Raw genomic sequence first — 59804 nt, forward strand, 5'->3', positions numbered from 1 at the left:
GGGACACTTTTCAGCACACACCCCTTGTTCCCAGGAGGAGTGCTATTGATGACACACCTCTTGTTTCAGGGGGGCAGTATTCAGTACACACCCTTGTTTCCAACAGGACTACAATTCATGACACACTCCTTGTCCCTGGATGGGGCAGTATTCAGGAGACACCTCTTACTTCCAGAGGACACAGTATTCAAGACACACTCCTTGTTTCCAGAGAACATTGTACTCATAATATATCTCTTCTTCCCAAAAGGAACGGTGTTCAGGACACACCTCTTGTTTCCGGGGGAGTACTATTGAGGACACAACTCTTGTTTCCAGGGGGGACAGTATTCAGGACACACCCCTTGTTCCCGCTAGGAGTACTAATGATGACACACCCCTTATTTCCTGGGGGGACGGGCAGTATTCATGTCACACCTGTTGTTTCCAGAGGGGACACTTTTCAGCACACACCCCTTGTTCCCAGGAGGAGTACTATTGATGACACACATCTTGTTTCCAGAGGAGACAGTATTCATCTCACACTTCTTGTTTCTGGAGGACACTGTACTCATAACACATCTTTTGTTGCCAGAAAGGACAGCATGCTGGACATAGCTCTCGTTCTCAGGAGGACTATTAATGACTCACCCCTTCTTTTTACAGGGGACACTATTCGAGACTCACCCCTTCTTTCTGGAGGGGACACTTCAGGATAAACCTCTTATTCCCAGAGGGGACTGTACTCAGAACACACCTCTCCTCTCTGGGGAACAGTCTTCGGAACATACTTCTTGGTCCCTGTGGGGACAGTATTCGTGACACACCCCTTGTTTTTATGAGAAGTATTATTGATAAAACACCCCTTCTTTCTGTGGGGGGACAGTATTTGTAACACACCTCTCCTTTCCGGAGAGGACAGTATTCAGGACCCACCTCTTGTTCCCAGAGGGAGCACTATTGATGACACACTTCTTGTTTCTGGGGGGCACAATATTCGGACACACCCCTTGTGCCCAGACGAGACAGTATTCAGAACACACCTGTCGGTCCCACTGGGGAACAGTAATTGTGACACACCTCTTGTTCCCCTGAGTACTATTGATGAGACAGCTCTTGTTTTCAGGGGGGACATTATTCAGGACTCACTTCTTGTTCCCAGGAGGAGTACTATTGATGACACCGCTCTTGTTTCAGGGAGGACAGTATTCAGGACACACTGGTTGTTTCTGGGGGACGACAATTCACGACGTCCCCTTTGGTTCCAGGGGGACTACAATTCATGTCACGCCCCTTGTTTCGGGGGGGGGGGAACAGTATTCACTGATCACACCTTGTTCCCAGAGCAGACAGGACTCATGACACACCCCTCGTGTCTAGAGGACAGGCAACCCTAAGCACATCTCTTATTCCTAGAAAGGACAGTACTCAGGATACACCTCTTGTTCTCAGGAGGTGTACTATTAATGACACCTATAGTTTCCATGAGTAATACTGTTAATGATAAAAAGAAAATGAGTACTTGTGGCACCTTAGAGACTAACAAACGTATTAGAGCACAAAAGCTTATGCTCTAATACATTTGTTAGCCTCTAAGGTGCCACAAGTACTCATTTTCTTTTTACAGATAGAGACTAAGACAGCTGTGTTGCCAGCACCCAGTGTCGAGAGGCTGAACAACAGCTTGAGTTGGTTCGTTACCCGGTGTGCTGCACCCAATAATCACAACGGGGTGGAGAAGCAGAAAAGTTTATTTGCAGCTCCAAAAAGGTACAGGGAGAATAAAATCTCAAATCCTGCACAACAGAGCAGGAAGTTACACAGGCTTTTATACATCCTTTTTCCCAGCACACTTATCCAATAGCAAGCTGCCCCAAGTATCCATATAGCCAGCCAATCCAGTTCCCAGCTAGTTCCCTGATTCTCTGTATCATTTGTTAAACTATACATAAAGCTGCTGTATTCAGCATTGTTCTTCCATATCTCCCCTGTTTGGCCTTGCTTAGTTTCAGGCAGTCTGACTCTGCTACATACTGTTGCAGATTCTTAGCATAACTGCTGTGTGTGCCTCCAGGCGGGGGGCCAAGGACACTTGGGCCTAGTACGCAGACCTGCTGCGAGTGCCTCCAGGCAGGAGGGGGGGCCAAGGACACCGGGGCCTAGTGCGAGGGGGCTTCATCGACACTCGTGGTCTTCCATCCCCTCGAGTTACCTAGTGGCCATGCCCCGGTGTTCCCAACAACTCCCCCCTTTGAGAACACTCAACAGCCTTGGCTCTGAGTTTTCTCACTTGGGCTACTTATTTCTTTACAATATGACTTTGCATAAGCACTTTGTGATAGCCCTGAAGAGAATGACTTATTAACTTTTGCAAAAGGGCCCTAACACATGATACTGCACAGCATAATACCAGTAATATAAGCAATACAGGAAAGAGAATTTTCAATAGCAGGCTAAATAAACCACCAAGCCAAGACGACAAACCCCAGCCTGAAAACAAGGTTTGCAACCAATCGTTTTCTGGGGCAGTGTAGGAAACCTGTGCTCCGGCTCGGGCATGGGCCTCAGCCTGTACCACCTTTTTATAGATTTCATAACTGCTATCATTTACATATACACAATATCGGGGCCTGACAAGGGCACAAACCCCTCCTTGGGATGCCAAGAGATAGTCCAAAGCCAGCCTGTTTTGGAGGGAAAACGTCCTGAGCTGCTGTACCTCTTTATTTAAAGTTTTTACTGCTGACCCTAAATTACTAACCGAGTTTTTTAACTTTAAGGCCACCTTCTTAAGTACCATCTGCAGCCTTACAGTATAGCGGCCTATGCATGCCATGGCTGGCCCAGTAAACCGTGGTGCTATTCCCAGTACAGAGCACCCTACCAGCTTCTCGGTTGTGAGGGGATTCTTCATATTGCCCTCCAATGCCTTAGTCAGTTGCCGCAGGGTCTTTTCTCATGACTCAACAGAGGTGTCTCGGGCATTTCTAATCTTTCCTTTGGGCAGTGTGGCAGTTATGGAAAGATGAGGAACTCCATGAGCTATATAACAGCTACCTGTCCAGTTGGCTGGCAGCACCTTGTAAGCCTTTCGGCCACATACAAAATAGTGACTTTGTAGGGCCCAGTAAGGACTGTTTCTTAAGGGGATTCCTGGGATATTTAAGGCTGCTTTGGCTGCTTTTTTAAACAATTTATATGCCTCTATGGGAGCATCTTATTTTTTTGATTGGGTACAAGTGGGGGCGTTTCTAATTGTGCTGTTCAAATTACACTCGCCATAGGGATCACTACAAACCCACCATTGGCTTGCTACATTGGAGATATTAACTGGACAGCAAGTTACATTTCCAAACCCCTTTTTTATGGTAAGATTATTTGTGTTTCCCTAAAAGGGGAGGAACCATTACACCCACACTGTTGGCCTCCCCTGTTGGTCTTTATTTAATACCCATCAGCCCACTGTGTAATAACACAGGAGCTCTTTTCCACAGGATGCCCATAGTGATCAGATTGGTTTCGGGTAAAACATAACACTCCCTCAGTGAGTACTGCAACTGAATACTCCTGGTCCTGATAGGTGGCTTGCTGTAAAGAGGTCTTGTTCCAGAGCGGTGAGTCCGTTCTTTCCTGCTCTTTGGTGGTGGCTAATTCTGCTAGGGTCAAGGGCAGCATGTCAAGGGGCATTCCCGTTTTGGGGGATAGTGGAGTTGGAGCACATACCCAGCAATCAGTCTGGTTTGTTAAATTAGCAACATGGTGCGCAAGCAAAACAAAGGAGTTATGCTCCCAATATGCACAGTTTGGAAATACCAATACAGAGAATAACGTTACCCAATTACTTATTACCAGAGTCTTCCCAACCCAGGGTTTCCAGTACCTGGGTGGGCCCATTTTAGCATTAAGGTGCCCGCTATTTGTGTCTTTTAAACAGTAGCTTTAGCCCGAGATCTCACTAGATGAGGAGTCAGCAGGTTGGACGGTCCACTGTCCTGCTGACAAGGGGGCGGTTACTGCCTTCAGACGAGAGTGATGGATCCAGTTCTTGTGTCCCTCGATCTTTGCCGCCGTATGGGAGATCAGCAGGACGGTATAGGGTCCTTTCCACTTTTCCTGGAGAGGCTCGTCTTTCCAGGTGCAAACAAGCACAGAGTCACCGGGCTGTAAGGAGTGAATGGGAGAATCCAAGGGGACAGGCTGGGAATCCTTGGTATACCTGTGAAGAGACAAGAGAACAGCAGACAGGGAACACATATACTGTGACAAAAAAACATTACCCAACTCCCATTCCCCTGACAGAACCGGGGTGCCATTCATAGGCCATGCCCTTCCAAACATAATTTCAAAGGGACTGAGCCCTAATCTACCCTTAGGGAGAACGCGGATACGGAGTAGGACGAGGGGCAAAGCATCAGGCCATCGCAGTGAGGCTTCTTGGCACACTTTTGAGAGATGCCGTTTAAGGGTCTGATTGGTACGCTCCACTACACCACTGGCTTGCGGTCTCCAGGGCGTATGGAGTTTCCAGGGGATCTGTAAGGCATGTGAGATGCTTTGAATGATTTTTGATGTGAAGTGTGTCCCATTGTCAGATTCCATCCACAGAGGGAGTCCAAAGCGAGGAATGATCTCCTTAACAAACTTGAGGGCCACTGTTCTGGCAGTGCAGTTACAGCATGGGAAGGCTTCTGGCCATCCGCTGAACCGATCCACTATGACAAGGAGATATTTGAACCCTTGGGTCCGGGGAAACTCAGTAAAGTCTATTTGCCACACTTGTCCGGGGCTTGGAGTGGGTTCTAGGGCAGCTGGTGGCACAGGATGTCCCGGTCGGGAGTTATTCTTTTGGCAGACTAAGCAGTCTGCTTGTACCTGGGCAGCCAGGGGTCGGAGTCCGGAAGTGATAAAGTATTTTCCCATTAGCTGGATAAGTGCTTCCCTGCCAGCATGAGTGGTTTGATGTAGTTTCTGAAGCACTGGCCAGATTGGGCCCTTTGGTAAGAGGACCTTCCCTTCTGGGGAATGGAGCCATCCCTCCTTTTCCCGGAGACTGAGTTTGTCAGTTAGCTGTCTCTCCTCCCCAGAGTACTGAGGGGTTGGAAGCTCCCCTACTGATGGGATAAGGGCATGCATATGGGCATTCTCAGTCTGAGGGGATGGCAGGGTGGCAGCATGCTTAGCCTCTCTATCTGCCCAAGCGTTACCTCTGGCCACATCTTGATCCTCCCTTTGATGGGCTTTACAATGTACCACCGCCACTTCCGAGGGGAGTTGTATGGCTTCTAGGAGCCGGAGGATTTGGGGCCCGTACTTGACTGGGGAGCCTTGGGCTGTCAGCATTCCCCTTTGCTTCCATAGGCCAGTGTGAGCATGCAGCACACCAAAAGCATACTTGGAATCAGTAAAAATGTTGACCCGCTTTCCTTTTGACAGTTCAAGTGCACGGGTCAGGGCTATTAGTTCAGCAAGCTGGGCAGAGGTCCCAGCAGGCAAACCTTCAGCTTCCACAGTGTCATGGAGGGTCACAACAGCATAACCCGCCCTCCTTTGTCCATCTATTACAGTACTGCTACCATCAGTGTACCACTCATAATCTGCATTTGGGAGGGGTACATCCTTTACATCCGGACGGCTGGAGTACTGGGCATCTATGATCTCTAAACAGTCATGTTTCTGTTCCTCTGTTTCTGGCAAGAGGGTGGCTGGGTTAAGGGAGGGGCAAGGCTGTAGGGTGACTTCAGAGTTCTCTAACAGCTTAGCCTGGTACCGAGCAATCCGAGCCTGGGTGAGCCAAAGCCCTCCCTTTGCATCCAATAAGGCTCGGACCATATGGGGAGTATAGATTTGCATAACCCCTCCCAATGTTAGCTTCTCCGCTTCCTCAAGCAATAGGGCAGTAGCTGCGACCGCCCGTAAACATGCCGGCCAACCCTTTGCAACCTGATCTAATTGCTTAGAAAAATAAGCCACGGGATGTCTCCATGCTCCTAACAGCTGCGTAAGCACTCCTAGGGCCACCCCCCTTCGTTCATGTACATACAACTGAAACGGCTTAGAGAGATCCGGCAGGTCCAGAGCTGGGGCTTCCATTAATTTTCTTTTCAGGATTTTAAATGCCCTATCAGCCTCTGGGGTCCAATAGAAGGGGTCATGATCTGCTCCTTTTACACAGTCGTACAGGGGTTTAGCCCACAGTCCAAACTCTGGGATCCATATCCTGCAAAAGCCTGCCATACCCAGAAATGCCCTGAGCCGCTTACAATTATTTGGAGAGGAACTTGACAGATAGATTCCTTTCTTTTTTTTCGCTTGAACGCTGATGCTCCCCTTGCCTTAGCTGTAACCTGATCCCTCTCCACCTCAGACAACAGGGTTCTCAGGAGGATATTACAGTCGTCTCAATCGGCTTGTGACTACTGAGGCACCCCTCAAAGACTGAAAAAAACCTGCTTGCGTTCGTTGAGAATTCCCCAGCCTGTGTTTTAAAAGCTGCTAAGTCTATTGGATTGAATGGCACATGGGTGTAAACTTGCATAGTAGTAGCCTGACGTCCGTCTGCCCCTGGGCAAGCCACAACAGTCTCGGTAAGCAAAGGATAGAGTCCCACCGAGGGGGCAATCTCTGTAACCCGAGGCATCCTACCCTTATACGGTGGGAGTGTGGGGGCCGAAGGGGACACCGGCTCTGCCATTACAGTGGGGGTTGGGGGTCTGGGGACTAACATTAGCTGCTACCGAACCAGTCGGAGTCAGATTACAGCGCTGTAAAATATCTGGTTGAGTACATAAAGTCAGAAACAAATGCGCACACATATGTTCATTTCATTTCCTTGTTCTCTGACAGAACAGGAGTAACTGAAGGATCGTGTTGTAATTAATTGACCCTCCTGGTGGCCACCACTCCTGGTCCTCTAGTTGATATTGAGGCCAGTCAACTGTACAGAATCGTTTTAATTGGCTCTTAGTCATCGGATCCGCACCAAATACCTTCCAGTTTGCTAGAATGCACTCTAGGGGCGGACACCGTGCCCTAACCTCTGAGCTCTGTCCCTGTCCCATACCTACAGGGTAACTCTGGGCGTCCCCAGGTTCCAACAGAGCATATAATCCGGATTTTAAAAGGTTCCTACCTTATCCAAGGGACCGGTTCTTCACCGTGGCCTGCAGCTGCTCCTCCCCCATGTCTAAGGGACCGGTTCTTCACCGCCGTCCACAACAGCTTCTCCACTATATGAGTGCGTTGCACCGTTGTGCCCTCTGGGGTCGATCAAATTGCGTCTCCTCCGAGGCCCCCGATGAACTCACCGGTGCGCGCTGGGCGTCGGTTCTCGCCACAATCCTCGACCTCCAGGAGGGGTCCGGGCAAGGCTAAATTGCAGCCTCGAGCCCACCCAGGGACGCCAAAAGCTGTTGCCGGCACCCAGTGCCGAGAGGCTGAACAACAGCTTGAGTTGGTTCGTTACCCAGTGTGCTGCACCCAATAATCACAACGGGGTGGAGAAGCAGAAAAGTTTATTTGCAGCTGCAAAAAGGTACAGGGAGAATAAAATCTCAAATCCTGCACAACAGAGCAGGAAGTTACACAGGCTTTTATACATCCTTTTTCCCAGCATACTTATCCGATAGCAAGCTGCCCCAAGTATCCATATAGCCAGCCAATCCAGTTCCCAGCTAGTTTCCTGATTCTCTGTATCATTTGTTAAACTATACATAAAGCTGCTGTATTCAGCATTGTTCTTCCATATCTCCCCTGTTTGGCCTTGCTTAGTTTCAGGCAGTCTGACTCTGCAACATACTGTTGCAGATTCTTAGCATAACTGCTGTGTGTGCCTCCAGGCGGGGGGCCAAGGACACTTGGGCCTAGTACGCAGAGCTGCTGCGAGTGCCTCCAGGCAGGAGTGGGGGCCAAGGACACCGGGGCCTAGTGCGAGGGGGCTTCATCGACACTCGTGGTCTTCCATCCCCTCGAGTTACCTAGTGGCCATGCCCCAGTGTTCCCAACAGCTGCTTCTCTGAAACCTGTCATTAGTAATGATACACCCCTTCTTTTGGGAGGGGACTCTATTCTAGACATACCTCTTGTTTCCAGAGGCGACTGTATTCAGAACACACCTCAAGGTCCTAGTGGGGACACTGTGTGTGTCACACTTCTGGTTTCTGCAGGGTCAATATACACGACGCACCCCTTGTTTTTGGAGGGGACAGTATTCCTGACTCACCCCCTTCTTTCCAGGTGGAATGCTATTGACAACATATCCCTGGGGTTCCCAAGCACCGAGTCAACCCTGCATGGGACATTTTTTTGCTGCAGGAATGTGACCAAGAAGACATTGAACACATCTTGTCACAGGAACAATTATATTGGGGAAAACTGAAATCACACCATCTGCAAAGCAGACTGCTACAGCGGGGAATTAAACTACTTCCTGTTTCTGAATAAGACTAACAAAACACACCATATTTTGTATTATACATAAAATGTTACTGACTAACCGTAGATCATTATTGGTTTCTGAGAGGACAGCAGGATACTATTTGAGTGTTGCTATTAATATTTACTCCAGAAACAAGATGGCTGGGGCTGCACCCCAATGCACAAAGTTTCTAATAGCTGCAGCTCTCCCACACATTTGAATCCTGCATGGAGAAACGCACTCTCTAACTAATTGCCTCCCATATGTGCCCCTCCTGGACTGGGGCAACCTCTCAGATCTAGGTTTCAGAGTAGCAGCCATGTTAGTCTGTATTCACAAAAAGAAAAGGAGTACTTGTGGCACCCTAGAGACTAACCAATTTATTTGAGCATAAGCTTCCGTGAGCTACAGCTCACTTCATCGGATGCATTCAGTGGAAAATACAGCAAGGAGATTTATATACACACAGAACACGAAAAAATGGGTATTATCATACACACTGTAAGGAGAGTGATCACTTAAGATAAGCTAATACCAGCGGGGAGTGGGGTGGGGGAGAAAACCTTTTGTAGTGATAATCAAGGTGGGCCATTTCCAGCAGTTAACAGGAACGTCTCAGGAACAGTTGGCAGGGTGGGGTGGGGGGGAATAAACATGGGGAAATAGTTTTACTTTGTGTAATGACCCATCCACTCCCAGTCTCTATTCAAGCCTAAGTTAATTGTATCCAGTTTGCAAATTAATTCCAATTCAGCAGTCATTCGTTGGAGTCTGTTTTTGAAGTCTTTTTGTTGTAATATTGCGACTTTTAGGTCTGTAATCGAGTGACCAGAGAGAATGAAGTGTTCTCCGACTGGTTTATGAATAATTCTTGACGTCTGATTTGTGTCCATTTATTCTTTTACGTAGAGACTGTCCGGTTTGCCCAATGTACATGGCAGAGGGGCATTGCTGGCACATGATGGCATATATCACAGTGGTAGATATGCAGGTGAACGAGCCTCTGATAGTGTGGCTGATGTGATTAGGCCCTGTGATGGTGTCCCCTGTATAGATATGTGGACACAGTTGGCAACGGGCTTTGTTGCAAGGGTTGGTTCCTGGGTTAGTGGTTCTGTTGTGTGGTTGCTGGTGAGTATTTGCTTCAGGTTGGGGGTCTGTCTGTAGGCAAGGACTGGCCTGTCTCCCAAGATTTGTGAAAGTGATGGGTCGTCCTTCAGGATAGGTTGTAGATCCTTGATGATGCGTTGGAGAGGTTTTAGTTGGGGGCTGAAGGTGATGGCTAGTGGCGTTCTGTTTTCTTTGTTGGGCCTGTCCTGTAGTAGGTGACTTCTGGGTACTCTTCTGGCTCTGTCAATCTGTTTCTTCACTTCAGCAGGTGGGTATTGTAGTTGTAAGAATGCTTGATAGAGATCTTGTAGGTGTTTGTCTCTGTCGGAGGGGTTGGCGCAAATGCGGTTGTATCGTAGAGCTTGGCTGTAGACAATGGATCGTGTGGTATTGTCTGGGTGAAAGCTGGAGGCATGTAGGTAGGAATAGCGGTCAGTAGGTTTCTGGTATAGGGTGGTGTTTATGTGACCATCGCTTATTAGCACCAGAGCATCCAGGAAGTGGATCTCTTGTGTGGAATGGTCCAGGCTGAGGTTGATGGTGGGATGGTGTTAAGGAAAAGTTTAGTATATGTGACTCCATTTTGGTTTGGGGCCCACCATTGTCTAAAAGCAAGCACATCATGCACCAGGAGAAGTGTTTCTTAGATACTGCATCGCTATGAAAATCCCCCCCCCCAACCTTGTTTCCAGCCTGTTTTAACTCCCTGTTTCTGTTCTTTGTTCCTAACTCCCGGCCTTGATGTGGGCCTCCCATCATGATAAGAAAAGTTACTGATGCATTGCTTTAGGACCATGTAATGTAGTTGAAGTAATGGTTTAGCTTGAGGAATGTACCTAGCAGGGATAGGTGGTAGATAAGGGAAGGGTTTGTCTATTGGCTAAGGTTTCCGATGCACGAGGGCAATATGCTTTGCTAAAAAGTATATAATCTTTGTGTAACCTGCATGCGGGGTCCCATCCTGATTAGCAGGGGGGCACCACGCTCGAGCGTAATAAACTTAGTATCTTTGGGAATTCTGCAGTTGTGGACTTTGTTCATGTGCCTCAGCCTTATACCTATCGGGTATAATTCGCAGCAGTTCCTGTGCATGACCTATCAGGTATAATTCACAGCATTTTGTGTGCGTGACCTGTCGGGTATAATTCGTAACAGATGGAAATAGTTGAAATCATGGTGGAATTCCTCAAGGGCTTCTTTTCCATGGGTCCAGATGATGAAGATGTCATCAATGTAGCGCAAGTAGAGTAGGGGCATTAGGGGATGAGAGCTGAGGAAGCGTTGTTCTAAGTCAGCCATAAAAATGTTGGCATACTGTGGGGCCATGCGGGTACCCACAGCAGTGCTGCTGATTTGAAGGTATACGTTGTCCCCAAATGTGAAACAGTTATGGGTGAGGACAAAGTCATAAAGTTCAGCTTCCAAGTTTGCCGTGACATTATCGGGGATACTGTTCCTGACAGCCTGTAGTCCATCTTTGTGTGGAATGTTGGTGTAGAGGGCTTCTACATCCATAGTGACCAGGATGGTGTTTTCAGGAAGATCACCGATGGATTGTAGTTTCCTCAGGAAGTCAGTGGTATCTTGAAGATAGCTGGGAGTGCTGGTAGCGTAGGGCCTGAGGAAGGAGTCTATATAGCCAGATAATCCTGCTGTCAGGGTGCCAATGCCCGAGATGATGGGGCGTCCAGGATTTCCAGGTTTATGGATCTTGGGTAGCAGACAGAATACCCCAGGTCGGGGTTCCAGGGCTGTGTCTGTGCGGATTTGTTCTTGTGCTTTTTCAGGGAGTTTCTTGAGCAAATGGTGTAGTTTCTTTTGGTAACCCTCAGTGGGATCAGAGGGAAATGGCTTGTAGAAAGTGGTGTTGGAGAGCTGCCTAGCAGCCTCTTGTTCATATTCCGACCTATTCATGATGACGACAGCAACTCCTTTGTCAGCCTTTTTGATTATGATGTTAAGAGTTGTTTCTGAGGCTGTGGATGGCATTGTGTTCTGCACGGCTGAGGTTATGGGGCAAGTGATGCTGCTTTTCCACAATTTCAGCCCGTGCACGTCGGCGGAAGCACTCTATGTAGAAGTGCAGTCTGTTGTTTCGACCTTCAGGAGTCCACCTAGAATCCTCCATTTTGTAGTGTTGGTAGGAAGGTCTCTGTGGATTAGTATGTTGTTCAGAGGTGTGTTGGAAATATTCCTTGAGTTGGAGACGTCGAAAATAGGATTCTAGGTCACCACAGAACTGTATCGTGTTCGTGGGGGTGGAGGGGCAGAAGGAGAGGCCCCGAGATAGGACAGATTCTTCTGCTGGGCTAAGAGTATAGTTGGATAGATTGCCAACATTTCTGGGTGGGTTAAGGGAACCATTGCTGTGGCCTCTTGTGGCATGTAATAGTTTAGATAGTTTAGTGTCCTTTTTCTTTTGTAGAGAAGCAAAGTGTCTGTTGTTAATGGCTTGTCTAGTTTTTGTAAAGTCCAGCCAGGGGCCAGCTGTGAGCTGTCCTCTTTCCCCAACTTCCAAAGCCTTTGAACAAGCAGTTACGGGAAAAAAAACCCTCCTCCCCATCATGAGCTTGTGTGAAAAACTCATGTCCCCAAAAACCGTCTCCTTGGACTAGAAAATGTTCCTCATTCCATCACTAGTGTTCCCTACCCACCCAATTAAAATTGTTTCTCTTCCATATAAACAGGAAGTAGCCCTCCTCCCATAACCACATTTATCCCCAGCCTTTAAGTGCCATACATTCCAGCAATAGTAACCTGTCTGAACATAAAATGCCCCAAGTCCCGTCAAGGGTGTATTCCGTGAAAAACAAGCAACACCCCAAATCCACTGTATACTGTCCCCCACAGAAACAAGCAATAACCCACATACTAATCAAAGTGACCCCCAGTGACATTCCCCAGGCTAGAACCTGAACCGCTCAACTCCTGTGTCCCTTTAACTCTGCTTTGCTAGTGAAAAGCAGCCTCTCCACACTGTGCTCAAACGCATACATGAACATGTACAGTCGCTCCCAGCCGCTCAGGAACAACATACAGGGTGACATACACACATTTTCAGTCCTGGCCTTGGACCCCAGAAATGTGCATCTTTAACTGTCCAGCACACTACTGCACAGAAGCAGCTCATTATTAGTCCATCACGTCATCAAAGGAAATGATGATGCCCAAGCCTTCATTAACCTAAGTAGAGATTCCCCAAATACATCGACCACAACACGCTGCTTCGACGCAACACAATGCAACGAGTTGATTAACTAGGAAAATAGCACTTACGAGGATAAAATCACAAACCAATTCTGAATTTTATGGCCTTACACATTTTATTTCTTTTGTAACCAATTCCTAAACATCACCAAGCTAAATACCATTTCAAAGCCAAAAGATTTCTCACCCAACAGCTTTCATACTAACTAGAAAGACTTCCAGCCACGACCGCCCTCCCCACAGTTCAGTGATGCTCCTATTGTCCTTCAAGCTATCTTGTTGCCGTGACTACAGACTGAGGAGGACAGCTAATGATGAGGTCGCTGTCTCTTATTTTTGGGTCCTCCTCCTCTCTTTGAGAAATATCCCTGACTGGGGTGCAGACAATCCATCATTGGCATAACTGAAATGGGAAGGATCTGTCACGTGAACTGTACACTTCTTATTTGCACCTCCTGTGCTCATGAAGTTTGAGACATCTTTGGGGATCACATGCAAATCCTTTGTTTACAGTCATCCCTGATCGCAAATAGTTGCTTCGGTACTTTATAGTTTTCTAACACCTGTGGTCAGTCCTTTGTTGACATGGAGCAGCTCCTCTGTGGACATTCCCCAGAACCACAACGTATTTCAGTGACAAACATTTAGTAAAATATCACATCTTTACCCAGTGTTGTTCCACACATTGTCCCAAGGACAACGATCGACATTTTTCAAATGATACCTCGCAAACCACACTTTGTATATAACATATCCATATAACAGTGGTGAATATGGGGGTACAGGGTGTTACATAGGATACAATATTCCCCCAAAAAACAACTAGATTTCTACAAGTGATTTGACCAGGGGCTTGGACTAGATGACCTCCTGAGGTCTCTTCCAACCCTAATCTTCTATGATTCTAAGTCAATAGCGGCCTTCAAAACAGAAAATGGCCCACATACCCTCAATAATGTTCTCCCTAAAACATGAAACACTCTGCCTTCTGTCACTGCCTTGGTTTCAGGGGTGGGTGGCCATGGTAAATCCCTCATCCCATTATCAGTGTCGCTCTCACAAAACCAGCAATATCTATTCAATAGCACCCCCGCTTTCAAATCACGATGGCCACCATATTGTGTTACGACCATTTCCCCCAAACAAACAAAGGTCCTCGTGCCTTGCCAATTCAGTTCACCTAAAATAGGCAGTGTCCCATAGCCTCATTCTCATTTTTGAAAGACACACTGAGCCTGTGCTGCCACAGAATCAAGCCCCCATCCTCTACTCAATATGAGTCACATCTTTGGATCTAGGACAGAGGTGGGCAAACTACGGCCTGTGGGACCGTCCTGCCCGGCCCCTGAGCTCCTGGCCCGGGACACTCGCTCCCACCCCTCCCTCGTAGCCTCAGCTCACTGCTCCGCTGGCGCAATGCTCTGGGCGGGGGGGCCTCTCCTGGTGCAGCCGCGCAGCCAGCCACCGGTGCTCCAGGCAGCGCGGTCAGGAGGCACAGAGCCAGGGGGTTGGATAGAAGGCAGAGGAGTTGAGGGTGGCGGTCAGGGGGCAGGGGTGTGGATGGGGTCGGGGCGGTGTCCCAGGGGACAGTCAGGAAGGAGGGGGGGTTGGATGGGGTGGCAGGGGGCAGTCAGGGGCAGGGGTTCTGGGGGCAGTCAAGGAGAAGGGGTAGTCGGATGTGGCAAGGGTCCCGGGGGGGGCCAGATGGAGTGGCGGGGTCAGTCAGGGGCAGGGGGTCTGGGGGCAGTCAAGGAGAAGGGGTGGTTGGATGGGGCAGTCAGGAAGGAGAGGGGAGTTGGATGGGGTGGCGGAAGGCAGTTAGGAGCGGGGAGTCCGGGGTTTGTCAGGGGACCGAGAGCGGGGGGTGAATGGGGCAGGGGTCCCTGGGGGGCATCAGGGAACAGGGGGGTTGGATGGGGCAGGAGTCCCAGGGGGACTGTCAGGGGGTGAGAAGCAAGGGGGGTCGGATAGGGGTCGGACCATACCTGGCTGTTAGGGGAAGCTGTGCCTCCCCAAACTGGCCCTCCAGACAATTTCAGAAACCCGATGGGGCCCTCAGGCCAAAAAGGTTGCCCATCCCTGATCAAGGAGCTAAAACCAAGGCAGGGTAACTGAGACTAGAGGAGTTATGTGAATTTTGATGATATAAAGTAGCCCACACACTTGAAAACTCTACAATTCAATCCAAATTTTGTGAAATAATTACTTGAAAAATACAAAAGAAACAAAATGCATCCAAACCAAAAAGCACAGAAATTGAAACAGACAGTTGTTAAGTTTGTGTTGTGTAGCCACTCAAAGTCCCCTTTTCAAAAAGACAACATCGATTGCAGTTTTTTATGCTCTCAACCACGTTTTTCTTGGTGTGGAAAAAAATTAGTTCTTTCATTTACTTGTGAATCGTGGCATGCTAAGACTACAATTGGAAAGCAAATTGTGAGAGTCCTTTTGCTTAAACAAATTGAAGGGTTAACCATTTTAAATTATTTTTTCATATGTTAAATGCTTGCTTGTTTTTCTTTTGTTTATTTTACGGTGTGTAATTTTTATAACTGATAAAATTTAGTAACCCTAAAATGTTTTAAAATGTGATTAAGGTTTACTGCAAAAGCATTAAAAACCCAAATTTTACTTGCTTAACCACATGGCTTTCAACTTAGCTTAAATCAGAACTGATATTACACTACTGTTTTGTTAGCTACCTATAATTTGTCACATGACCTACAAGGATAGTTACAGAACCACACTTCTGTGTGTTGGTTTCATAATGATATTTTTCTTTCATGCACTGTTATTTTAGCATTGGGTTATAATTATTATTTTTTCCACTTTTTTCCTGTTAATGGCTTTTGGGTGTAGGAAATGGCTAGTAACTTCAAAAAGTGGTCCCAAAAACATCAGCTGACTGCTGACGGTTTAAAAAAAAAAAAAAAAACCTCAAAAATTCCACAAGGATAAATTACGATGCCAAATAAGCAAGTTTAACCACCGGTGCATAACATGTTAATAGTCTGTATGAATATGCAGCTTTAAATATGCAAGCGGCGAAACAAATGATGATCTTTACCCATTTTCAGTTTACAGCCAAAAATATCTAATAAAAGCTGATGCACTGCTAAACATCTTACAACTTAATATCAGTTTTTAGTTTCTTTATAGCTACACATAAATTATGTCACCTCAAATCTACAATGTTTCTTGGAATTTTCTACTATTTAGTCAAATCAAATTTGGAAAGTCAAAGTTTAAAGAAAGGAGCTTTGCATGCCTTAAATTATAATGAAGCACCCTGATTGGAGAACTGTTACACAAATTGTGACTCAAAGCCATAATGATTAGATTACATTTTCTTTTCTACAAAAAGCAAAATTTGTTTAATACATGTTTATTACATATATTATGTTTTTGCTCATATGGCGCTCCAGATACGGTTGACGCAATTTTAAAGGTTGAATCAGGTTTGTGTATCATCTTTGATATCTGTAGAGACCAGGCATTTTACAAGGCGAAGGTGGGACAGATTTGTTAGTAATGGTCAAGTATACTTTCAATCCCCTCATCAAGAATAAGCAAACCTCAAAGACACAAAAATAGACCCTAAGTAAAAAGAACAACAACAACTGATATAAGACAGATACAGCCAGTGGAAATGAGAGCAGGGAACACATGTGCTTGGAACCAAACAAATCAAAGCTAGCTTAAGCGGGCAAAGTAAAAATGAATTTCCCTTGCATAAATCACAGTGAGTCAAAAGTATAAGGAGAGAGGAAAAATCACCTCTCTCCTCCGCTCTTCACCACTCATAGCAGCAACAGCACCTGAAGAAACACAACTGGTGGACGGGTCCTAGCCTGCAGGCCTCTGGACAGTACAAACTGTGAAGAGCATACGGTAAGAAAAAGCTTAGCTTTGAATCCATTCAACTTGCTAAGTTAGGTATTGCTGTGCGTTTTATCTTATTTTCTTTTTAACCAGTTCTCACTTTCATGCCTCAGCACTTCTAATAATTTAAAACAGAGGATCTCAAACATTTTGGCCGGGACCCCTTTGAAAATATTGCCGGGTGCGACAACCTCCCTCCCCATACCGTGCCACCCTTACTTACGCGCTGCCTTCAGAGCTGGGCAGCCAGAGAGCAGCAGCCGCTGACCTGGCATGGCATGGTACTGCCGCCCGTACTTCTGCACTGCTGCTGGCAGCGGTGCTGCCTTCGCAGCTGGGCGCCCAGCCAGCAGCCCCCACTCGCCAGCCCCCAGCTCTAAAGGCAGCGCACAAGGTAGACTGGCAATGCTGCAACCCCCCTTGTCATCAGGACCCCCAGTTGGAGAACCGCTGACTTTTAACTACAGAAAGAAAGATTAACAATAAAACAATTTCATTAGCTAACCAGTGCATTTGGGACCTTCTACTTGAGATAACATGGCTTGTGCGTATCATTTTCTATTAATGAAACAACAGCCTTTATATGAGCTCACACTGTCCACTCACGTCCCGGGCAGTACAAGATGCACATTGCGGGGGGTGGGGGGAGTCTGAGACTGGGAATTTGCTGCTCTTCTTCTGCAGCATAACATGCGCGTGGCTGGTTGCCGGCATTCACGCTGTATAGCTGGGAGTAATTCACAACCTGGAGGCTGTGTACGAACTGACCAGTAGTGGTGCTTCTCACAGCAAAGCAGTGTAAAAAGCACTCCAGGTTGGAGAACTAAGGGGACGCATCTGTTCAACAGTCTAGATCAGGGCTTCTGCCCCACTGCACAAGGGGCTGTGGGGGGCTCCAGGCTTCAGCCACCAGATTGGAGGGCTGGGGGCTTCAGCCATACAGGGCTGCGGGCTTCTGTCCCACAGGAGGCCGGTGCTTGGAGCTCCCAGCTTTAGCCCTGCGCAATGCCAGGTCGCACCAGGGCTCACAAACCCGCAACTAAGAATTCCTGGTGTAGATTGTACGCTGTGGAATGTCACACATGGGTAAAATGTTTTTTGCATGTTTATTAACTACGTGGCTAATGGCTTAATCTGTTAATAAAAAGTAAGTAACCTTTACAGTTGTCAGTTTTTTAGAAACCATTTGTTTACTAATTTGCTGTAATTTAGCTACAGGCCAAAACTGTTGTTCTGGAATGACTACAACAATGGTGCAGTTATTATTTTAGACAGTTTTATGTTCTAAGCTTTAATAATTTATAGCAGTTTGCTCACGATCGCAGGTCCTTGTACTATTTAAAGCAATCTTAGTTTTACTAACTAGTACTCTAAATGAAAAAGTATGTATTATCAAGACTTATAGCAAACACCACAAAGAAATGCTGCTTGCTTTGATAAAGGATAAAGCTCACTCTATATCATCCCCACACACAGAATGAAACAGAGAAGCTGACCTGACAGCTAGGAAGAAGGCATGACGGCCTCCCTGGAGGAGGCGGGGGAAGGATTATAAAGCAGCGTTGCCCCCATGAGTGTTACTAAAACACACTGGAATAATTTTTTGATGTAGCATCCCTGTAAAAACAAGCTACAACCGTACAAAAACCCGTTGGTTGCATGGGCTTCATGCTTAGTACAAAGACTCTACTAAGGGGAATACAAAACCCCTAAAAAAGATATATATAGCTCAACCCGCTAATACCTAAACATGGATTGTTACATCAGCAGATATAAAAAGAACCCTTAGCTTATGTTGCAAATTTGCATTTTTAGGTAACGGTTTAATGAAGTTAAAGGAAACATTTCTATAGCTGCTTTTTCCTACCCATTTGGGTAGAAGCTATTCCTATGAAAAATAATGGAGCAGCAGCACCAGTAACTGTTACTGTTCTATTAAAACAACTCTTGAGCAAATGGAGTTTGCTCCCATACATCAGTGGTTCTCAACCTGGGGTACACAAAGTATGTCCAGGGGATCCACAAAACGTTTAGACTGAAAACCGACTGGAAATTTATTTTCTGTATACATAGTTGAATTCTGTTCTAAGGGGCCACACCTCCACTTGAAATTTTTTAGGAATCCACAAATGAAACAAAGGTTGAAAACCACTGGCATAGCTAACAGACTGAAATCAAAATGCACACTTTGCATTATAAGAAATGTCCACAGTAATTGCTGTGACAAGTGTACACCAAAAATTTCATATCGCCTATCATCCCAAGTCTACTAAATAATTCAACAACCATACCTTTAGATATTTTGTCAGCATTACTTTTAAGTCAGACAACAAGAACTTGGATATGAAACTGCCAATATTACAAAAGGCTTTGCAAGCTACCCCTAGTAAAGCTATAAGGATAGCACCCTTTGTAACTACAACTGGGCTTAAAATGATACTGCCAGAACACTTACTGTGCACTAGCATCAATTTAGTACAGCAACCACCACACCCCCCCCCCACTCTCACCCACCAACGGGTCTTACAGTTAAAGGAACAACTAAAAAGTTTAATTAGGGGTAGCCAAAAATGTAGAGCTGCAACGGCAAAAGGGAGACCAACCATTTGAACTGTAAAAAACAACTGAAATAGCATCATAGTAAAAGTACATATTTAAAAGGGACACACCTTGCAACCTAGCTGGGAAAATCCCTACAACGTTATTTAATAAAACCACCAACACCCACAGCCCTAAGGTGTTCTTGCTGCACATTAATCAAGAAAAAAAAGGGGGGAACAATCGTCTCCACATTAAGCAATTAAAAATATTGAAAGAAAGAACATATATTAATAACAGCAGTATTATTACAGAACACGTTTATTACTGGAGTATTTTTCTTTATTGTACTATGCAAATAAAACCAACAATGCAGAACTCCCAAAAAACAGATTCTGCAAACTCACAGACTACACGTAAGTGGTCAGGCAAAGCAGAGGCCAACACAAGCTACTACGCCTGCCACCTACACACTCAGAACTACAAAACAATGGGGTCGGAAAGCTGCATAATAGCATGTCAATACAATTACACTGGTAAAACAGACTTCACAGTATAATACTCTCAATGTTTAAAAGACATGGTACATTTCTATTTCCATGTAAATGCAAGAGAGTAAAATAGTTAAATCCTGTAAAATTGTGGTACATAATCTTTTACTAACTAAAACTCAACAAAACCAAATCTTGGGAAACACTCCAAAATGCAACCCAAATGTAGAACATCCAAAAAGGAATACTGAAATTAACTTGGTTCCTTAATAGTGCATTAATGCCCATTTTTGAAAGATACAACCTCCCAGGAATATACATTAGAAGAGCAAAGACATTTCAGTGACTTATTGGCAGTACTGGGTGTCAGTCTCTGACTTGCAATCCTCTGGTTCTCATATTTAAAATCTAGCTCACCAAAGACTTCATCTAAGGTTTCTATTTGAATCCTGCATCACCTTGCTTATCATAATATTGAGTGTGAGAGAGTGAGTGAGATATACCAGAATCTCCTTACATATCATTTTCTAAAGGCCATGTAGTTAAAAGCAGGCCTAAAGTCAGGATCCACCAAACAAGTGTTTCCCATCTTCTGTATCTAGGGTTCCCAACCATCTAATCACACAAACCCAAACACCCTTGCCCCGCCCCCTACCCTGCCCCTTCCCCAAGGCCATGTGCCTGCCCCGCCCCTTCTCCAAGGCCCTGCCCCCACTCACTCCATCCCCCCTTCTTCCTTTGTTTGCTCTCCCCAACCCACACTCACTTTCACGGGGATGGGGCTAGGGATTGGGGTGCGGGCTCTGGGCTGGGGCAGAGGGGTTTGGAGTGTGGGAGGGGGCTCTGAGCTTAGCCTGGGGCAGGGGGTTGCAGTGCATGAGGGGGTGCGGGCTCTGGGAGGGAGTTTTGGTGCAGGAAGGGGCTCAGGGCTGGTGGTTCAGGTGCGGGAGGATGTTCGGGGTGCAGGAGGGGGTGCAGGCTGCTGGCTCCCGGAGGGGGCTCAGGGCTCCAGCCAGGTGGCGCTTACCTTGAGCGCCTCCCAGTTGGCAGCACAGTGGGGGTAAGGCAGGCTCTCTGCCTCCCCTGGCTCTGTGCGGCTCCCGGAACCAGCCAGCACTTCCCTGCGGCCCCTAGGGATGGGGAGGCAGGTGGCTCCACGCACTGCCCCTGCCTGTAGGCACCGCCCCACAGCTCCCACTGGCCATGGTTCCTAGGCACTGGAAGCTGCAGAATCAGCGCTCGGGGCGGGGGCAGCACGCCGAGACCCCCTGCCCACACCCGCCTAGGGGCCGCAGGGATGTGCCAGCCGCTTCCGGGAGTCGTGCAGGGTCAAAGCAGGCAGGGAACCCTGCCTCAGCCCTGCTGGACTTTCATCAGCAGTTTAAAATCTCTCAGACTGGCTTCAGTAGCCTCTGGGAGATTAAGCCCAATTCCGGGAGACTCCTGGCAAAACCGGGAGGGTTGTCAACCCTATCCATACAGTAACTCCTCACTTAACATTGTACTTATGTTCCTGAAAAATGCGACTTTAAGTGCAATGATGTTAAGCGAATCCAATTTCCCCATAAGAATGAATGTAAATAGGGGGGGTTAGGTTCCGGGAAATTTTTTTTTTTGCCAGACAAAAGGTATTATACACATTTTAAACAAGCAATTTAATACTACAATCATCACTGTAGCAAGACAGCAAGGCAGGGCCTCTGCTGTGCACCACCGCAGCTGCTTTGCAGGCAGCTGGTGGCCTTGCAAGCGCTTGGTGTAGAGCCCTATTCCCGAGCAGGGCCATTGGGCCATAAAGCAACAGTGGATCACTGGGGGTGGTGGAGTAGTGTGCACGTGTTGTGTGTTTACAAACATACTGTACATACAGTACAGCACTATAGTTGGGAGATGCCCCCGCCTTACCCCACACAGGCACAGCCCACTGGCACTGGAGACAATGAGGCAGGCAAGGAGGCTGAAGGTGCTGTAGTCTAGGAGAAGCACGTTGCGCAGAAGCAGCGGCAGCTTCCCCTACTCTGCAAGCACCGGGGGCGGGGGGCTCAACCCTTGGCCCATCCACTCCACCCCTTCCCCCAAGCCCCCACTCTTAACCTGCCTCTTCTTCCCCCCCGCTTTACGCCACACTGCCGCATCCTCACTCCTCCCCCATCCCTCCCCTGCCTCCTGCCTGCGGCAATCAGCTGGTTTGCAGCATTCAGGAGGCAGGGGAGGGAGGGGGGGCCTGCATGCCGAGTCCTCACTCCTCCCCCCTCCCTCCAAAACGCCACAGGCCAGCTGATTGCCGCGGGCAGGAGGGGGAAGGCGCTGATCCCTGCCGGCGGGCAAGAGGCACTGTGGGGGAGGGCGGGGGGGCATAGGGGAGCTGCCAGCTGTGGACCAAGCTTTGCACAACGAAGCATTGCACAACTTTAAATGGAGCACATTCTGTAATTGAGCAGGGACATAAGATCGAAACAACTTTAAGCGAGAGGACATTAAGTGGGGAGTTACTGTATGTGTATTGTCTGTCTTACAACCCGAATCTATTTCCTTGCATAACTCAAATGCTCATGAGGCAAATTAAACATGAACAGCACAGCAGGAGAAAAGCTTTCATTAGAGATGAAAAACAAAAGACTGGTCTAGTAGATGCAGAGGAGGGGAAGATAAGCAACCCACAGGCCTGGCCTGACAAACTACAGATTTCAACCAGCTGGATGGGAAAATGTTGTAAGAATAATTTTGGGGTAAGAAATATGTTGCCAAATAGGAGTTGAGTTTAGAGGCTACACTGCAAGTTACATAAACCCAAGTCCAGTAAATCTTTATGTTTGTTTCCAGTATTTCTGTGTAAATATACTTGCTTTCTCTAATCTCTGCTATCATATGAACCTCTATAAAGAAACCTAAGTACAGTGTATTAGGCAGAGAGGTGCTCTAACCTATAACTAGTAAACTAGGGTGTACAATTCCTTTGTAAATGGCCGCCCTGGTAATTCAGTGACTGTCCAGTACATAAGGGCCTGGGACACTATAGAGAGACACTCAGAGCACCTGGGGTGTGGAGTATGCCTATTGCTAGACTGCATCAAGGACAGCAAAGCACACACGGACTGCATGCAGTGCTTCTATTTCTTGGGGCCAGGAGAGGCAAGGAACTGACCCCAGGCAGGCACATACAAGGCTTTCTCCAAACCCTGTGTATCCCTGAGAAGCATCACACACGATTTAAAATGTGCAAAATGAGACAGAGAAAAAAAATCATACCTTTAGAAAACATGACCTATGACAAAAGGGGAAAGGTTTAATCTAGACAAAAGACAGCTCAGGGGAGGATACAGAAAGTCTTCAAATATATAAAAGGTTCTTCTAAAGAGGACACTGATCAGCTGATTACTTGTGCTCCTAGCCTCTGTGGACATGGAGAGCAGGTGATTTCCAACAAGGCAAAGTGAACTCACCTATTAACAGAAAACTTTCTAACTATAAAGGTAGTTAGCACCAGAATAGCGTGCGTGAGGATGTTGTGAAATGCCCATCACTGGAGCTTTATAATGACAAGTTAGGTATTTGTCTACCAGGAATGGTCTAGATATACTTATTCCTTCTTCATCATAGTAGAAAAAGACTGTGTTACCTCCTGAAGGTCCTTCCAACCCGACATTTCTAAATGTCTGCAATCTGCTTTCCTATAGCACCACTGTGCTCTTCTAGAAACATTGTAAAGAATGCTTTGCTGATTAAATTCTTGACAAACTGAATTCTGCCCTATAACTACAAAACCGATATACCTTGCCCAGCATGCTCGTGCTGAGTTTAGAGGTAAGCAGTAGCAGCTTAAATCTTCAAAGAGCACTAACAGCCTAAACTTGTGTGTGTTATGAGATTAAATAGTTCATGGCGTAAATATGATGAATGCAGAAAATCCAGTTCAAACCTGCTTTGCACATGAAGGAACCTGTTGGCAGGGATGCGGTGTCCCATAATCCTTAGCCTAACCCCATGCAGAGCACAAGGAATACCAGCCCTGCCACAGAAACAGACACGGTGTAACCTCTGAGCAAGAGAAACGCACTTCGATAAAATCTAGCACACTATCCCTTACTGAGCAAGAAGTCCATAACCTGATCTGCCACCTCTTAACCCTCACCCTTTCAAACTGCTTTGGGATACTTTGGATACAAAGGAAATTGGCGATTTAATTAGGACTCCTTCCCCTCCCTAACAGAGGCTATAGAGGCTTTCATTTAAGCTCTGAAACACTGCAAACATTCTCTCAGCACTTCCATGTAGGATTCATACAAGGTTTATGTGCTTGGCAACATTCAGGGTACACCCAGAGCGTTGTGCTGGACCTGTGCACACACAGCTCCTTTCAAGGGCATCAACCTTGGAATCTCGCCCAGATGTCGTGAATCGTGGGAAGCCTCCCAGGACTGGGCTCAAGGCCCGAGAGCAAGGAATGCTGTAGATAGAAACTGGTAAATAAGAATGTTAAACAAAGCCAGTGTATTCCTTTTATCTGTTGGAGAATGTAATGCGCGGGGGGAGAGAAAGAATAAAGGGGAAGGTGGAAAGCTGACAGGCAGAAGCCTGTTAGCAGACCAGCCGCTTGCTCGCTAAAAGCTCTGTGCTGTCTTGTCATTGAACCGCCGCAACTGGCGCCCAACATGGGGCCCTCAGCACTCACCTCGCCCGGTAAGGGTTTCAGACGCGTCACTCATCCGCTTCGTGGATCCCGGTGAGTATTTTTCATTGTGGTAAGTATGGGAAGCTCCCTCTCTGCTTTGCAAGTGCAACACCGCAGTGAGCTACAGTATTTGCTGTGTAAGGCTCAGCATGATTGCCCCACTCGAGAACTCACTCTCCTGCTACAGGAGGTGAGTGCCCAATGCCCGTGGTACCCTGAAGCTGGAACCCTTAAGCTAGCGGACTGGGAGCGGTTGGGCCAGACATTGCATAAAGAGCCTCGGGCACCCGTGCAGGCTCTACATGCCTGGCACCTCTGCTGCGACGCGATACAGCGTGTCGCCTCGGACAGGCCCTCCCTCGCGAGGCTGGTGATCTCGCCACGCCCGTCCGCTCCTGCAGCCATCCCCCCTCCTGGCGATGCGACACAGCGTGTCGCCTCGGAAAGGCTCTCTCCCGCGCCAACAGAGGGGCTGCCGATCCCGCCACCCCTGTCCGCTCCTGCAGCCATCCCCCCTCCTGGCGATGCGACACAGCGTGTCGCCTCGGAAAGGCTCTCTCCCGCGCCAACAGAGGGGCTGCCGATCCCGCCACCCCTGTCCGCTCCTGCAGCCATCCCCCCTCCTGGCGATGCGACACAGCGTGTCGCCTCGGAAAGGCCCTCTCCCGCGCCAACAGAGGGGCTGCCGATCCCGCCACCCCTGTCCGCTCCTGCAGCCATCCCCCCTCCTGGCGATGCGACACAGCATGTCGCCTCGGAAAGGCCCTCTCCCGCGCCAACAGAGGGGCTGCCGATCCCGCCACCCCCGTCCGCTCCTGCAACCATCCCTCCCCCTGCTTCGCCCCCAGTGCCTCTATTACCACCGCCTCTCTGGCCTTCCCCACCGGAGCTGGTGTGTGATCACCATCCCACCGTGGTGCCCCATGTTCCGGGGCCCCCCGGAGGGTCGTCCGCGTCTGCTCAGCGGCTTTCGCTAGTGCAACAAATGGTCCATGCAGCGAAGACTCGCTCAGATCTAACAGCAGAGGAGCTGGCTGAGCTGGTCTCAGTTTGTCCGGTGACCTGGCAGGATGATGGCCAGGGCAACCAGGTTGCAAACTGGGTCAGTTTGCCTTACTCGGTGATCAGAGAGGTAAAGAAAGCGATTTGCGAGTTCGGTCTGACCAGCACGTATGTGCGTGGTCTCATTGAAGGGCTATGTTCTGGGTACTCTCTGGTCCCTGAAGACTGGAAGGTGCTGTTGCGCATGATGCTGACACCTAGTCAGTATGTTATTTGGCTTAGTGAATTTCGGCAAATGGTGGAACGCCAGGCCCAGGTGTATAGAGAGCAAGGTATCATTTTTGAGCACTTGGCAGGGGAGGGCCAATTTGCTACTGTCCAGCTGCAGTCTCAACTCCCTCAGGCCGTCTTCCCCATTATTTCCACGTGCGCCCAGCATGCTTTCCGGAAGGTCCCGGATTCAGGCAAGCCTACCAAAAGCTTTGCCAGTATCCGTCAGGGTGCATCAGAGTCCTTTATGGATTTTAACAACAGATTGCAGGAGGTGGATAACCCTGCGGCAGCTCAGAAGATCCTGTTAAAAATGGCGGTTGAAAATGTAAACAAGGATTGCCGCCGTGCTGTCCAGGCTGCACAAGCCTCTGGAATTCTAGAGCTCTCAGACATGCTGCAGGCGTGCCAAAACATCGGCACCCAAGCCTATAAGGCTGGAGTTCTGGCTGCCGCCCTGCGGAAAAGCAGGAAGGAGGGGAAGCGTTGTTACCGCTGTGGTAAGGAGGGTCACTTTCAGCGGGAGTGCCGCTCCTCGGCGGCGCCCGCCCGCCCCTCAAAGAAGTGCCTCAAGTGTCGGAAGGGCTATCACTGGGCTAATCAGTGTCGTAGCGGGTCGGGAAACTACGCGACGGGTTCCCCCCGAACCCAGGGCCAAACAGGGGTGTTTCCCACTCAGACAACTGTTCTTCTGCTTTAAAACCCATAGACTCCATGAAGGCGGCGACTGCCGGAAGTGCAGGGCTTGATTTGATTATGCAGGAGGACGCTGATTTTCAGTTGCCGGGGGAGGTTTGCGCCATACCTACCCAGGTGACAGGACCTCTCCCTGGCGGATTTGTGGGTCTGGTTCTCCCTTGCTCACACGCTGGGAAACAGGGCTTTTTTGTCATCCCAGGGGTCACTGACGCCGATTACAACGGCTTTATTAAGGTTCAGGGGTGGACCCATCTTCCGCAGTCGCTCCCGTGTGGACGGTCAATTGCGCAATTGATTTTAATCCCCTATCAGGTGCCAGCTGCAGAGGATCGAGCCTGGGGCGGAGGCGGCTTTGGATCGACGCTGGCTCACTCGCCATCTCACAGCACGTCCTCTCCACTTGTTGCTCTAACAATGTCGGTCTGCCCCTCGAAACCTCAGTTAACACTTCTCTTAAATAATGTTCCTTTTACAGGGCTGGTGGACACTGGAGCTGACGTTACGGTGATTCGTGATCCGGAGTGGCCGGTCGGTTGGCCAACAGTTCCTTCTAAAGAGTTGTGGGGGATCGGGGGTAGCAAACCCGGGCGCCAAAGTTTGTCTGGGTCATGGTCTCTAAACCAGGAGGCCATGCCCTTGCTACAATCCGCCCTTTTGTACTCCCTGTCCACCTCAATATTTGGGGCCGTGACTTACTTACAAAGCTGGACACCACCCTCGATATTAATATATAATGGCCCGAAATCCTCCCTCACCCACCTTGCCATCCGCATTACCATTAGTATGGCAATCCTTAGAGCCCGTATGGATTGACCAGTGGCCCCTCCCCCTAGAAAAGCTGAAAGTGCTTTATTCACTTGTACAATAATATTTGCATGCACAGCGCTTGGAGAGCTTTACTAGTCCTTGGAATTAGCTGCTGTTATTTTGGCCTTTCAATTTTTTGCTGATTGTCCCTTTAATTTGATCGTGGACACGCATTATGTTTATCAGGTAATTGATCATTTACCCCTTGCCCTTATTACCCCTCAGGTCGATGCAGACCTTCTTCGCCTGTTTTTGTCCTTACAGTATCTCATCACCACTTGTAATTTCCCTTATTTTGTTGCTCAGATTCGCAGTCATACCCCTCTGCCTGGACTGCTTACTGAGGGCAATGCGCGCGCCGATCACACGTTACGTGGTGAGGTAAATTCCTTTTTTTCTGACCCCATTGAAAGCCATGCCTTTTTTCATCAGTCTGCCTCTGTCTTGGCCCGACACTTTCACATTCCTGCTGATCATGCACGTTCTATTGTTTGTTCCTGCCCCCACTGTGCCGCTGCTGCCCCTACCTTTTTTTATGCCGTTAACCCCAGAGGTGCCGTGGCGAATCAGCTGTGGCAAATGGATGTCACTCATGTGCCACAATTCCGCCCCTATTAGTTTTTACATGTTTCCATTGAGACCTATTCGGGATTCCTTTGGGCAACCCCACAGCGTGGGGAAGCCACTCCTAAAGTTATTCACCATTTGCTAGCCTGTTTTGCTGTTATGGGTCGCCCGAGCCAGATAAAAACAGATAATGCCCCAGCCTACTGCTCCACAGCCCTTTCCACCTTTTGTGTCCAATGGGACGTCCGTCTCACACACGGGATCCCTTATAATTCCACTGGCCAAGCCATTGTTGAACGTGCAAATCGCATGCTAAAAACCTTGCTCGACAATTAAAACAAGGGGAGCTGCGTCTCCGAACCTTAGGAGACATTCAGCAACAACTGCATATCCTTTTTTCCACTTTAAATAATTTAACGCTGAACGCAGATCAGCAGACCCCCACAGATCGGCATTTCACAAATCCGAGGAACTGGAAAGACCGCGTGTCTATTACCGTCAGCTGCCTGATCCGCAATGGTTGGGCCCAGTGCCTCTAATTACTTGGGGTCGGGGATATGCTGCTGTGTCTCTCCCTGCAGGACCGTTGTGGGTTCCGGCCTGGTATGTGCGACCGGTACTGAAACAACATGGCGTGGCACCAGGGGCTGTCGAACCCCATACTGGAGTTTCAGCTGACCTTGGAGGAGAACGCGGTGCCACCCGGGTCGACAACGGCGGGACGGAAATGGAGGAGGCGTAGCGTCCCAAGCCAGCCCGTGACATGGGGAGCAGTAAAAGCATTGGTCACCGCAGCTTAACGAAGACTGGCAGCAAACCAACAGCCAGAGACTTCTGAGACTTTGTTTGTGGCAATTCTTGCCCAAATTACTGCTAATTCTGTATTGATTGTATGCCTTTTGTGCCTGCTATTTCCTGTAGGGGTTGGCTCGGGAGCGCTTTCTCCGTTACGAGCCAGAATGACATATAACCTATGGGAAAGATTCGCTTCAATAGCAAATGTTACCCACTTTTGTTTATCTGATTTTGTAGCAGCTGAAGAACTGTTAGGTACATGCCTTATTCCAGTATGTCATCACCCTGAGGAAATTGGAAATGAGATGATGCTCGCTGCTTACTCGAACCTCTCTTCCCAGTACTCTAGCATGGCTAATTGGGGCCCGGCCAATTACACTTTACCTTCTTAAGCTCATTTTTTGCTGTTGCTGTGTGCAATGTATTTCCTTTTTGTTAAGGCTTTGTCGAGACCCGCCCTGGCAGGCTCCACGAGTTATGACCTTGTCTGTCCGGGAGTTAATTGGCTTGTAAAAGCAAATTGATGGCTACCATGAGATGGCCGAGCACAAATAAACAAAAAAGGAGGGGATGTTAGGATTCATACAAGGTTTATGTGCTTGGCAACATTCAGGGTACACCCGGAGTGTTGTGCTGGACCTGTGCACACACAGCTCCTTTCAAGGGCATTAACCTTGGAATCTCGCCCAGATGTCGTGAATCGTGGGAAGCCTCCCAGGACTGGGCTCAAGGCCCGAGAGCAAGGAATGCGGTAGATAGAAACTGGTAAATAAGAATGTTAAACAAAGCCAGTGTATTCCTTTTATCTGTTGGAGAATGTAATGCGTGGGGGGAGAGAAAGAATAAAGGGGAAGGTGGAAAGCTGACAGGCAGAAGTCTGTTAGCAGACCAGCCGCTTGCTTGCTAAAAGCTCTGTGCTGTCTTGTCATTGAACCGCCGCACTTCCACAATTTTGAAGAAACAGACACAACCAGACTTTGCTCATCCATATTCATTAACAGACAGGACGTTCAAGTATTAATGCACATTGAGCTGTTTGCACCAGGTTTCCTCTCTGACACTTCAGCCCGTGTTACACCTATCCTTACCCCTCAGACAAAGCAGCAGGCCCAGGATAAACTTGTAGATTTCCTCTCTAGCACTGGGATATTTGCTAGTGCAGAGACCCCTACCGCTACCCCACCTGTACTCACATGCCCCACAGCCCTTGGTGTGGCAGCTCATGCTCTTGCCTTGTCCTGGGCGCCTCTGTCCTCAGCCTGTGGTGTACTATGTACTGCAGCAGCATCTGCTCCAGCCTTGGCCATTTGCCAGGATAGACACCACCCCTCTTGGCAGATGCCCCAGGAAAACACTCTCATATTTTGGTATAGGCGTTGTAATGCTAATATTGTCACTTGATATATCTTTTTATAACAAGCCATGCAACAGGAACTACAAGGGCAGAAAAAACACCATGAACACAGAGGTAGACATTGACAAGGCAGCTAAAGAGAGATTAGTGACATCATCAATCTCACACAAGCATGTAGGACAGTATGACTTTATTTTGTGGTTAAGCTCTCTACAACCTATCCCCACAGAACTCCAGCTTGGAGACGGAGCAAAGACGGGCTACAGACACAGATACCCAACCCTAGCCATCTCTGGACTCTGGACTCATCCCGGATTGTCTCCCAAATCCCGAGCATTGTTCAGCATATCTCCTGTCACATAACTCGCTAAGCCTGGCCTCAGAATCTGTTTTCATATTGCTGTCGTCCTCCCCCTTGGGGCTGCAGTTCTGCTCCTCAGATTTGTCATTCCTCAGCAACACACCATCATGTCACCTTCTGCTAGAAGACACACCTCACCCAGAGGAAGGAAAAAGCCTCCATAACCAGAGCACACCCAAGCCAGGGAGGAATTCTCCCACCCACACCACAGCTCCGAGGACAAGCTAATCACATTTCAAGCATCCTCCCCACCAAACTATACACTTGAAAGGTCTGAAAACAATTTAGAATCATAGAATATCAGGGTTGGAAGGGACCCCTGAAGGTCATCTAGTCCAACCCCCTGCTCGAAGCAGGACCAATTCCCAGTTAAATCATCCCAGCCAGGGCTTTGTCAAGCCTGACCTTAAAAACCTCCAAGGAAGGAGATTCTACCACCTCCCTAGGTAACGCATTCCAGTGTTTCACCACCCTCTTAGTGAAAAAGTTTTTCCTAATATCCAATCTAAACCTCCCCCACTGCAACTTGAGACCATTACTCCTCGTCCTGTCATCTGCTACCATTGAGAACAGTCTAGAGCCATCCTCTTTGGAACCCCTTTTCAGGTAGTTGAAAGCAGCTATCAAATCCCCCCTCATTCTTCTCTTCTGCAGGCTAAACAATCCCAGCTCCCTCAGCCTCTCCTTATAAGTCATGTGTTCCAGACCCCTAATCATTTTTGTTGCCCTTCGCTGGACTCTCTCCAATTTATCCACATCCTTCTTGTACTGTGGGGCCCAAAACTGGACACAGTACTCCAGATGAGGCCTCACCAATGTCGAATAGAGGGGGACGATCACGTCCCTCGATCTGCTCGCTATGCCCCTACTTATACATCCCAAAATGCCATTGGCCCTCTTGGCAACAAGGCCACACTGCTGACTCATATTCAGCTTCTCGTCCACTGTCACCCCTAGGTCCTTTTCCGCAGAACTGCTGCCTAGCCATTCGGTCCCTAGTCTGTAGCGGTGCATTGGATTCTTCCATCCTAAGTGCAGGACCCTGCACTTATCCTTATTGAACCTCATCAGATTTCTTTTGGCCCAATCCTCCAATTTGTCTAGGTCCTTCTGTATCCTATCCCTCCCCTCCAGCGTATCTACCACTCCTCCCAGTTTAGTATCGTCCGCAAATTTGCTGAGAGTGCAATCCACACCATCCTCCAGATCATTTATGAAGATATTGAACAAAACCGGCCCCAGGACCGACCCTTGGGGCACTCCACTTGATACCGGCTGCCAACTAGACATGGAGCCATTGATCACTACCCGTTGAGCCCGACAATCTAGCCAGCTTTCTACCCACCTTATAGTGCATTCATCCAGCCCGTACTTCCTTAACTTGCTGACAAGAATACTGTGGGAGACCGTGTCAAAAGCTTTGCTAAAGTCAAGAAACAATACATCCACTGCTTTCCCTTCATCCACAGAACCAGTAATCTCATCATAAAAGGCGATTAGATTAGTCAGGCATGACCTTCCCTTGGTGAATCCATGCTGGCTGTTCCTGATCACTTTCCTCTCATGCAAGTGCATCAGGATTGATTCTTTGAGGACCTGCTCCATGATTTTTCCAGGGACTGAGGTGAGGCTGACTGGCCTGTAGTTCCCAGGATCCTCCTTCTTCCCTTTTTTAAAGATTGGCACTACATTAGCCTTTTTCCAGTCATCCGGGACTTCCCCGGTTCGCCACGAGTTTTCAAAGATAATGGCCAATGGCTCTGCAATCACAGCCGCCAATTCCTTCAGCACTCTCGGATGCAACTCGTCCGGCCCCATGGACTTGTGCACGTCCAGCTTTTCTAAATAGTCCCTAACCACCTCTATCTCCACAGAGGGCTGGCCATCTCTTCCCCATTTTGTGATGCCCAGCGCAGCAGTCTGGGAGCTGACCTTGTTAGTGAAAACAGAGGCAAAAAAAGCATTGAGTACATTAGCTTTTTCCACATCCTCTGTCACTAGGTTGCCTCCCTCATTCAGTAAGGGGCCCACGCTTTCCTTGGCTTTCTTCTTGTTGCCAACATACCTGAAAAAACCCTTCTTGTTACTCTTGACATCTCTCGCTAGCTGCAGCTCCAGGTGCGATTTGGCCCTCCTGATTTCATTCCTACATGCCCGAGCAATATTTTTATACTCTTCCCTGGTCATATGTCCAACCTTCCACTTCTTGTAAGCTTCTTTTTTATGTTTAAGATCCGCTAGGATTTCACCATTAAGCCAAGCTGGTCGCCTGCCATATTTACTATTCTTTCGACTCATTGGGATGGTTTGTCCCTGTAACCTCAATAGGGATTCCTTGAGAAGCTCCATCACACAATGCACTTTGGTTGCACTGAGTCAGCTTCTTTAGTGGTCTGTCACTGAACAAAAAAGAAACCCAGGACAGAGCACCTGATCTGACCATTCCACCAGGCTACAGCATACCTTCCAAAATCCAAGGACCAGGACAGCCCTACACCTAACAGAATCAGGAATGGACTACATCTGAAAATAAATTAGCACAGCGGTTCTTAAACTGGGATCTGTGGACCACTGGGGGTCCATGAGGATACTCCAGGGGGGTCTGCAAGTCATGTCCGGGGCCGCCAGACCCACTGATCAACTCTCCTCACCCTCCTTCGCAGCGCCTCTTGCACACCACGGAACAACTGTTCAGCGGCATGTAGGAATGGGAGAAGTAGAGATGGGGCACACTCAGGGGAGGGAGCAGAAAGAGGCAGGGAAGAGGAGGGTTGAGGGTGGGGCCTTGGGGGAAGGGGTGGAGTGGGGGCAGGGCCTGGGGCTGAGCGGGGTTTGAGAACCCCCAGGGAAAAAATTAGAAGCTGGCTTGGGGGTCTGCAAAAATTTTTAAATCAAAATGGGGGTCTTCCAGTTGCTTAAGTTGAAGAACCGCTGAAATAGCACATAATGACCAGTGTAGCTCTGGGCACACCAGGTTCCATATGCCAACCCCTGACAGTACCATAGGCTCAGCATAAGTCTGACGTATTTACCACACAGAAAATGATCCATGCTGTCTGATCTTGGAGTGCAAACTACTCTGCCCTGCCAAGAGGCGTTGCCCAAGATGTTGCTGTTGGGAGGGCACGACAGCCTGGACAATGACAAAAAAAGGCCATCATGACCTCAAACTCTCACAAACAGCCCAGAGCAACAGGATCTCCCCCACAGACACACAGCACTACAGTAGCCAAGCAATCTGCACATCAGCCCTCAGGGCAGTACACCTCCATGCCACCATTCACATCCTAAGGAGATGGGATTTCTCTCTCTCTCTGTTTTCATCCACCTAGACTGTGGCTTATTAACAACAGAAAAGATAATGACCCTACCAGTCTTGGCAAATCTGCTGAAGGAGGACCTCAAAGAGGGGTCACAGGTAGCCAGGCAACCAAGAAACAAGCATGCTGCTGGCCTCAGATCCCCAAGAGTAACCAAAATGCAAAAGGGAGAAGCAGCTTTAGGAGTGAACTCACCGGCACCTGCCTCCAGGGCCGGCCTTATGTAAAATAATCCCCTAGGCCAGGCTGAAGGTGGAGCAGAATTGGGGGCTGGAGCTGGGCAGGGCTGGAGCTCGTCTCAGGGCACAGCTGCGGGGAGTGGGTGGGGGGGTGGTGGAGCACCAGTGCAGAAAGCACAGGGGGTGGGGGCAGACTGCAGCTGCAAGCCCCTGCCTGCCTCTCAGCCGTGACAATGGGCCAGCAATGAGCTATTACAAGCCCTAAACACACACATTCCACAATAGAAAACCTTAGTAGCCCACAGGGCTAACATCAGACTCACTGGGGCTGTAACCTGGGGTCCTGGCACTCAATTAGGGTCAACTGCAAAGAACGGGGCAGACAATCCCCAAACCTGGATCTCTGCAGGCAGGGATCAGGCTGCTTCAGCTCTCAGGATTTCCCCTCACCACAAAGGGGTGCAGGGCTCAAGGTGCAGATTACACAACTGTACTAAAATCCAAACTGTAGCCTCCTACCCCAGAGTCCAGACACACTCACAGCAGGAGCAGGGCCGCCCAGGGCGGGGGGGGGGGTGAGGGAGGGGGAACACCACCACGGGACAAGTGGGGCAATTTGCTCCAGGCCCCGCAGGGGCCCCCACGAGAGTTTTCAGGGGCCCCCCACAAGACTTTTCGGCAGCAATTCGGCGGCGGGGGATCCTTCCGCTCCATGTCTTCGGCAAAGTGCCCCGAAGACCCGGAACGGAAGAACCCCCGCTGACAAAGACCCCAGGCCCCCTGAATCCTCTGGGTGGACCCTGAGCAGGAACAGCCCTGGACTAGCAGCCAGAGCAGAGCTGACTATGTGGTGACTGGTCTCCCCTAGGGAGCTGGGAGGCGAACTCAGCCTGGCTGGGGAACTTTCCCAGCAAAACTCTAAAAACTGGGAGTCATCAGTGGAGAGGGAAAAGCCGGGCTGAGGGATCTTGCTTTGCACCAGATTTAGGTCCCAAGGGGGTACCGGATCCCAGACATGGGGGTAGAGGCGCTCCAGGCCCTTCAAGAACTGCACCATCATAAGGTGGGCAAAGACTGACCTGCCTTGAAATGGAGGTTGGAATGCCGAAATGGCCATCAGATGCACTTTGACTGAAGACAGCGACAGGCCCTGGAGCTTAAGGTGCAGGATGTCTTGCAGCAGGGTCTCCTCTGCAAGGATGCGATGGTCCAAGACCTAACAAGTAAATCGCTTCCACTTTGCCACATAGGTGGCTCGGGTAGAAGGCTTCCTGCTGCCCAGCAGGGCTTGCTGGACATCAGTGGAACATCACTGCTCCTCTCCACTCAGTCACACAACAGCCAGACTGTCACATGCAGCGCCACAAGGTTCGGGTGCAGCAGACTGCCGTGATTGTCGGACAGCAGATCCAGCCCAACAGGCAGCTGCAGGGAGATTGCTGACGATAGACTCAGCAGCATGCCAAACCAGTGTTGTCGTGGCTACGATGGGGCCCCAAGGATAACCTTGGCCTTGTCTTGCTTGACCGTCAGGAAGACCCTGTGGATCCAGGGTACCGATGGGAAGGCGTACATCAGCACTCCCGACCACGAGATCAGGAAGGCGTCCCACAGGGAGCCCTTGTCTCTGTTCTACAGAGAGCAAAACACAGGGAACTTCCTGTTCTGCCTAGACGCAAACAGGTCCACCTAAGGACTCCCCGACCTGCGGGAGATGAGGCTGACCACCTCCAGATGGAGCGACCATTCATGGCGAGACGAGAAGGTCCTGTTCATACAATCCGCCAAGACGTTCTGGGCACCCACCAGGTGAATGGCGTTCCCTAGGCAAAACTCCCAGAGGCTGAGCGCTTCTCGAGAAAGGGCCAAAGACCTGGCGCTGCCCTGCCTGTTCACGTAATACATTGTGGCTGTATTATCCATCAGGACCTGCACCACCTTGCCCTTCAAGTAGGGCAAGAAAGCCTGACAGGCCAGGCAAACCGCCCTGAGCTCCCTGACATTGATGTGGAGAGCCAAGTCAGGTTGTAGCCAACAACGCTGGGTGTTGAGCTCACCCAGGTGGGCTCCCCAGCCCAGGCTCGAAGCATCCGATACCAGGGTGAGCAATGGGCTGGGGGACAAAAAGGCAACTCCTTGCAGCACTGACTCTGGATCCCACTACCAGTCTAGCGATAGTAGGATATGGCTTGGTACTGTGACCGCTTAGTCTAGGGGGTGCCTGCTGGGAACATAAACCGAGGCCAGCCAGACTTGCAGAGGCCTCATATAAAAATGGGCATGGCTGACCACGTACGTGCACACAGCTCTGTGGCCCAACAGAGACAGACACGTGTGGGCCGTAGTGAGCGGGTGGGCTTTTATGTGGGAGATTTAACCCTCCATGGCCTGAAAACATGCTCTGGGAAGGAAGGCTCTGGCCCACATGGAGTCAAGGACCACTCCAATAAACTCTTTGCATTGGATTGGCATTAATGTGGACTTTTCTGTTTATCAACAGGCCCAGGTCACTGCATGTGGAACGTACCAGGTCAAGGCTCCTTTGCACCTGCTCCGGAGATCTGCCCTGGATGAGCCAGTTGTTGAGATATTAAAAGATCTGGACCCCCCCGATGTCGGAGGTAAGCCGCCACTGGTGCCACGTATTTCATGAACACCCTGGGGGCCAAGGACACATCAGAGGGTAGCGCTGTGAACTGAAAGTGTTGCCCAACCACTACAAGGCACAGGAACCATCTGTGTCCTGGAAACATGGAAGTACATGTCCTTTAAGTCGAGAGCGGCACACCCGTCCCCCGGATCCAGGGAAGGGATGATGGAGGCCAGAGAGACCATGCGGAACCTCAACTTCTTGAGAGACTTGTTGAGGCCACGCAGTCTGAGGCCCCCTTTCACCTTCGGGATTAGGAAGTAACGGGAGCAGCATCCTCTCCCTCCCATGAGGGTCAGCAGCATGCCCTTGTTGCCAAGAAGGCCAATGGCAGCAGATCGAGGGACGTGATCGTTCCCCTCTATTTGACATCGGTGAGGCCTCATCTGGAGTACTGAGTCCAGTTTTGGGCCCCACACTACAAGAAGGGGGTGGAAAAATTGGAAAACGTCCAGCGGAGGGCAACGAAAATGATTAGGGGGCTGGAGCACATGACTTATGAGGAGAGGCTGAGGGAACTGGGACTGTTTAGTCTGCGGAACAGAAGAATGAGGGGGGATTTGATAGCTGCTTTCAACTACCTGAAAAGGGGTTCCAAAGAGGATGGATCTAGACTGTTCTCAGTGGTAGCGGATGACAGAACACGGAGTAATGGTCTCAAGTTGCAGTGGGGGAGGTTTAGGTTGGATATTAGGAAAAACTTTTTCACTAGGAGGGTGGTGAAACACTGGATTGCGTTACCTAGGGAGGTGGTGGAATCTCCTTCCTTAAAGGTTTTTAAGGTCGGGCTTGACAAAGCCCTGACTGGGATGATTTAGTTGGGGATTGGTCCTGCTTTGAGCAGGGGACTGGACTAGATGACCTCCTGAGGTCCCTTCCAACCCTGATATTCTATGATATCCCGAGGAACCTCCTCCACTGCCCCCAAGATCGGGAGCTTTTCGACCTCCTGAAAAACGAGATGCTCATGAGAAGGGTCCGGCAAGAGAGAGGGCAGGAGGGAGTGGTGTCCAAGAATTGCAGGGTATAGCCCCAACCTATTATGTCCAGGACCCAGTGGTCTGACGTAACCCTGGACCATGCCAAACAATAGTAGGAGAGGCGGTCGAGGAAAGGGCAGGAAGGATCTGGGCAGATGACTGGTGCATCGCTCCCGGGCACACACTCAAAATCAGCACTCCTGGCCCCCTTGCCATTTCGCTAGGCCAAGCTGTGCAGGGCAGTGGGGCGACGACTGGTGGCGACTAGCGGCAGCAGCTAAACCCGGTGTCCTGTTTCCTTGTAAGCCCATGACAAAGCTGCCACCGTCATGGTGGCAGCGGGAGCCGGCACGGCTGTCTCGATGCCTGAGGAATGTGCATCTCCAGAGAGTGGAGAGTCATCCACGTGTCCTTCAGACCATGCAGCCGCACATCCATCTGGTCAGAGAACAGGCCGACACCATCAAATGGGAGGTCCTGAATACAGGCCTGCGTCTCCTGGGACAGGCCTGAGGTCTGGAGCCAGGAACCGCACCTCATCACCACCGCTGAGGCGACCACCCTGGCAGCTGAATCGGCCACATCCCAGGCTATTTGGAGGGAGCACCGAGCTGCCACGGTGCCTGCCTCTACCAAAGTTGCCAACGCCTGGGCCATCTCCTGGGACATGGAGTCTTTGAACTTGAGGAGGGAGTCCCACAAGTTAAAACTGTAACGGCCCAAGGTGGCCTGGTGGTTCGCCACCCAAAACTGGAGGCTGGCTGTAAAATAAACTTTGTGACCAAACAAACAAGTCCAACCGCTTAGCATATTTATTTCTAGGGGTGGCTCTGGTGGGGCCCTGCTTATCTTTCTCCTTGGTCACAGACATGACCAACCATCCTGGTGGTGGGTGGGTGTATAAGTACTCGAACCCTTTCGCAGGAACAAAGTACTTTTTCTCCGCCCATTTAGATGTGGGCGGAATAGAGAACGGGGTCTGCCAGATGGACTTGGCAATATTCAGGACCCCTTCATGCACCAGAAATGCAACATGAGCTGGGGTGGCCACCGAGAGCACATTGAACAATGTGTCCGTCTGCTCCTCCATTTCCTTTGCCTTGAGGTCTAAGTTCAAAGTCACCCTACGGAGCAGCACCTCATGCTCCTTGAAAGCGTCTGGTGACCTAGCTCTGGAGGGGCCTGCCACTGCCTCGTCCGGGGTGGAGGAGGATGATTGGACCACGGGGGGAGGCCCACCGGCGTCTTCGCCCGATGGGGAGGGAGGCGTGGGGGGAGGGGCCACCGGCTCCTCACCCGCAACAGTGTTGCAGGTGCCAACTTTGGCCTGTCCGAAGGTCAGTAAGAGTGGGGCAATGGCATGACAGGAACCTCCCAGGCGCTCCAATAAGGCAGTTGGCTCTGCTGCCAGGCTGGTCCCGATGCCACAGACGCTCACTCCAAAGCCCAGTCCCTTTGCTGCCTGGGCAAGGGACTGAACTGCGCCTCTGATTCGGAGAGGTTGTCGCCCTCCGGTGATGTCGGGGCCGTCGAGGACCATATTCAGGAAACACCTCTTGGTTCGAGGAGGAGAACTATTGATTACACAAAGCTGAACTCCAGGAGGAGTACTATTCATGACACATCCTTTTTTCTCAGGAGGAGTACAATTGACAACATGCTTTTCTGTCTAGACGGGACAGTATTCAGAGCACACACCTTGTTCCCAGAGGGCACAGTATTCAGGACACACCCCTTGTTTCCAGGAGCAGTACTATTGTTGACACAACTCTTGTTTCTAGGCAGGACAGTTTTCAGGACACACCTCTTTTGTCCACAAGGAGCACAACTGATGAGATACCTCTTGTTTCCGGAACAAACAATATTCAGGACATACCCCTTGTTTCCAGAGGGTACAGTATTCCAGACACACCCATTGTTTCCAGGGGTAATATTGATGACACACCCTTTTTTCTCAGGAAGTACAATTGATCACACATCCTTGTTTCTGGATGGGACAATATTCAGGACAAACCTCTTGTTTCCAGAAGTACAATTGACGACACACCTCATTTCTAGATGGAACAGTATTCAGTACACACCTCTTGGTCCAAAGAGGAGCACTATTGATGACACACCACTTCTTCAGATGCAGGGAGTGAAAATTACAGATGCAGTCATTATATAATGACACATGAAGAGAAGGGAGTTACCTCACAAGCGGAGAACCAGTGTTGACAGGGCCAATTCGATCAGGGTGGAGACAGGTACCCAGAAATCACCTACTACAGGACACGCCCAACAAGGAAAATAACAGAACACCACTGGCCATCACATAGAGCCCCCAGCTAAAACCTCTCCAGCACATTATCAATGATCTACAACCTATCCTGGAAAATGATCCCTCACTCTCACAGACCTTGGGAGGCAGGCCAGTCCTCACTTACAGACAGCCCCCCAACCTGAAGCAAATACTCACCAGCAACTACACACCACACCACTGAAATGCTAACCCAGGAACCAATCCCTGTAGCAAACCTCGTTGCGCACTTTGTCCCCATAACTACTCTAGCGACACCATCAGAGGACCCAACCGCATCAGCCACACCATCAGAGGCTCATTCACCTGCACGTCTACTAATGTTATATACACCATCATGTGCCAGCAATGCCCCTCTGCCACGTACATTGGCCAAACCGGACAGTCCCCATGTAAAAGAATAAATGGACAAAAATTGGACATCAGGAACGGTAACATACAAAAGCCAGTAGGAGAACACTTCAATCTTCCTGGACATTCTATAATACATTTAAAAGTAGCTATACTTGAACAAAAAAACTTCAGAAACAGACTTCAAAGAGAAACAGCAGAACTAAAATTCATTTGCAAATTTAACACCATTAATTTGGGCTTGAATAGAGACTGGGAGTGGCTGGCTCATTACAAAAGCAGCTTTGCCTCACCTGGAATTAACACCTACTCATCTATTATTGGAAGTGGACTACATCCACCCTGATTGAATTGACCCCGTCAACACCGGTTCTCCACTTGTGAGGTAACTCCCTTCTCTTCATGTGTCATTATATAATGCCAGCATCTGTAATTTTCACTCCATGCATCTGAAGTGGTTTTTTACCCATGAAAGCTGATGCCCAAATAAATCAAGAATTATAACATTCATAAACCAGTCGGAGAACACTTCAATCTCTCTGGTCATGCAATCACAGACATGAAGGTCGCTATCTTAAAACAAAAAAACTTCAAATCCAGACTCCAGCGAGAAACTGCTGAATTGGAATTCATTTGCAAATTGGATACTATTAATTTAGGCTTAAATAGAGACTGGGAGTGGCTAAGTCATTATGCAAGGTAGCCTATTTCCTCTTGTTTTTTCCTACCCCCCCCCCCCCCCGATGTTCTGGTTTAACTTGGATTTAAACTTGGAGAGTGTCCAGTTTGGATGAGCTATTACCAGCAGGAGAGTGAGTTTGTGTGTGTATGGGGGTGGGTTTTTGGAGGGGGGTGAGGGAGTGAGAGAACCTGGATTTGTGCAGGAAATGGCCTAACTTCATTATCATGCACATTGTGTAAAGAGTTGTCACTTTGGATGGGCTATCACCAGCAGGAGAGTGAATTTGTGTGGGGGGGTGGAGGGTGAGAAAACCCGGATTTGTGCTGGAAATGGCTTTTAGATAAGCTATTACCAGCAGGACAGTGGGGTGGGAGGAGGTATTGTTTCATATTCTCTGTGTATATATAAAGTCTGCTGCAGTTTCCACGGTATGCATCTGATGAAGTGAGCTGTGGCTCACGAAAGCTCATGCTCAAATAAATTCGTTAGTCTCTAAGGTGCCACAAGTACTCCTTTTCTTTTTGCGAATACAGACTAACACGGCTGTTACTCTGAAACCAAATAAATCTGTTAGTCTTTCTTTTTTATAGAGCTACAGTGACACTGTGTGGCCAGTCGTGATAATGCACAGAACATTTCCCTCATTGAGCAACAGTGACTCTCGGTGGCCATGCGGGCTAATGCACAAAGCATTTCTCTCATGGAGCAACAGTGACACCACCCAGGGTAATCACAGAGTACTTCCTTAAGGAGGGACCCTGACACCAGGCTGCCACTGGGGGGGAAATGGACAGAGCGTTTCTCTCATGGAACAACAGTGACACCGGGTGACCAGTTGGGGTAATGCACACAGCATTTCCCTCATGGAGCAACAGTGACCCAGGGTGACCAGTTGGGGGGGAAATGGACAGAGCATTTCTCTCATGGAATAACAGTGATACCGGGGGGCCAGCCAGAGGAATGCACAAACCATTTCCCACATGGAGTAGCAGTGATGCCTGGTGGCCACTCGGAGTAATTCACAAACCATTTCCCTCAAGGAACAACAGTGACACCAGGTGGCCAGTCAGGGGAATGCACAAAGCATTTCTCTCATGGAGCAGTGTGTGACTACTCAGGGTACTGCACAGAACATTCACCTGATGAAGCAGCAGTGATGCCCGGTGGCCACTCAGGGGAGTGGCACAGAGCATTCTCCTCATGGAGTAAAAGTGACACCAGGTGGCCAGCCAGGGGAATGCACTAAGCAATTATTTCCCTCCTGGAGCAAGAGTGACACTGGGTGCCCCAACCGGGGAATACACAGACCTTTTCCTTAAGGAGCCACGGTGACACCGGGCAGCCAGTCAGGTAATGCACAGAGCATTTCTCTTGTGGAGCAACAGTGACACTGGGTGGCCACTCAGGGTAATATACAGACTCTGTTTCCCCTGGAGCAGCAGTGACTCCTGATCACCAGTTAGGGTAATGAGTAGTGTGCATATGCCCTGGAGGAGCAGTGACAGCCTGTGGCAGCCCCAGCGGGCTCCCCGGGGAGGGGGGGGAAGAGGGGCTGAGGTGGGGTAGACAAAAACTTGTGGCAGCTGCATTCCCCCCCACCCTCCATGAGGCCTTGGCCCTCTCTGTGGCTCTCCCTCACTCAAGGAAAAGTCCGGCCTCCTCCCCTCAGAGGCTCCGGCCCTTCACCAGGGTCAGAGGCCAGAAGCTTAAAGTCAGAGCCAGGCAGGATGGGGCAGCTGCTCCTCTAGGTAGTGCAATGATGCAGGCTGCCAAAATGTTCCCCCATCTTGTCCTTGTACTGGCTGGGGGTTCCGGGGCTGTGGCTGCTCCTCAGTTCCCTGCCGCCCTTCGACAACTCACAGACCTTAAGAGCCGCTCAGGTGCGGGTCCTGCTCCAGCTAGATTCAGAGGCCTTTCCTCGGGGGCCGACCCTGTACTGACAAATTCTCTCCACCGACAAGAGTCTTTGCAGCCCTCCCTCAATACTTAACTTAAGCACATTTCCATTTGCTCTTACTCTGCAGATCACTGTCTGGCTTCAAACCCTAGTGATGGGCTCAGGGTGGCTGCTCCTTCTTAGGTCTCTGCCACAGATTGGCCATTCTCTCATCTACCCAATCTCATTAGGAACTGAAAAGAGAAAGAGAGAACACTTTTAAGCTAGGCCACCACTGGTGCATGTGGCTTCTGCTCATTGGAGCCCCGTTCTTTATTCCTCTCCAGCCCACCAGGGCCTAAAACGCTCATCACTCCCAAGGAACTACAGACCTCCAGGAAAGGGACAATCCCAGACAATTATCAGCCACAGGCAGAGCTGTACCTTCCCCAGGACACATCCCATGGAAATGAGAAGCATCTCTCTGTTCTCAAGGAGGCACCTCACTATGTAGATACTGGAGAGAGATATTTCACAAACACACACCTGCTCCTCCAACATCACAAGAGACCTCCTCAGCTCCACTGCCGAGTGAAATGTCTAGATTGTGCAGGTCCACTTCCTCCAGATGCTCCTCCTCTGTCTGGGGCTGCTGCACGGGCCTGGAGCAAGCCTCTGTAAGAACAGCAAACCACCTATGGAAGAACCGTCGCTGCCAGAAAGGCTATAGGTGCATGAGATCTTCCAATACCTGCCTCCCTTTCCCATCCGTACTACATCACCTCCATTGCAGTAAAAGACACGGACTGAACACTGATGGGTCAAATGGCCATTTACGCCCCCCTTCTGCCAGCTCTAACACGCTTTCCCGCCCCCATCCTGCCGGCTCTTGACTCCAAGACTGTGAGGATACACAAAAAGCACCCGTGCCCAATTTCTGTGAAGGGAGACAGAACCAGAAGAGGCAAGAAGAGGGAGCATGCATGTCTGTGTTGGCCACAGAAGACAGAGAGAGAGAGAAACATGGGAGGAAGAAAAGCATCTCACTGTCTGGACTGACCTCCTGAATCCAACCTTCTGCTGGGGAGAACACTCCACTCCTGGTCAGAGAAAAAAGCAGCCCCTGAAAATAAGAGCCTTGTCTCCCTCATAACCAGAGCTAATCTTGAATCTCTTCCTACACACCAAGCGCCAGCTAACGAAAAGTCCCAGCCCGGAGCCAGGTGGACCGTGGCAGAGTCCTCACAGCTTGCCTTCGCTTTCCCTCCCATGAGGGGAGTGGACTCTGACCCGCCACTTTTCCCTTGGTACTAAACCCCACACAAGAAGGGGACAGTAAAATTAGCATCTCAGTTGGCAACACTGCTCTTCTTGCATCTCCCACACTCCAGGGTTCTGCCCTCAACCCCCCTTGCACTATGCCTTTATAACTACAAATAGAAAACACCTGTTGCAACGGCACCTGAAATAGTGACTTTGCGGAGGAGACTTGCCTCTTCCTCAGCCTTAGTCCCACAGATTTCCAAGCCCAATGAGGAAGCTCACGGCCTGTGAAGAAAACTAGAGTGAGTACAGAATGAGGAATTCAAAGCATTGACTGCTTACTCACGGTCAGTTATGCGGAAGGCAGAAAGCGGAGGACTGATAATCTTCGCTTACAAGAATGTCCAGGCTGCTCAGGTCCACCTCTGCCAGCGTCTCCTTCAGCTGCTGCTCAACGATTCCTCTGCAAGCACCACAATTAAGCCAAGCAGGAGCCATCACTCCACAAAACTCAATTGGTGTGCAAAACCTTGCCCTCATCCCTCCCATCCCATCTACATCGGCCCCGCTTGATGAACAGAGACTCAGTCAATGCTGACAGTGACGTTCCACTCTCCAGCGCACTCCCCCGCATGATTTTTGTACCCTCCTACTTCTTCATGGCTCCCGAGACCTAGCCAATGGGGATGCACACTGAGCATGTCTGCCCGTGTTCTATGAAGGGAGACCGAACAAGGAGAGACAAACACAGACAGACAAAGTGTGTCAGCCGACACACTACAGTAGTGAAGAGAGAGAGAAACATGGAAAACATGGAAGGAAGGCAAAAAACTCACCAGCTACAGTCATCCTCCTGGATCCAACCTTTTGGTGCAGTGGACACACCTCTCCTGGCCAGACAGATGAGCAGCCCCTGATAATGGGAGCCTTGTCTCCCCCGTAGCCACAGTTAGTCAGGAACCTTTTCTTACAAACACAGATCTAGCGAATGGCATGTCCCTGCCTGGAGCCAGGTGCGCCGTGACCAGACTCCTCACCAAAGCAGACACTTATCTTACTGACAGTGATGGCTGCTCTGCTTCCAGCTAGACGGCATCATAATAGTCTGGCATCAACAATGCTCACTGTCTCATGGCTCTTGTACACTTTCCATCTCACAAGGGGGGTTGGTTCTTACCCTTGACACTAAGCACAACACAAGAGGGAAAAACAAAAGTTATCATCGGAATCTGCAATGTTGTGTCGGTTCTTCTTCTCCCTGTCCCATTACACCTTCACAGATACAATTAAAAAGCACATAACATACACTCAACCTGTGGAATTGCTGGCCAGAGAATGCTGTGAAAGCCAAGATTATAATAGGGTTCAAAAAAGAACTAGGTAAATTCATGGAGAAAAGGTACATCAATGGCTATTAGTCAGGATGGGCAGGGATGGTGTCCCTAGCCTCTGTTTGCCAGAATCTGGGAATGGGCGACACAGGATGGATCACTTCTCGATTAACTGTTCCATTCATTCTCTCTGAAGCACCTGGTATTAGCCAGTCGGAAAACAAGATAGTGGGCTAGATGGACCTTTGGTCTGACCCCGTATTGCCATTCTTACGTAAACACACACTTACTCACAAAATAGGGAAATTCTCCTCCCACACCCAGAACAAGGAGGAAAACTTTTATGAGAAACCAAGCCTCACCTAAAGGGAAGCAGCCGTCTGTACTCAGGCTCTACCATGCATTTATCTAAGCCCTGGTCTACACTGGGGCATGGGGGGGAGATCAACCTCAGATATGCAACTTCAGCTACGAGAATAGCGTAGCTGAAGTCGACGTATCTTAGGTCAACTTACCTCGGCGTCTTCATGGCATGGGGTCGACTGCCACCACTCCTCCGTCGACTCCGCTTGCACCTCTTGCCATTGATTTATCGCGTCTAGACTAAAATTGACCCCCGATAGATCGATCACTACCCAGTGATCCGGCGGGTAGTGTAGACATACCCTTAGGCTTCAGCCGTGCTGCTAAAAGTCGTGAAGTGTAGCTGCTGTTTGTCATCTCTCCTGCCAACAAAAAACTTCTACTTCCAACGAGCAGCATTTGCATTGTGAGCAGGAGAGCGCTCCTGCCAACAATGTGTGGTTCACACTGGTACTTGTAGTGGCAAAACTTTTGTCTTTCGGGGGAAGGTGGGGGGGATTAACACCTCTGAAAGACAAAAGTTTTGTCCTTCAATGCCAGCATAGACACACCCTTACAGGCAACTCAGCCTGCAGCTGCCCTGGAACAACAGTAACACCGGGTGGAAGGGCGGGGTTATGCACAGAGGATTTTCCCCATAGAGCAACAGTGACACTGGGTGACCACGGAGTAATCCAAAAAACATTTCCCTCATGGAGAAACAGAGACACCGGATGGCCACTCTGGTTAATACACACAGCACTTATCTCATGGAGCAACAGTGACACTGGGTGGCTAATCCAGGTAATGCACAAAGCATTTCCTTCATGGAGCAACTGTGGATTACCCTGAGTGATCACCCACTGTCACTGCTGCTCCATGAGGGAAATGCTGTGTGCATTACCTCGAGTGGCCACCTGGCTTCACTAAAATATTTCCCTCATGGAGCAAGAGTGAAACCAGGTGGCCAATCCAGGTAATGCACAAACCATTTCCCTCATCAAGGGAGAGAGACAACAAGGGGCCACTCGGGCTAATGCACAACGCATTTCCCTCATGGAGCAACAGTGACACTGGGTGGCCAGTTGCATGAATGCACAAAGCATTTCCCTTATGGAACAACAGTGACAATCATAGAATAGCAGGATTGGAAGAGACCTCAGGAGATCATCTAGTCCGACCCTCTGCTCAAAGCAGGACCAATCCCCAACTAAATCCAGGGCTTTGTCAAGTCCGACCTTAAAAACTTTTAAGGGAGGAGATTCCACCAGCACCACCTCCCTAGGAAACGCATCCCAGTGTTTCACCATCCTCCTAGTGAAAAAGTTTTTCCTAATATCCAACCTAAACCTCCCGCACTGCAACTTGAGACCATTACTCCTCGTTCTGTCATCCGCTACCACTGAGAACAGTCTAGATCCATCCTCTTTGGAACACCCTTTCAGGTAGTTGAAAGCAGCTATCAAATCCCCCCCTCATTCTTCTCTTCCGCAGACTAAACAATCCCAGTTCCCACAGCCTCTCCTTGTACGTCATGTGCCCCAGCCCCCTGATCATTTTTGTTGCCCTCTGCTGGATGTTTTCCAATTTTTCCACATCCTTCTTGTAGCATGGGGCCCAAAACTGGACTCAGTACTCCAGATGAGGCCTCACCGATGTCAAATAGAGGGGAACGATCACGTCCCTCGATCTGCTGGCAATGCCCCTACTTGTACATCCCCAAATGCCATTGGCCTTCTTGGCAACAAGGGCACACTGCTGACTCATATCCAGCTTCTCGTCCACTGTAACCCCTAGGTCCTTTTCTGCAGAACTGCTGCCAAGCCATTCGGTCCCTAGTCTGTAGCGGTGCATGGAATTCTTCCGTCTTAAGCGCAGGACTCTGCACTTGTCCTTGTTGAACCGCATCAGGATTTCTTTTGGCCCAAACCTCTAATTTGTTTAGAGCCCTCTGTATCCTATCCCTATCCTCCAGCGTATCTACCTCTCCTCCCAGTTTAGTGTCATCTGCAAACTTGCTGAGGGTGCAATCCACACCATCCTCCAGATCATTAATGAAGATATTGAACAAAACCGGCCCGAGGACCGACCCTTGGGGCACTCTGCTTGATACCGACTGCCAACTAGACACAGAGCCGTTGATTGCTACCCATTGAGCCCGACGATCTAGCCAGCTTTCTATCCAGCTTCTAGTCCATTCATCCAGCCTATACTTCTTTAACTTGCTGACAAGAATACTGTGGGAGACCGTGTCAAAAGCTTTGCTCAAGTCAAGGAACAACACGTCCACTGCTTTCTCCGCAACCACAGAGCCAGTTATCTCGTCATAGAAGGCAATTAGATTAGTCAGGCATGACTTGCCCTTGGTGAATCCATGCTGACTGTTCCTGATCACTTTCCTCTCCTCTAAGTGCTTCAGAATTGATTCCTTGAGGACCTGCTCCATGATTTTTCCAGGGACTGAGGTGAGGCTGACTGGCCTGTAGTTTCCCGGGTCCTCCTTCTTTCCTTTTTTAAAGATGGGCACTACATTAGCCTTTTTCCAGTCGTCCAGGACCTCCCCCGATTGCCATGAGTTTTCAAAGATAATGGCCAATGGCTCTGCAATCACATCCACCAACTCCTTTAGCACTCTCGGATGCAGCGCATCTGGCCCCATGGACTTGTGCTCGTCCAGCTTTTCTAAATAGTCCCGAACCACTTCTTTCTCCACAGAGGGCTGGTCACCTCCTCCCCATGCTGCGCTGCCCAGTGCAGCAGTCTGGGAGCTGACCTTGTTCGTGAAGACAGAGGCAAAAAAAAGCACTGAGTACATTAGCTTTTTCCACATCCTCTGTCACTAGGTTGCCTCCCTCATTCAGTAAGGGGCCCACACTTTCCTTGACTTTCTTCTTATTGCTAACACATCTGAAGAAACCCTTCTGGTTACTCTTAACATCTCTTGCTAGCTGCACCTCCAGGTGTGATTTGGCCTTCCTGATTTCACTCCTGCATGCCAGAGCAATATTTTTATACTTTTCCCTGGTCATTTGTCCAATCTCCACTTCTTATAAGCTTCGTTTCTGTGTCTAAGATCAGCAAGGATTTCACTGTTAAGCCAAGCTGGTCGCCTGCCATATTTACTATTCTTTCTACACATCGGGATGGTTTGTCCCTGTAACCTCAATATGGATTCTTTAAAATACAGCCAGCTCTCCTGGACTCCTTTCCCCCTCATGTTATTCTCCCAGGGGATCTTGCCCATCAGTTCCCTGAGGTTGTCAAAGTCTGCTTTTCTGAAGTCCAGGGTCCGTATTCTGCTGCTCTCCTTTCTTCCTTGTGTCAGGATCCTGAACTTGACCATCTCATGGTCACTGCCTCCCAGGTTCCCATCCACTTTTGCTTCCCCTACTAATTCTTCCTGGCTTGTGAGCAGCAGGCCAAGAAGAGCTCTGCCCCTAGTTGGTTCCTCCAGCACTTGCACCAGGAAATTGTCCCCTACACTTCCTGGATTGTCTGTGCACCGCTGTATTGCTCTCCCAGCAGATATCAGGGTGATTGAAGACTCCCATTAGAACCAGGGCCTGCGATCTAGTAACTTCCGTTAGTTGCCGGAAGAAAGCCCCGTCCACCTCATCCCCCTGGTCCGGTGGTCTATAGCAGACTCCCACCACGACATCACCTTTGTTGCTCACGCTTCTAAACTTAATCAGAGACTGTCAGGTTTTTCTGCAGTTTCATACTGGAGCTCTGAGCAGTCATACTGCTCCCTTACATACAATACTACTCCCCCACCTTTTCTGCCCTGCCTGTCCTTCCTGAACACTTTATATCCATCCATGACAGTACTCCAGTCATGTGAGTTATCCCACCAATGGGCAGCCTCTTGGGAGAATGCACAAAGTATTTCCCTAATGGAACAACAGTGACACTGGGTGGTCAGTCGGGGTAATGCACAGAGCATTTCCTTCATGGAGCAACTGTACATTACTTGAGCAAGAAAACTTCAGAAACAGACTTCAAAGAGAAACAGCAGAACTAAAATTCATTTGCAAATTTAACACCATTAATTTGGTCTTGAGTAGGGACTGGTTGGCTCACTACAAAAGCAGCTTTGCCTCTCCTGGAATTGACACCTCCTATCAATTATTGGGAGTGGACTACATCCACCCTGATCGAATTGGCCGTCAACACTGGTTCTCCACTTGTGAGGTAACTCCCTTCTCTTCATGTGTCAGTATATAATGCCTGCATCTGTAATTTTCACTCCATGCATCTGAAGAAGTGGTTTTTTACCCACAAAAGCTTATGCCCAAATAAATCTGTTCATCTTTAAGATACAGCTGGATTCCTTGTTGTTTTTGTGGATACAGACTAACACGGCTACCCCCTGATACTTGACACCCAGTGTCACTGTTCCTCCAGGAGGGAAATGCTGTATGCATTACCCCAAGTGGCCATTTGGTATCACGAAGCATTTTCCTCATGGAGCAAGATTGACACTGGGTGGCCACTCGGGTTAATGCACGAAGTATTTCCCTCATGGAGGAACAGTGACACCAGGTGGCCAGTTGGGGTAATGCACAAACCATTTTCCTTATGAAGTGACAGTGATAATGGGTGGCCAGTCTGAGTCATGCACAAAGCATTTCCCTCAGAGCAACAGTGACCTGTCAGAGTAATGCACAAAGCGTTTCTCCCACAGCGTTACAATGACATCCGCTGGCCAGTTAGGGCAACGTACAGAGAGAGCCCTCGAGTAGCAGCGAGCACAGGGGTTAGGACCCAGGAGCCTGAGCTGGAGCAAGTCAGTCCAGAGTGCTGTGCATAGCCCTGGACCCTCCACATGCCCTGGGTGATGCAACCTGGTGAGTGGAGACACAGGCCAAGGGCTACTCTCAGACCCCTGCTCACATCTTCTACTGAATATGGCCTGCTTCAGAGAGGAGGACGAGACTGGCATGACCACTGATGTAGAAGGAAGACTCCTGAGGACGAAGCATCTCTTGTTACAGTCAAGTTGCTCTCCACGAAGTTACTGGACTTCAGGAAGATTCCATAGCACCTGACAACTCCTTGGGAGGGCACAAAGGATTCCCCCACGCTTATCGTGCCCCAGTTAGATGCAGAGGTCTTTTCTGAGGGGCCCACCCTGTGACGGGTTTGACCCCCATTCTGGGATGCCACCTGATGTACTGGGATTTCACTGAGCCTGCCTGCTGCACTAGCCTGGCCTCCCTCTCCTTGTTTTGCTGACTTAGGCTCTCCAGCCTCTGGTAGCACACACACACAAGCTGTAGAATCACACAGAGTCTGTCAACAGCTCTCTATGAGAAGACTCAGCTAGGAAATCACCCAGCACTCAAGTGCAGTTCCCCTCTGGAAAGTACACCCAAAATAATATTGTCTTGGGCTGTAGAGAAATCTATACAACATAAGCTCATAAATTCACCCCCTCCCTCAATGTGGAGGAAGATATGTACAACTGTTGCCCCCCAGTTAGAAGTTGCACAAACTGGGTTTAATAAACTTGTTTTTGTTTATTAACAACTATAGGGAAGATTTTAAGTGATTATAAGGGATAGCAAACAGAAGAAGGCAGATTACTAAGAAAATAAAACAAACATGCATACTAAACCTAAAATCTTAAAGAGACTGGATTCAAGAAGTAATTTCTCACCCTAAATGTTGTTTTTAGGCAAGTTGCAGGGTTTCTGGAGCTGAGATTTCCAGTTATTTCTCTTTACAGACCAGACTCCTGTCTTAGTCTGGACTCAGCCCTGGACTTTCCCCCACTCAGTTCCTTTGTCCCTTCAGGAACTTTTAGCAAGCTTTCGACTTGGACAGGAAAGCAATGGAGAAGAGACCTGTTTGCGTTACTCCCTAGCCTTAGGTAAGATTTACATAAGGCGGGAATCTTTTGTTTCCCAGTCTTGACCTCCCCCTCTTTCAGTGGAAAATTACTACAAGTCCAAGATAGTGTTTAGTACCAGGTGACAGGACCACCTGACCTAGTAGCGTCACAGCTACATCCCAGCACGCATCTCAGGAAGGAGAGAGATTAGTGTCTTCAAAGTCTTATTGTTTCTTCCTAATGGCCCAGCAAGGCTGATGGCATGCTGTCTGGTGGGAGTTTCCCAAGTATACACCTGGTTTTAATTGTTACATAGTCAATATTTCCAACTTTAGATACAGAAATGATACATGCATACAAATTGGATAATCACATGTAGTAAATTATAACCTTTCCAATGATACCTTAAAAGACTATCTTGCATAAAATATATCACTTATCTCACTGACAGTGGCAGCTGCTCCACTCCCAAATGTATGGCTCCTGCCCCATTTCAACAAGGCTCACAGTCTCCCTGCCCTCGCTCGCTTTCCATCGCATGAGTGGAGTAAACTCTGTCATTTAACTTCTTTCCCCTTGGTACCAAACCCAGCACAAGGGAGAAAAACAAAGAAGTTAGCATCTCAGTCAGCAATGTGGCATAAGCTCTTCTTCTTGCATCTAACACACCCCAGGGCTCTGCCCTCAACCCCCCTCCCATTACACTACAAGTAGAAAGCACCCCGGCAATGATACCCGAAATAGTCACGCTGCATAGCAGACTCTGGTCAAACACACCAAACCTGTAGGGAAAATGCAGACATTGGTCTTGTTTTTTGCTTAACTGGCTTGAGAGTTGCTTCTTGGTGAGTTTTTGGCTGCTGGCTTGTTGCTTGTTTACCTTGCAGCTTGTTACTTTTTTTTTTTTTAAATCGGCTCCTGGCAAGCAGGGGCAAGCAAGGGCACGGGGCAAGGAGAGGCAAAGTGGGGGAGAGAGTCAGGGGTGCACAGTGGGCCCACCACACTCCCAGACTGCACGCCGGGGGGATCTAGTCACAGAGTGTTCAGGTTCTTACAGATTCCTTGTTTTGAAATGGGATTAGCTTGATTTTTGGTTTATTGTGAAAGTCGGGGTGCTTATTTACCCCGTGAAAGATGGCAACTGTGAGTGTGATACCTTCCTCAGCCTTAAATACCAGAGAGCCACGTATCCAATAAGCAAGCACACTGCCTGTGACGAAAACAACTACAGAGGAGGAATTCCAATCACTGACAGCTTACGCAGAGGCAGAAAGGGGAGGACTGTTCATGTCTCCTTAGAAGGATGCCCAAGCTGCTCAGCTACACCTCTGCCACGGCTCCTGGACAATTCCTCTGCAAGAGCAGCTGCAAAAGCCAAGCATGAGCCATCACTACACAAAGCTCTACCGGTGCTTGACATCTTTCCCTCAGCCCTGCCTCCCTTTCCAAACCCATCTACACTGGCCCCACTTGACAACCAAGTCAACACCGACTACCACGCATGATTTTCATCTGCTCCAACTTCTCCAGGGCTCCCGAGACCTCACCTGTCGGGATGCAAACCTAGTACCCCGCCTGCGTCCTAAGAAAGGAGACAACACAAGGAGAGGAGAGAGAGAGTTGGCCAACACACGAGAGTAGAGAGAAAGAAAGACAAAAACATGGGAGGAAGGCAAGCAACTCAACACCTGAAGTCATCCTCCTAGATGCAACCTTCTGCTGCGGAGGACACACTGCTCCTGGCCAGAGAAATGAGCAGCCCCTGAAAATGGGGACCTTGTCTCCCTCATAACCACAGCTAGTCAGGAACATTTTCTTACAAACCCAGCCTTAGCTAAAGGAGCATCCATACCTGGAATCAGGTGGGCCCTGAGCAGAGCAATCACCAGAACAGACACTTATCTCACAGAGTGGCAGCGGTTCTGCTCCCAGTTGGACGGCTTTTGCGTGGCATCAACAATACTTGTGGTCTTGTCACTGTCGCTCGCTTTCCATCGCATGAGGGCAGTAGACTCCAGCACGCGACTTCTTTTCCCTTGGGACTAAACCCAGCACAAGGGAGAAAAACAAATCAGTTACCATCTCAGTCGGCAACATCTCGTTGGCCCTTCTTTTCCCCTCTCCTGCATGGCGGGGCTCCGCTCTCAACCCTCTCCCCATTACACCTTTAGCATTACAACCAAAAAAACACCCCTTGCAATGGCACCCCACATAGTCACTCTGCACAGCAGACGTGGCCCCTCCTCAGCCTTAATACCACAGAGCCTCGTACTCAACAAGGAAGCACACAGCCTGTGAAGAATACTACAGAGAGGACAGATGAGGAATTCCAAGCACTGACCACTTACTCTCAGCCAGTTAAGCGGGAGGCAGAAAGCAGAGGACTGTTCATGTCTGCTTAGAACAATGTCCAAGCTGCTCAGGTCCATCTCTACCACTTTCTCCTCCGGCTAGGGCTCCTCAGCAATTCCCCTGCAAGAGCAGCAGCAGAAGCCATCGCTACACAAAGCTCTATTGGTGCCTGAAATCTTCCTCTCATTCCTGCCTCCCTCTTCCATTCCATCTACATTGGCCCCACTTGATGAACAGAGACCAAGTTAATACCGACAGTCACCGCTCCACTCTCGCACCCACTGCCCTGCATGATTTTCGTCCCCTCCTACTTCTTCATGGCTCCCAAGACACAGCCTGTGCGGATGCACACCTTACACACCTCCCAGTACCCTATGAAGGGAGAAGGCACAAGGAAAGGTAAGGACAGAAAGGTAAGGGGGAGGGTGTGTGTTGGCCAACATATTAGAGAAGAGAGAGAGAGACAGAGAAAAAACATGGAAGGAAGGCAAGCGACTCACCACCTGGAGTCATCTTTCTGGATCGAACCTTCTGCTGCAGAGGACACACCGCTCCTGGCCAGAGAAATGACCAGCCCCTGAAAATGGGGACCTTGTCTCCCTCGTAACCACAGCTAGTCAAGAACATTTTCTTACAAGCCCAGCACCAGCTAAAGGGGCGTCCCTACCAGGAGCGAGGTGGGCCGTGAGCAAACCAATCACCAAAACAAACACCTCACCGAGGGTGGCGGCTGTTCTGCTCCCAGTTGGACGACTTTTCCGTGGCATCAACAACGCTCACAGTCTCGTTGCTCTCTTTCCATCGCATAAGGGCAGTAGACTCCGACGCTTGACTTCTTTTCCCTTGGGACTAAACCCAGCAGAAGAGGGAACAACAACAAAAATTAGTATCTCCGTCTGCAATGTCGCGTTGTCTCTTCATTCCATGTCTGCCGTATCCCAGGGCTCTGCCCTTAACTCATCTCCCATTACTACTTTAGAACTGCAACTGGAAGATACCCATTGTAACGGCACCCAAAATAGTCACTTTGCTCAGGAGACTCTTGTCCCTTCCCCAGCCATAATCCCAGAGCCTCGTACCCAACGAGGAAGCACATGGCCTGTGAAGAAAACTACAGGGAGTACAGATGAGGAATTCAAAGCACTGACCTCTTACTCACAACCAGTTATGCAGAAGGCAGAAACATGAGGACTATTCATGTCTCCTTAGAAGGATGTCCAGGCTGCTCAGGTCCACTTCTGCCACCTTCTCCTCTGGCTAGGGCTTCTGGACGATTCCTCTGCAAACTAATAAAGCTAAGCAAGAACCATCACTACACAGAGCTCTATCGGTGTGTTTAATCTTGCCCTCATCCCTGCCTCCCTCTCCCATCCCATCTACACTGGCTCCACTCAATGTACATAGACAGTCACCGCTCCATTCTCACACCCACTGCCCTGCATGATTTTCGTCCCCTCCTACTTCTTCATGGCTCCTGAGACCTAGCCTGTGGGGATGCACACCTACCCATGTCCTGTGAAGGGAAGTGGCACAAGGAGAGGAAAGGAGAGAGTCAGTCCATGGGGCTGATTGATGAACAAGTTCAGTAGGCAATTTGAGGTATGCGCATCAGTGGCTTAGTCGTATGAATGACTGTCTATCATAAAATATCAGGGTTGGAAGGGACCTCAGGAGATCATCTAGTCCAACTCTCTGCTCAAAGCAGGACCAATCCCCAACTAAATCACCCCAGCCAGGGCTTTGTCAAGCCTGACCTTAAAAACTTCTAAGGAAGGGGATTCCACCACCTCCCTAGGTAACACATTCCAGTGTTTCACCACCCTCCTAGTGAAAAAGTTTTTCCTAATATCCAACCTAAACCTCCCGCACTGCAACTTGAGACCATTACTCCTCGTTCTGTCATCCGCTACCACTGAGAACAGTCTAGATCCATCCTCTTTGGAACACCCTTTCAGGTAGTTGAAAGCAGCTATCAAATCCCCCCTCATTCTTCTCTTCCGCAGACTAAACAATCCCAGTTCCCACAGCCTCTCCTCGTACGTCATGTGCCCCAGCCCCCTGATCATTTTTGTTGCCCTCTGCTGGATGTTTTCCAATTTTTCCACATCCTTCTTGTAGCGTGGGGCCCAAAACTGGACTCAGTACTCCAGATGAGGCCTCACCGATGTCAAATAGAGGGGAACGATCACGATCCTCGATCTGCTGGCAATGCCCCTACTTATACGTCCCCAAATGCCATTGGCCTTCTTGGCAACAAGGGCACACTGCTGACCCATATCCAGCTTCTCATCCACTGTAACCCCTAGGTCCTTTTCTGCAGATTTGCTGCCAAGCCTTTCGGTCCCTAGTCTGTAGCCGTGCATGGGATTCTTCCGTCCTAAGTGCAGGACTCTGCACTTGTCCTTGTTGAACCTCATCAGACTTCTTTCGGCCCACTCCTCTAATTTGTCGAGCGCCCTCTGTATCCTATCCCTACCCTCCAGCGTATCTACCTCTCCTCCCAGTTTAGTGTCATCTGCAAACTTGCTGAGGGTGCAATCCACACCATCCTCCAGATCATTTATGAAGATATTGAACAAAACCAGCCCGAGGACCGACCCTTGGGGCACTCCACTAGATACCGGCTGCCAACTAGACATGGAGCCATTGATCACTACCCGTTGAGAAGCCCCAGAGAGGAAGGCAGGGGAGGGCAAACTTTTTGGCCTGAGGGCCACATTGGATTTCCAAAATTGTATGGAGGGCTGGTTCGGGGAGGCTGTGTCTCCCCAAACAGCTAGGCGTGGCCTGGCCCCTGCCTCCTATCCAACCCCCCTGCTTCTTGCCCCTGATGCCCGCCCCCCCCGCCCCCTCCAGGACTCCTGCCCCATCCAACCCCCCCCATCCCCTGACCACCCCTGAACCCCATCCAACCCCCCCGTCCCCTGACCACCCCTGAACCCCACACCCCTGACTGCTGCCTGCCACCCTATCCAACACCCCTCCCATTCCTGACTTGCCCCCCCATTCCTGACCTGCCACCCTATCCAACACCCCTCCCATTCCTGACTTGCCCCTGACCACCACCCCCAAGTCCCCTGCCCTCTGTCCAACCCCCCCTGCTCCCTGCCCCCTTACCGCACTGCCTGGAGCACCAGTGGCCACCCAGAGTGTCGCGCCGGAGAGCACTAAGGCTGCGGGGGAAGGGGAACAGCAGGGGAGGGGCCGGGGACTAGCCTCCCAGTCCAGGAGCCAGGCAGGAGGGTCCCTCAGGCCTGATGTGGCTCACGGGCCGTAGTTTGCCCACCTCTGGAGTAAGGGCAGGGTGGACGGGGGTTGGAGGTCCCCAGGGTGGCTGGGAAGGGGAACCCGGCAGATTCGAGAGGGAACAGGAATTGGAGAGGGAAACCTGGCAGGCTGTGGATGGCGTGGTGGAGTGCGGAGCTGGGAAAGTGGGGCCCAGCAATGGAGAACTAGGCTGGAGGGGGTTGGGGTGTAGGGATGGGGTGTCATGGAGGATGTTGGGGTGCCCTGAGATGGAGAAGCAGATGGGGTGGATCAGGAGGGCCAAGGGAAAGTCCAGGAAAAGGGGTCAGCTTGAGGTGGGGTGAGCGGAGTGTTGGCAAGCCTGGGGATGCGGGAGCAGGTTGGAAGATGTGGAATGGGTCCTGGTGGGGAGCACTGAAGGAGATGCTGTGTGCATTACCTCAAGTGGCCACCTGGGGTCACTAAGCATTTCTCGCTTGGAGCAAGAGTGAAGCCAATCCAGGTAACGCACAAACCATTTCCCTCATCAAGGGACAGTGAAACCAGGTGGCCACTTGCTGTAATGCACAAAGCATTTCCCTTATGGAGCAACAGTGACATTGGGTGGCCATTCCGGGGAATGCACAAGTGTTTCCCTCATGTTGCAAGAGTGACACTGGGAGAGGCGAGTGAGGGAGTTGGCCAACACATTACAGGAGAGAGAGGGAGGGAGGGAGGAAGTAAAACATTGGAGGAAGGTAAGTCGTCCTACTAGATCCAACCTTTTGCTGCAGAGGACACATGACTCCTGGTCAGAGAAATGAGCAACCCCTGAAGTTGGGGACCTCGTCTCCCTCGTAACCACAGCTCATCAGAATCCTTTTCTTACAAACCCAGCCCCAGTCAATGTGGCTTCCCTACCTGGACCCAGACTGGTTTGGTGATTGCTCTGCTCACAACCTGACACTTATCTCACAGAGTGGCGGCTGTTCTGCTCCCAGATGGACGGCTTTTGCCCGGCATCAACAATTCTTGCGGTCTTGTCACTCTGGCTCCCTTCCCATCGCATGAGGGCAGTAGACTCTGATGCGTGACTTCTTCTCCCTAAACCCAGCACATGGGGAAAAACATTTAAGTTACCATCTTGGCAACTGGGGTTGGGGTGTAGGGATGGAGTGGCACCCCTAGTGGCCTCAGCTGGGCACAAGGCAATGGGTGTGCTGTGGCTTGGGGGGGAAGGGGACCGGGGGATGAGCAGAGGGATTGTGGCTCCCTGCACTGCTGGGAGGGGAAGTTGGGGTGAGGCCCAGCTAGGGTGAAGTGGGGGCAGGTCGGTTTAGGACCCGCCGAGGGGACCTGGGCAGGGGCAGGAGGGTTGCAGGGGCAAGGGTAGATGAGGGGATTTTGGATGAGGAGGATGGGGGGTGCAAGATGGGGGGTGCAGGTGTCCCGGGGAGAGGGAATGAGAGGGGTCAGGGGTCTTTATCTAGTGCCTGGGGTGGGGTAGGAGCAGGAGGTGACATGGTTTCAGAGGAGGAAACTGAGACACATAAGCCAAGGGGGAGAATGGCTAAGGCTGCCCCCCTGTAACCGACTGTCCCCAGTCCTGGGGGGAGGGTCACCCATCCCCCTCATCGAGAGGTTGGCTGCACCCCCGGGCAGCACAGCTCAGGGATGCTCCCTCGGTGACGTGCTGTTGCACACACTGGGGGCACTTCTCAGAGCAGCTTGTGCTTCCCCCCACCCCTGAGCAGCTAGAAATTTCTGGCTCCTCACTCCATGGTGGAAGACAGCACAAAATGCTCCGTCTCCCACACCACCTCCAAAGTCCAAGAAGCGAGGTAGGCGAAGACACCCTACATCTCTCACAGTGCACCCCTGGACCCCTTTCCCCTCGATCCAACCCCCTGCTTAGTGCCTTGCCCCTGCTGTGACATCTCAGTAAAGAGCTGGGGCAAAAGGGGACCTGCAGAAGTCCTGGGCTATCTCCCCTCCAGCACGGTACAGGTGGTTCAGAGTGAAGGGAAAGGGGAGGAACCTGCCCCCTCTTCCCACATGTTTAGAAGTTTGTGATGTAACAATCCTGCTGTGAAGATACACATGGAGAAACAGATCTTTCTATACATGATCACAGAGATTCAATGCCCATGACCTGTCCATGACTTTTATTAAAATAACCATGACAAAATCTTAGCTTAACAATGATGGGTCAACTTGCCACCCCTTCTCCAACACTTTAGTCCCCTGCAGCAAACATGAACCTACCCCTCCCTAGGGTCCTACTGACACTAAAATGACCTAAAAACCCCTACTTATAAATCACTCTTGGTTGGCACTCCATTGCCACCCGCACTTCTATGCTGCTGCTGGCCAAACTCTCCGCCCAAAATATAAACCCCAACTCCACCCCTACCCGGAACCCAACTTGAACCAAACTGGAACCCTTACCCTATAACCTGGTCACCAACCCTAAACCCCTTAACCAAACCATAGCCCAATCCTCACCCTAACCCTAAACTCTAGCTCTGAACCCAGCCCCTCTAAGCCTGACTCCGCTTTAAGCCAGAGGCCAGTTCCCCATTCCCACCCTGTGCAACAACAGTGCAAACACCCCAGGAATCGTGCTTCTTACGACCACTGGTTTTGAAATGAACCTTTTCTTCCTTTGCATTCCAAAAACCTTCATTGGCGTTGGATGGGTTATTTAGTGACAGGGGTTTACACAATGTAACTGTTTGCTATTAACTTACTGTATCCTGTTATAGTGTTTCAGGACATTTAAGCACCCAATACACTTCTACATTTAACAATCGCTTTGATCTATACTAATACACACATCAATTGGCCTGAATACACTGACATAACCTGCCCTGCCAGCGTCACACCTTGTACAAACATTACTGCAATAGTGTGTAGGGCAGCGTGACCCCCGGGGGTCTGTGAGCTGGTTTCAGGAGGTCTTCAGGGCCTTGCA

At 49.7% G+C, this 59804-nt stretch overlaps 1 long non-coding RNA gene across 5 annotated transcripts; it reads right to left on the bottom strand.

Annotated features, from left to right (window-relative positions):
- Positions 1-1724: 1724 nt before the first annotated feature.
- On the bottom strand, positions 1725-46622 carry LOC144278133 (uncharacterized). 5 transcript variants are annotated; one of them, XR_013348527.1, is made up of 7 exons: positions 44584-45299; positions 43947-44032; positions 43545-43584; positions 43031-43159; positions 42626-42738; positions 7109-7449; positions 1725-4195 (listed from the first exon to the last, which is right to left on the bottom strand). It is a non-coding gene; the product is annotated as an uncharacterized LOC144278133 (long non-coding RNA). The 5 variants fall into 5 exon arrangements; XR_013348528.1 differs by lacking the exons at positions 1725-4195; positions 7109-7449 and having other exon boundaries at positions 42042-42738; XR_013348530.1 differs by lacking the exons at positions 1725-4195; positions 7109-7449; positions 43545-43584 and adding an exon at positions 45594-46622 and having other exon boundaries at positions 42042-42738; positions 43947-44932.
- Positions 46623-59804: the final 13182 nt, after the last annotated feature.

Source organism: Eretmochelys imbricata, chromosome 21, assembly GCF_965152235.1.
Source record: "Eretmochelys imbricata isolate rEreImb1 chromosome 21, rEreImb1.hap1, whole genome shotgun sequence".
Taxonomy (NCBI): Eukaryota; Metazoa; Chordata; order Testudines; family Cheloniidae; genus Eretmochelys; species Eretmochelys imbricata.